The sequence below is a fragment of the Sander lucioperca genome, chromosome 5 (assembly GCF_008315115.2).
Source record: "Sander lucioperca isolate FBNREF2018 chromosome 5, SLUC_FBN_1.2, whole genome shotgun sequence".
Classification (NCBI taxonomy): domain Eukaryota; kingdom Metazoa; phylum Chordata; class Actinopteri; order Perciformes; family Percidae; genus Sander; species Sander lucioperca.
The window spans coordinates 27,338,621-27,410,709 of NC_050177.1; the positions used below are offsets into that span (position 1 = coordinate 27,338,621).

The 72,089-nt window shown below is 39.5% G+C and overlaps 6 protein-coding genes across 6 annotated transcripts; 3 read left to right on the plus strand and 3 right to left on the minus strand.

Moving 5' to 3' along the window:
• Positions 1–595: 595 nt before the first annotated feature.
• Positions 596–1,525, plus strand: LOC116057885 (olfactory receptor 11A1-like; the record flags this gene model as incomplete). Its single annotated transcript, XM_031310469.2, has 1 exon — positions 596–1,525. A coding segment is annotated over one exon (930 nt), but the record flags the coding sequence as incomplete, so codon positions are not given.
• An 8,215-nt stretch (positions 1,526–9,740) lies between these two features.
• Positions 9,741–29,288, minus strand: LOC116057886 (ATP-binding cassette sub-family G member 1-like). The gene is made up of 6 exons (XM_031310471.2): positions 29,166–29,288; positions 13,135–13,303; positions 12,944–13,044; positions 12,015–12,173; positions 11,195–11,313; positions 9,741–10,359 (listed from the first exon to the last, which is right to left on the minus strand). The coding sequence occupies exons 1-6, from the start codon at positions 29,220–29,222 to the stop codon at positions 10,131–10,133; spliced, it is 834 nt and encodes a 277-aa protein (XP_031166331.2). The 5' UTR covers positions 29,223–29,288; the 3' UTR covers positions 9,741–10,130.
• On the plus strand, positions 14,531–15,463 carry LOC116057896 (olfactory receptor 11H6-like). Its single transcript, XM_031310481.1, has one exon. The coding sequence runs from the start codon at positions 14,531–14,533 to the stop codon at positions 15,461–15,463; it is 933 nt and encodes a 310-aa protein (XP_031166341.1).
• A 4,338-nt stretch (positions 29,289–33,626) lies between the features above and the next one.
• Positions 33,627–58,323, minus strand: LOC116057887 (ATP-binding cassette sub-family G member 1-like). Its single transcript, XM_031310472.2, has 15 exons — positions 58,206–58,323; positions 56,025–56,271; positions 48,261–48,378; positions 47,410–47,542; positions 46,962–47,012; positions 46,741–46,886; positions 45,343–45,466; positions 44,619–44,733; positions 43,829–43,974; positions 42,250–42,351; positions 36,694–36,862; positions 36,503–36,603; positions 35,575–35,733; positions 34,828–34,946; positions 33,627–33,981 (listed from the first exon to the last, which is right to left on the minus strand). The coding sequence occupies exons 1-15, from the start codon at positions 58,266–58,268 to the stop codon at positions 33,753–33,755; spliced, it is 2,022 nt and encodes a 673-aa protein (XP_031166332.1). The 5' UTR covers positions 58,269–58,323; the 3' UTR covers positions 33,627–33,752.
• Positions 38,038–38,970, plus strand: LOC116057894 (olfactory receptor 2A14-like). Its single transcript, XM_031310479.1, has one exon. It carries the CDS (start codon positions 38,038–38,040, stop codon positions 38,968–38,970), a length of 933 nt encoding a protein of 310 aa, XP_031166339.1.
• Positions 58,324–65,410: 7,087 nt separating the features above from the next.
• Positions 65,411–70,286, minus strand: spcs2 (signal peptidase complex subunit 2). Its single transcript, XM_031310485.2, is given in 6 exon segments — positions 65,411–65,702; positions 66,248–66,382; positions 67,784–67,944; positions 68,607–68,690; positions 70,172–70,219; positions 70,221–70,286. Coding segments are annotated over 6 exon segments (666 nt in total). The 5' UTR covers positions 70,272–70,286; the 3' UTR covers positions 65,411–65,515.
• Positions 70,287–72,089: the final 1,803 nt, after the last annotated feature.

Here is a 72,089-nt window from a genome sequence, read left to right on the forward strand (position 1 = left end):
ATTTTACTTTACCTTTCTTAATAAAATGTATACTGTTACTTCACTACTACTTGCAAGAAATGTTTATTCTGTTGCTGTTTTTCTCTTTGTTGATGTCAGACTTTGTATTGTATATTTGAGAGGGTGTGGAATTATGCATTACTATAAGGAAGCCACAATAAAGTTCATATTCAAAGTTTTACTTTAATTTTACTTCTAAAAAATACATACAGTAAATATCAGATACTTTGAGACTTTTACTCAAGTAATATTCTAAAATGTGACTTTAACTTTAACTTATTAATTCATTTTCTGGGAAGATACTTGTACTTTTACTCAAGTATTTCTTGAGTACTTTATGCAAGACTGGTTAGATGTGTCCCATGGTAATGACGCCAGACTGCTGATGTTCACATCCTCTGACTTGAAGAGTTTAAAAAAGCAGACGGAGAGTTTCATCTCAGTTGCAAAGCAGTCACTGCAGATCAATGTAAGGTATCATGCAATGTCATGAACTGTGTTTTGTCATTTCTAATCTTAACATTATATTGACTTTAAATAAGAGAGATGGTAAGTTTGGAGAATCTGTGTTATTGTAAGAATTGATTGTTGATTGATCATGACAAACTTTACACAGGTTTCATATTTCACTTTTGGTGCATACTTTGACATTGGGCTCTTTAAATACTTATTGTTCACGATTATTATCTGTTTTTATGCTGTAATTATTTGTGCCAATCTTTTGCTGATTGTGGTTATCTGTAAGAACAGAAGCTTACATGAACCTATGTACATTTTTCTGTGCAGCCTGTTTGTAAATGAACTGTTTGGTAGTACAGTATTGTTTCCATTCCTTCTGGTTCAGATCCTCTCTGACATTCACATTATTTATGCTCCCTTCTGTTTCCTGCAGATTTATTGTGTGTTTGCATATGCAACTGTACAATTTATTAATTTATCCGTCATGTCTTATGACAGATATCTTGCTATCTGTTATCCTCTACAATATAACACACGTATGACATATAACAAGGTTGCCATGCTTATTGCGCTAACATGGTTATTCCCATTTATTGAAGTTGCTGTCACAATATCTTTGAGTTCCTCTTTACAGCTGTGTGGGAACATCATTAACAAAGTTTACTGTGACAACTACTCTATTGTCAAACTGGCCTGCTTTGACACCACAGTGAACAACATTCAAGGACTCTTTATCACTTGTCTTGTAGTCTTTTGTCCTCTCATCGTAATTCTTCACACTTATATGAGGATTCTTAAAGTGTGTTATTCTGGTTCTAAACAGACCAGACAGAAAGCTCTCAGTACCTGCACACCTCACCTTGCTTCCCTGCTCAACTTTTTCTTTGGTTCTTTCTTTGAAATAGTACAGAGCAGGTTTAATATGAGCAGTGTACCCATGATGTTGCGTATTATTTTGTCAATATACTTTCTGACCTGCCAACCAATCTTTAACCCTTTAATGTTTGGTTTGCAAATGTCTAAAATACGTAGCCTATGTAAAAGTCTTATCTTTGGTAAAATGTAAACTAATGTTAAAGATCAAATTGCTGGTTACAGCCCCTGTGAATTAAATTTGCTAGGTTTTCAATAAAAACAAAATGCAATTTCACATAATTTTTGACCATTCATGCCCATAAAAAATGTGCATTTCTCAAAAACAAAAATTTAAATAGTTCAAATAACTTATGGGTTGTCAAGAAATAATTTGTATTATGTTTGCGTGTTTATCTGATAAAAGTCTGATGAAAACATGTCAGATTTGTTGTTTTTTAATTTATGATGCAATTTTAATAATTTTAATAAGTATTATGGTTTATTGACTATTATTATTGGTTTATTTATTAAACGTTTGGCTTAGGTTGTACTGCTTTTAGGGATATGAAACTTTTAAAGATATTGAGGACCTTCCTAAAGAAAATGTGATGTTTTTTTTAATTAAAATAAAGTGCAATTATACATCATTTTGAACCATTATTATTACCATATATGTTTCTAAAACGTTGGAAAAGCTAGAGCAGAAAATAAAAAAAAAAAAAACACTCAAAAGGCTTAAAGAGAAAACTTGCTACAGAAGTCCACTGGGGACCATCTACAATCATTAGATCTGAGAGAAGTTTTGATGCACACATTGATTTTACATGAATTCGGCCCAGGTTATGTCCAAAAAAGGCTTGGGTGTTGCGCCTAAGCCTCATAATGATAAGGAAAACCCTACATTTTAGGAAAATTATGTAGAAACTAGAAAAGATGGCCATGTGAGAGACGTTGAGTTGTGCTGGGAACCAGGGCAGGTGTCTTGGCAAGTGACGGGCTAATGATAGTTAATGCCGGTCACATCCCAACATTGTAATGTTTGCAAACTCTTATCTAATCAACAAAACTAGTACTGATTGTCTTATAGTGGCAGAGTATAACTGTGTGGGAACTGTCAGCCAATGGCCTCAGGGGAGGCCTTGTGGGCCCTGGTGCAGAATCTCAACCCTAAGCCTGACATAACATACCCAACACTGCACCCAGGTATTACAAGCATGCTTTCAGAATCCTGTCCTTTCTGTAATGGCCACGGGAGATCGTTGTTTCCATGGTACTAGTTTACTAGAGTAAAATTAAAATGCAAACCACAACATCTAGAGCGTTTATTCTTTTTGCTAAGGCCATTTGCCACAATAGCCAACGGTGTGGTCATCACAAATAAAGGCTGGTCCCAAATACAGACAAATAACAAGGAGGGCTGGGTATTCCCACTTTGATTTGATTTAATTTGATATGTTTCTGTTAAAATACCAATTTAAGTGATATAAAAGACAGTCTCAGAAAACTAATGCTGTAAATTATACAAAGAACCCTCATACCTGGTGCATTTTTAAAAATATGAATGTTTACGTTAAGAATTGACGAATTACATTAATTTACTTTGTTATTTAACAGGAACACGCTACAGCCATCAAAACAATAAAGAGTAACCCAACACATACATCTTTAAAAATGGCCATGGCAGTTTTTCCCTAGCCAAAATTTTTTGGAGCGTTATTTATATATGACATGGATTACTATATCTTCACTCTACCTTTATAATGGAGACCCTAAAAATTAAATATCGGGATTTAATCAATCAGTATTTTATCAGTCTAGCTAGCTGTCTGGATTTACCCTGCAGCGATCTGAGGAACATAGTCCTCATAAATCCACTGGAGTTTAGAATGCCAACACAAAGAAAGCGGAAGGTGGCGGACATCCGGCCGAAAAGAAGGGACATCTAGCGGATCCTCCAGCGGCACCGGAACAATAATGAAATGTTGTAACTAAAACGTTTAGTTTTGGTTTTCTTCTTTTTGTTCACACATGAAACTTTCTTGTGGGCAAGAGACACTTTTCTCAGGAGCACACGCTATGATTTCACTATCATAACATAGTTTCTTGTGCGCGCCAGAAGGTTTCTTGTGTGCACCAGAAGGTTTCTTGTGGAAAAAAAACCAACTATTCCCTCATATCCCTTTAGAAGCTCTGATTGTCTCTGATTGTTGATTGATTTTTACATTACATTGCATGTCATTTAGCTGACGCTTTTATCCAATGCGACTTAAATTTGCTACATATGTCAGAGGCCACATAGCTCTGGAGCAACTATGGGTTAAGTCTTGCTCAGGGACACATTGTTTGATGTACCGCAGTGGGAATTGAACCCAGATCTCCCACACCAAAGGCATGTGTCATATCCATTGCGCCATCACCACCCATTTGAAGAAGGCCTTAGGGCCGAAACGTCATCATACATATAAAAAGAGATATGCATACGGAGCCAAAGTGTGCAACACTTTTTTCCTATTTTATGTGTGTGTGTGTGTGTGTGTTTATGTGTGTGTGTGTGTGGGGGGGCTTGTTTAACTATATTCATGGGGTCCAAAAACCGGGAGTCCAGTATACTTGTGGGGTCCCAAAAGCTTTGTGGGGCCAAAATGCTGGACCCCACAAGTTTAAAGGGCTGTTTGAGGGTTAAGACTTGGTTTTAGGATTAGGGTTAGAATTAGGTTATGGTGAGGGTGAGGTTTAAGGTTAGGCATTTAGTTGTGATGGTTAAGGTTAGGGTAAGGGGCTAGGGAATGCATTATGTCAATGACGGGTCCCCACAAAGATAGTGCCACAAACCTGTGTGTGTGCGTGTGTGTGTGTGTGTGTGTGTGTGTGTGTGTGTGTGGGTGGGTGTCGCTGTATGTTTTCTCACCAAGTCTGAGGTCTCACCATGTCTGAGGATGCTAAAGAACGTTCTCCTGAACAGGATGGAGAACTGTGTCATGCAGCTGGGCGAGAAACTGTGACAACCTTCAGACAATAAACTTTCCTGAGAAATAAGAGACGGAAACAATAAATAAAGATGTAAATTACAGAAAGAGGCAGTTCATTTATAATATACAGCAACAGTATTGATTATTATTGTAGCGATAAACTGTCTCACTAAATGATGAAACATATGAATGTTTCGGTTTGAAATTATGTTATGTTATTTTATTCATTGTGATGGACAAAAAGCATCCTAAAAATACTTTAAAACATAATCAAATTAAAACTGTCTTGTTTATTTATTATTATATGACTTATTTTGATAGTAGATTAATCTATCATTTTTTTAGGAAAATAATGTAAAACTTTCTTCTCTCCTCTGTGACAGTAAACTGAATATCTTTGAGTTGTGGGTTTTGGGTAACACTGATCCACATTTTTCACCATTTTCTGACATATTATAGACCAAAACAATTTATCCATTAATTCAGAAAATAATCCACACATTAATCCACAATGAAAATAATCAGTAGTTGCAGCCCTAATAAAAATGGAGGATTCAGTTTTGCATAGTTCAAATGTTTTAAAGTGGGGTTGTGTGAGGTTATATCCATATCTCAATCCATCAGATTTACTGGGGTTCTGCGGTGTATGATTGCTTGTTTTGATTAACGTTAACAGTCCTTATAACCCAGATATTATTCATTAAACCTGTAGTTCTGTGTGTGTGTGTGTGTGTGTGTGTGTGTGTGTGTGTGAAGACCTTGTCAAAGAGTTGGAACAATTTGGCGCTGGGTTGGTGGATGGTGCAGATGACGGTCCGTCCTCCCTGAGCCAGAGCTTTCAGCAGAGAGACCACCTGGAAACAGGACGAGCTGTCCAAGCAGCTGAGACACAGGAAGAGAGAAAGAAGGAAGAGTTGTACATCATTAGAATTGTTTACTGGTGCCAGACTTTGGTGCCAGGTCTAGTAAAGTTGATGGAGTGGGCAAGTCCCCCTATCACCAGTCTGTGTTGTTTAACCTCTGACTGAACAGGCTATTACAAAAGAAAAGTAAACCCATTACGAGAGGTTGACTGATGATTTTTATCTAAGTGCAAGCAGTTGTTTTCCCGGATAAAGCCTGAGTCTGTGTTCTCTGTGTTTCCGTTCTAAAACTCTGTTCGCTTCTGTAAACAACAACAAACTTTGAGATAGCAAGTTACACGCTGAAAATGTCAGGTTTGAAGAAAATTGGTATCTTGCAACAAGGCAGGCCTGCTTGGTTCTTTGGGGGAATTATTGTAAAGATTTACAAAGAATATGTTTACAGCACTTACTCTCTAACTGGGACATTTTGGGACTGATTGGTGGGATTGCTGTGGACGAGGTACATACGAGATACACTGTAAAAAGCTAATGAGGTTTAACCATGTATCCAGCTAATTTAAATAGCTCACTTTACTGTATTGTGTGAACACTTCATTTAATATTTTATGTGGCGTTTACTTTTGCATGGTGCAGAGTCATCGTCACTGTGTCCAGAGGGACACAAGTGGCACACTTTGTAATGAATTAACTTAGCTCCAGAAAAAACAAACTTTAAGAATTTTCACATAAGAGAAAAGGATTAAAACCAGAGGGACCAATATGGAGACAGAAGTGGCAACAAGTCCATAAATGTTATTCACTTTGATGTCGGAACAGACCAACTTAACAACAATGTAGTTATCACAATACAACCTGTCGATGATGTTTCCACAAAAAGTCAAACGGATGTTTAAGGATAAACTGATTAAGAATGTTGAACAACAGTACAACCATACAACAATAATTAGAATAACCGCTTTGTTAGATGTCATACAAGTGTCATATTGCAGAGGATAACAGATAGCAAGGTATCTGTCATAATACATGACGGCTAAGTTAATAAATTCTACATTCACGTTGAAGACTCAGGTGATTGACAGAGTTTATCTGATGAAATGAGAACACAAACAGATTAATGTCAAATTTAACACAGAAATGAACCTGATGTTAATAATGCATTGTACAATAATTTCAGTCTTATTCTTAAAAATCATTTCTGATTGCAACTTGTTAAATGTGATTATTGTATTTTCAAAATATTTTATTTTTTATTTCAGAGATATGCAAAGTCAGCAAACTTGTTTATTTCTGTTTTTGCTTTTAATTATGAATCTGTGCCCCTACATTGTTATTTTTTCCTCATCCTTTGTTGTTGTTTTTTTTTTACTGACTGTTACAAAAAGAAACATGTTATATTATTGCTGGATTTTGTGTCCTCTTTTTGTTCTTTTAAATGGTTTATACATTGTTGTTTGACTTTGACTGTTATCAATAAACTTAAAAATACAGTAGTTTCCAGATTAATGTATTCGGTTGTTGATTGTTAGGGACAGATAGGATGGCATCTTACTCGAAAATATGAAGAACAATATTTTAAAAGAAGTCTTTGAACTCTGAAAGGACTTAAAATTACTTAACTTTGGATTCCTCATGTTGTTGTTGTTGTGCAGAGCGGTTACAAGTACTCAGATCAGTTACTTTAGTAAAAATACTAATACTACAGTGTAGAAATAGAAAAGTATCAGCATCAAAATAAAGTACCAAAAGGTAAAGTCCTCACTCTGCAAAATAATCTAATTATATTCTAATGAGTTCGATACTTTTTAGGCACCGACTGAATTGCCTCTAAATTATTGAGTATCAAAAAATGTCATTCAATACCCAACTTCTCTAATAATCAAGATCTAATAATGTCTGTGATTGGCTGTCTAATGTTACACGTCATAGAGACACGCAGGAAAACCTCGTTAAACAGAGACGGCTCCCGTAGTCAGAGCAGGAACATAAATAAAAAGATTTGTGCCGTAATATGTATTGTTGTCATTTCTTTGTGTTTTATAAAATTGGTATTGAAAAAGTATCATTTAGAAACCGTTATCAAAGTCACGGTATTGGTATCATTACTGGTATTGAAAAACGATACCCAGTCCCAACCCGTTCTCACTCCGAACTCGTAAAATACGGAGGTTTGGGCAGTGGCTATCAGCGTCAGAAGCGACGCAAAAAGCGCCCTTCAGCGTGTTTTGTAGAACGCACTGGGGAGAGCAGCAGCTACACGGGTTTGAAGATGACGTAGCATTAAGAGCGACAATGGTAGCGAGTAGTATGAAAGCCCAAAAACCGCATAAGGAGGTTGGTTGGGGCATGGGTGGGTCAAACAACACAGGACTTTCACCCAGGAGACCGGGGATCGTTTCCCGCGTTCCTAAACACAACCGTCCGTTCTTTTACTAAACCCAACTGACCCGTTCTTCCCGCATGTCATGGAAACGTACGCCCACCCATGACCTTTTCCTTAACATAACTGCGTCAAAAGTGACGCCAATAGTCCCGACCAAGCACATTTAGATAAAGCGCGTTTAGATCTGACGCTAAGGGAGACTATTAGCATCAATAACAATGCCAAAGGCACCTGACCAAGCGTCCGTATTTTATGCGATGGGAGTGAGAACCTGTTGCCAGTCCTGCTAATGATTCATGCATTAATGTGTTGATCACTTTATTGTTGCAGCTGGTAAAAGTGGACCTTTTTTAATGACTTTATATACTGCTGGATAGTTTAATCTATATTTATATATAATCATTTATTAGCTGGTTATATTTTGACGTAATAATCTAAATCTGTATAGTAACTAAAGCCGTCAGATAAATGAAGTGCAGTAGAAAGTAAAAGATTTACCTCTGAGATGTGGTGGAAGACACGTAGAAAGTAGCAGAACATGGAAATACTAAAGTACAGGTACTTCAAATTGAGTAAGTTTACTCAGTTACTTTCCACCTTCGGCTAAAATAACAAAAAGACACAGCATGTTGAGTTAATTTCTTTCTCTATGTTTTCTGAGCTTTCACTGGTGACTAAAAAAGTTGTTGAATTATTCTTTCAGTAATGAAGGAGTAAATAAAGTCTTTATTCACGAGATAATTAAACTTCACTTTATTGATATAACAGTCTGAAAGACAACTCAGAGATTAAAAACAAAGAGTGTTTTCACACTTTGCTCGTTCGGAGCAGTTCTAAAGTTAGGAGCATTTTTCCCCCCCAAAGATCGGTTCATTTGGGCCGATATGAACACAGCAATTACACTCGGACGCAATCTTGTACCCTTAGATACCTTACATAACACATAAGCACCTAAACACACAATCTGTTTTTGTGTTTTAACAGCAGACACTTAAACGTAGGCGTCGTTATCGGATGGTAATAGCGTGTGGTTTTATTTATTTTATCATTTCTTCCTGCATTGTTGGGATGTTTGATGGAAGCCGTGGACATTTTGCAACCAACAGACTGCAGTGTTTCTAGCTCCACCTTAAGTTTCAGATCAGGGTGCGAGTAGTCTCGCTTTGCCAGACCTTCCTCCAAAGCGCTGCGGAGGAAGGTCTGGCTAGTCCAAACTGCATTCCGGGATGGGAAAAAAACGTAATCTGGTTTATTGGCATTTCTTTAAACCAATCACAATTGTCTTGGGCGGCGCTAAGCTCTGGACGGAGCTACGGTGCCTTTGCTAAATAGCCTCAGGAAGGAACTTGTTTTGGTGGAACGTGTACGATCAAAAGTTGTTTTAGTCGTGCAACAGAAAACTCAGATTGGACAGATAGTCTAGCTAGCTGTCTGGATTTACCCTGCAGAGATCTGAGGAGCAGTTAACCATAGTCCTCAGAAATCCACCGGAGGGTAGAATGGCAACACAAAGTGTCATCCGGTGGAATTTCCAGAACGTCATGGGTATAGACTAGTGTGCGAGGGGTAACGAAAAAACAGGTCGGAATGAAGTGATCCTATTAGTACCATCCAAATGTTTTAACAATGGAAACGCAAAAATAATTGATCTAATGTGTAGCGAACTGAACCAGACTGCTTGGTGGAAACAAGGCTAAAACAAGGGAGGCCTCGGCTCGCTTTCAATCAATCTCTGGAGCGATTCGTTTGCGTCCAGCACACGAAACAACTCTCACCCTCACAACTGTGGTTCACACCGCCAACTGGGTCCTGTTTAGCCCCGATAAGATGTAGCAAACCATTCAACGTTGAACACCCTGGTGTGTAAGCAAGCGCACCAGGAAACCGTAGCAAAACGGTGCAAACCCCTTGTTGCCCCAGTCATAAAACGGAAAAAAAAAAAATATTTTTACAGTGGACTCAACTACAGAAACGTAATGAAACTAATTAGCCACATTAGCTAATGCTGCATGTCTGTTTTTTCCGGGGGGGAAAAGGAGAGGGAAATCTGGCCTGAGGCAAATTCTTCCGGTAATTGTGTTTTCACAACACGCGTTTCTTGATAATTGCGCGGTGCGATTACATACAAAATCACGACGCGATGGGCAGAGCGTGAACACAAGCGAACCAAGGGACAAATGCAACAATCAGAAACAAATCAAACATGGTACACGTGTGAAAACGCCCTGAATTAACCTAAATGTTTTTAAAAACAAACTGAATCAGTCCAGAGTCCGTCCCACCTCCTCACCCTGACCGGAGAGACTTTTTTTTGCGGTCCTGCAGGTTGTGGCACAGTTCAGGACTCAGGAGACCAGCTCCTGTCCCCGCAGGACCTGACATGTCCTCACTTTGTCCTCTAATGACACTCAGAGACCTTTACATCAGATCTATGTCTCGTCTTTATGTCATTTCTTTAACAGCGAGCCAAAGTAGATTCAGTGTTCACATGTAGATAACTCTGCTACACGCTAACTTTGGCCTAAAGGTTTTGGGCCTAAACGCCGTACGCTGCACCTCAGATCATCTCCGCGTGGTCCTCTTCGTCCTCCTGGCCCTGGTCTACCGCTCAGCGCTGATTTTATACCGGAGGACAAAGTAAGCGATGAGCCTCAGGGAGAAGAAGAAGATCGCTAGCACGATAAAGTCCAGGTAGAGTTTGGCGTCCAGCATGTCCAGCTCCTTCAGGATGGCCTCCGACTTCTGGAAGTGGCAGGTGTCGTGATCATCGCAGTGAAGATCCTCTCGGTCCAAACTGTAGATCGAAAGGATGACGCCCTCGAAGCCGTACCTGAGACACAACACACCATTGATTCTTTATTTCCTTGTGAGTGTTCAACCCTCGTGAGTTTATAAAACAACAAACTGTCAGTTGCAGTGGTCAAACATTTCACAGAATAACAATAATAATAGGTTATTTTACAGCTTGTTCTTCAACAAAGTATTCTGTCTTCTCTCCCAAGCTTTGCAAATGAAATCTGCTAAAAATATGTTCCTTTCTTGAAGCACAACTTAAACTTTTCATAATCATCCAGCCAGAATAAATAATTAAAAATAGAAGTAATTTTGGTAAAAAGTACATCCATCATTTATTTGTGAACTGGACAATCAAATAAAATCATCCAAACTAGCAAGCCTCCTGCTATGAATACACAAAGGTAGATCAGTTATTTTGGAAATGTTAATGTGTTAGTCACTGAGAAGGATACAAAGTTTGTAAAGTATTGTAACTTTTGCCGAACTTTCACCGAAAAGCGATTCCACTGTTGCAGATAAATGTCCAATCTGGGCATGAAATGCTGAGAGTCTAGCTAAATTCTTTGGTGTAAGCTGGTCATAAAACTCAGTCCCAGCTGTCTTAAGTCAGTCTTTTTCCCGTTTGGACCTTCAGAAAAAACTTTACCAAAAGCCATAAAAAGATTGTAAAAAGCGACAAAAAGACTGTTGTCTGTTGACTTTTTCATGTCTGGACGTTCAGACAAAATCAAACGGGTTTGATATTATCCTATGTTTGGAGTCTTGAAGACCTAAAGACCTAACTGAGACTAAAAACTCACATGATGACATGACATGATAGATGTGAGATGGAGTCAGACTTTAGTTCTGTAATCAAACAGCACCCCCACCTGACGTAGGAGATGTAAGACATCCACTGAAGGTACCAGGGGATGGTGTCGAAGCTGACAAAGAACCCGGAGAACAACAGCACAGGGATCGCTGTCACCGGACCCACAAACGTCGCCACCTGCAGGAGACAACACACACACCTTAATGGACTCAGCAGGTCTACGCATTGTCATGAACATGTTCGTATGATATCCTACGAAATTAGGCGAGCACCGCCTGGTTACGTGACAGTTAAGTTAAGCTTCCTGGGTGTGTTTTCTCCTTAACTTCTCCAGGACATGAACACCTGTTTCCTGGGTGAAAGTCTTGTGTTTTCTCCTTAACTTCTTCAGGACATGAACACCTGTTTCCTGGTGAAAGTCTTGTGTTTTCTCCTTAACTTCTTCAGGACATGAACACCTGTTTCCCGGTGAAAGTCTTGTGTTTTCTCCTTAACTTCTTCAGGACATGAACACCTGTTTCCTGGTGAAAGTCTTGTGTTTTCTCCTAAACTTCTTCAGGACATGAACACCTGTTTCCTGGGTGAAAGTCTCGTGTTTTCTCCTTAACTTCTTCAGGACATGAACACCTGTTTCCTGGTGAAAGTCTTGTGTTTTCTCCTTAACTTCTTATGACATGAACACCCGTTTCCTGGGTGAACCCCCCCCCCGACATCCTCCCTACGAGGATCTTTATGCTCTTATACAGCAGTAGTCAACGTTGTGCTGACAGTAAAAAAATATGTGGAATACATACAAATTACAGTGCTTTACTTTTCACAGCTGTATGTACGAATGCTTCATGAGAACAGGCTGAACAGGTGAGTTCAGGTAAACTGACCTGCAGAGAGGTGGAGGTGGCTCCGATCAGCAGGCCCAGACTCTGAGCCACCAGAGAGGTCAGAACACCCAGCGACAGGAAGAGGAAGAAGCGTCTGGCGTCCGGAGGCTGAGCCGTCATCCAGTACACAATACTGCAGTACACGAGCGGGAACACTACCTGCACAGCAGAGGGCACACAGTACAGCACATTATTCAGTGAAGGATATATTTATATGTGTGTTAAAAAAGGAGAGAAATGCACCGTTTCAACAAGGTCTTCAACGTATTCATTGTGGGCAAACCAGAAGCTTTTTAATCCAGCCTGTAATTTAGGGCCATCACAAATAATCATACACCGCAGAACCTCAGTAAATCAGTAAAATATGGATATGACCTCACACAACCCCACTTTAAACGATCTGAACTATCTCAAACTGAATACACCATTTTATTAGGGCTGCAACTAGTGATTATTTCCGTCATCGATTAATCTGTGGGTTTGTTTCTGGCTTCTGGGGGGGGGGGGACAACTTTTAAAAAAGCTACAAAAATGTTGAAAAACACCCCTTAATTGTTGAAAAAAGCAACATAAAAAGACTAAAACGTCTAATAAAGCGACAACACTTCAAAAAGAGCAACAAAAAAATCATGGAAGCGGCAAAAACTTCGAAAAAAGCAGCAAAACATCAAAAGAATGTCTTGCTTTGTCCACAACTCAAAGATATTCAGTTTACTGTCCCAGAGAGAAGAAACTAGAAAATATTCACATTCAACATGACATGATAAAAAATGACTCAAACTGATTAATAGATTAATAGATTTATTTAATATTTGACAACTAATCGATTAATCTTTGCAGCTCTATATATGTATATATACTATATATATTTATATAGTAATGGAAGCTGCAGGAGTTGTTGTGGAGTAGTATGGATTATAAAACGTTACCTGGAAGGGGACGTCCGCCATAGTTTTGGCGAGATAATACGCCTTCAGACTGTACCAGTAGTTCAGGTGTTCCCTCAGAAAAACTCCCATCTCTAGAGGAACTGAAGTACAAACACACAACTCAACGTTTACATGAAACACACTAACAAAGAAATGTACTTCTACGATCCAGCGTTGTGTGTTAGACTCACATGTTAGCACTGTGGGCATCAGAGCGGCGAACATGAGGAACAACATGGAAAAGAAGAGGAAGCCCGAGTTACTGAGAACCTTCTTGGCTTCGTTCCCGATGCCCAGGTACAACAGACCAATCAGGACGCCGATCCCGATGTGAGAGGAGATCCTCAGGTGAGTCAGCACCTGCTCGACCAATGAGAGCATAGATGAGTCACTGCGACTGTTGCTACAACTGTAATCTATGTCGACGACGTTTCATTCAAGGGATTGTTCCGGTGCTGCCGGAAGTTCAGCCGGATGTCCCTAATTTTTGACCAGATGTCCGTCACCTTCCTCTTTCTCTGTGTTGGCGTTCTAACCTCCGGCTGATTTGTGAGGACTATGGTTAACTGCTCCTCAGATCTCTGCAGGGTAAATCCAGACAGCTAGCTAGACTATCTGTCCAATCTGAGTTTTCTGTTGCACCACTAAAACTACTTTTGAACGTACTCATGTTCCACTAAAACAAGTTCCTTCCTGAGACTATATTGGCACCGTTGCTGTGTCCGGTGTTTAACGCCACTCAACACGATTGTGATTGGTTTAAAGAAATGCCAATAAACCAGAACACTTTTTTCTCCCATCCAGGAATGCTGTGTTGACTGGCCAGACCTTCCTCTGCAGCACTGTGGAGGAGGGTCTGGCTATGAGAGACTAGGGGCTCCATAATGGGATAAATTTGATGTAATATCTTAAAGGACACTTCTTTTTCACGGAAACCAACAGTAAGATTCTATATATAGAAAAACATTACATTACAAACATTACTATTATTAATATTGACAAACGATTACTAGGTTATCAAAAATAGTTGTCGATCAATTTTATGTTGATCGACTAATTGATTAATAACTAGTCATATGTCTTCATGGGAAAAGAAGAATCAATTCATGTTTGCTTATTTTTTTGTTCTACCGACCTATGTTGTTTTTTAATATGCTTAGAGTAGATGTTCAGACGTCAGTTAGATGTGTCCCCTGGTAATGAGGCCAGACTGCTGATGTTCACACCTTCTGACTTGAAGAGTTTAAAAGAAGCAGACACAGAGTTTCATCTCAGTTGAAAAACAGTCACAGCAGATGAAAGTAAGTATTCATGTAATGTCATGAACTGTGTTCTATCATTTCTAATCTTAACATTATATTGACTTTAAATAAGAAATATGGTAAGTTTGGAGAATCTGTGTTATTGTGAGAATTGATGTCATTACTGTCTGCAGGCTGAATACTGCTTGTGTGTTAACAGTGAGTCCAAGATAAGCGTACATTTGACATTTAAACTATTTTGACTTCTGCTAATCTCCTACAAAATGTAACATTGTCAATTGTTCATCCTGTGCAAACTTGAAAGGTTGTGTTGTGAACTAAACAAATGATCATGATAAACTTTACACAGGTTTCATATTTCACTTTTCGTGCATATTTTGATATTGGGCTCTTTAAATACTTATTTTTCACGGTTATTATGTGTTTTTATGCTGTAATTATTTGTGCCAATCTTTTGCTGATTGTGGTTATCTGTGTGAACAGAAGCTTACATGAACCTATGTATCTTTTTCTGTGCAGCCTGTTTGTAAATGAACTGTATGGTAGTACAACGATGTTACCATTCCTTCTGGTTCAGATCCTCTCTGACATTCACACTGTTTCTGCTTCTCTTTGTTTCCTGCAGATTTATTGTGTGTTTACATATGGAACTATAGAAATTATTAATTTATCCATCATGTCTTATGACAGATATCTTGCTATCTGTTATCCTCTGCAATATAACACACGTATGACATCGAAAAAGGTTGCTATGCTTATTGCTCTAACATGGTTATTCCCATTTATTGAAGTTGCTGTCAAAATATCTTTGAGTTCCTCTTTACAGCTGTGTGGGAACATCATTAACAAAGTTTACTGTGACAACTACTCTATTGTCAAACTGGCCTGCTCTGTTGCCACAATGAACAACATTTATGGACTCACTTACACTTGTCTTGCAATCTTTGGTCCTCTCATTTTAATCCTTTACACCTACATGAGGATCCTTAAAGTGTGTTATTCTGGTTCTAAACAGACCAGACAGAAAGCTGTCAGTACCTGCACACCTCACCTCGCTTCCCTGATCAACTTTTTCTTTGGTTCTTTCTTTGAAATAGTACAGAGCAGGTTTGATATGAGCAGTGTACCCATGATGTTGCGTATTATTTTGTCATTATACTTTCTGACCTGCCAACCGATCTTTAACCCTTTAATGTTTGGACTGCAAATGTCAAAAATACGTAACTTGTGTAAAAGTCTTGTCTTTGGTCAAATGTAAAATAATGTTAAAAGAGCAACTTGATGGTTGCAGAATTAAATTATCTAGGTTTGTGGTAGACTTAGGTGCATGTATTTGACAGGGCGTTCCAAGAAAATGGAATTTTCACATCATTTTGGACCATTTTTATAACCATATCTGTGTCTAAAACATTGGAAAAGCACAAGCAGAAAATAAATAAAAAACACTCAAAAAGCTTAAAGAGAAAACTTGCTACAGAAGTCCACTTGGGACCATCTACAATCATTAGATCTGAGAGAAGTCTTTCAGTTAGTTTTGATGCTCACATTGATTTTATATTAATTCGGCCCAGGTTATGCCCAAAAAAGGCTTGGCTGCTGTGCCTAAGCCTTATAATGGTAAGGAAAACCCTAAATGTTTTAGGAAAATTATGTAGAAACTAGAAAAAATGGCCATCTGATCATTCAAGATTCCTTTATTTGTCATTTTTATGCACCATGTAAAAACGAAATTGTGTTTCCACATCCACTCGTCAATAAATAAGTCAGTGGAAGACAAAGGACTCTTAAAATTCTAGGCTCATATATTAAAACACTTAATAAATAAACCAAGATTAGGCTAAAAAAAAGCACCAATTAAATAAACTAAGATTATGATAAAATAGAATAAAATTAGTAATCTAAAATTTTCTAGTGGAACAGTCTCTTATTTGCAGTTCACCTTTTCGAATTAAGCAATTATTGCTGTGGGAAAAAAAGCTGTTTAACAGCCTAGTTGTCCTTGATTTGATAATTTTGTATCTTTTCCCAGACTGCATGAGTGTAAACATACTATGAAAGGGATGAGTGGCGTCCTAAATGATGCTGTCTGCTCTACGCACACAGCGCTCATTGTGGATGTCCTCCAGACACGTTTGTGTCTCTCCTCTAATGTGCAGTTCCCAAACCAGGAGGAGATGCAGTAGGTGAGAATGCTCTCAATGGTGCCTCTGTAGAACGTGGTCATAGCGAGGATTCGGAGGTCCACCCTCTTTAGCCTGCGGAAAGAGTGAAGACGCTGTTGGGCCCGTTTAATGACAGCTGTGGTGTTGTCTTTGGAGGTCAGCTCATTAGACAGATGGATCCCCAGGAACTTGGTGCTGTTAACCCTCTCCACCACGCAGCCATTGATGGTCAGTGAAGGAGTTCAAGTACCTTGGGGTCTTGTTCAAGAGTAAGGGGACAATGGGATGGGTACAGTATTACACTCATTTTATCGCACCGTTGTGAAGAAAAGAGAGCTGAGCCAGAAGGCAAAGCTCTCGATCTAACGGTCAATTTTTGTTCCTATCCTCACCTATGGTCATGAAGGCTGGGTCATGACCGAAAGAACGAGATCCAGTGTATAAGCGGCCGAAATGGGTTTCCTCAGGAGGGTGGCTGGCGTCTCCCTTAGAGATAGGGTGAGAAGCTCAGTCATCCTTGAATAGCTCGGAGTAGAGCCGCTGCTCGTTTGCTTCCAGGCACGTCCAGCTGGGAGGAGGCCTCGGGGAAGACCCAGGACTAGGTGGAGGGACTATATCTCCACCCTGGCCTGGGAACGCCTCGGGATCCCCCAGTCGGAGCTGGTTAATGTGGCTCGGGAAAGGGAAGTTTGGGGTCCCCTGCTGGAGCTGCCGCCCCCGCGACCCGACACCGGATAAGCGGACGAAGATGGATGAATGGAATAAAAATGTAAATAGTTCCGGATAACTTCTGGATTGTTAAGAAATATGTTGTACATGTTTCTACATTTAGAATTTTTTGGATCAATATGTTTTGTGTTTATTTAGTAAAATGTTATGAAAACGCATCCGATTTTTTTATTTTCTTTAATTTATGACACAATTTCAATAGTTTTATTAATTATTATGGTTTATTGACTTCCATAACCTTTTAGCTTAGGTTGTTCTGATTTTAGGGATAGGAAGCATTTGAAAATAATGCAAGAAATGACATCACAATAAGCAAAAATACCAATGTAGGCATTGGGGGACAATTTGTATGGCAGAGTTTAAAGAGTTAAATAATACACTTGTAAAGTTGACTTCACCAAATTGTTCCAGCTAAGAAGTTTTTTTTATATGCAGATAAATAAATTACAAATATTAAAACAGAATCTAGGTAATTTTCTGTTAATCACATACACGTTGTATAATATAATCACATCATCACCACCTATATCAAACTTTTTAATTGTATTAATAATAAGAGTACTCAGTTAACTGTATTGTGTCCCTAACCCCAGGTAATACCGCTCCACAGCTTACAGGCATGTTGTCCAGTTGCCAAAATAGCCGACAGTGTGGTCATCACAAACAAATAAAGGCCGGCCCCAAATACAGACAAATAACAAGTAGGGCTGGGTATTCCCACTGATTACTTGAATCCGTTCGATTCCCATTCACAAGGTCCTAATTACAATCGATTTGATATATTTCAGTAACAATACCAATTTAATTGATATGAAAGATTCTCAGAGAACTAATGATGTAAATTATACAAGGAACCCTGTAACCTGGTGCATTATTAAAAATATTATTGTTTACGTTAAGAATTGACCCAAAAGCAATTGCATTAATGAACTTTTTTATTTTAACCAAAAGACATACATCTGTGAAAATGGCCATGGCAGTTTTTCCCTTTGGAGCTAATTAGCATGACATGGATTACTTATATTGTCTAGTTTAATATGATACCAATATCTTCACTCTAACTTTATAACTGAACCTCTTAAAAGATCAATCTCGAGATTTTATGAATCCATATTGTATCATTCAAATGAAGGTCGATTTGAATCGTAAAAGCAATTTTTATATCCCAGCCCTAGTCTTATAGGTCTGGCTAGTCCACACAACATCCCAGGATGGGAGAAAAACGTGCTCTGGTTTATTGGCATTTCTAAACCAATCACAATCGTCTTGGGTGGCGCTAAGCTCTGGACCATAGACTGTATATATTAGTGGACAGCGCATCCGGTTCAGCAAAATGTGGCAAATGCGGAAGTGCCTTAAACCTGCATTCTATCTGAATTCCAGCAGGGGGCGAGACGTGCGGTTGCAAAAAGGAGGTCGGTTTCTATAGAAGTCTCTGGCGAAATGACCCACTTCTCACTTGATTTATTACCTCAGTAAACATCTTCATAATGAATTTATGGTCTCAATCGCTAGTTTTAAGTCTTCTGCAACACAGAATGATGTTCATTTTTTGAGTTATGGTCTCGTTGATTTTAAAATCGGCGATAAAGCAGAGGGTGTTTTAGGGCGTGGCTATGATGTGATTGACAGTTCGCGGCCTGTCAATCATGACAGGTTTAGCAAAGCTTATCCATGGCACGTGAACTTCATTTTGAGGATTGACCAGCTTTCGTCTTCGTGACTGTGACACTTGGTCGCCTAATAATGTCTTGTTCAGCGTTTGGTTGTACGACAAGACACTCAAAGGAGTCGGCAGTTCAGTTTTTCCGGTAAGTAACGTTACATTTTGTTTTAATACTGTTTTTCGTTAGCCAACGTTAGCATCCCAATTAATATCAGTTAGCTAGCTGGATTGCACCTTGCTTACCAAGCTAGCGGGCTAATTAATAACGTTATGCAGACCGTATAAACGGATTAAAATCATACTGTCAATACAGTCTATGATTAATATATATATGCAACGTTACAGTATGTATGCACAACGATCTCGCCGGTGATCTGTTTTTAACCATATGTGGTGTGGTGTGGTGCTAATCGGTGTGCATGTAATGGTAATGTTAGCTTAAAATCAAAGCCTGATATAGCTAACGTTATAGTGCAAATTCATATAAACCCTATTCGCACGGGATTATAATAATTTTGGGACCGCGTGTGATGTTTAAATTACCCCCACTCATCTGAGGTTCGTGTGGCGCATTGGCACGGGACAAGCGGTGACTGCTTTTACTTGAATATACTGAAATATATGTACCCCAAGGTTGTGCAACGTCACCCGGACGCGCGCGAAGGATGGCCAGGGCAGGGCCGCCGCACGGGCCGGGGTTTGCGTGTCCTTTTTGGCCCGAATTCACCAGGCACATACCCTATCATCCCCACGGCGGCAGCACCCACACAACATCATCGTCACCCCTCGGATAAAGCTGCCGGGGGGGCGTCAAATCGGAGGTCTCAGTGCGGGGGCAGTGGGCCAGAATATCCGTATTTGCGATAAAATGGCGCACATGAAAAAAAATATATATATTATTGTAAAGTTACATTAGTGTTGTGTCTTGAAAAAAACTTAAATGTATATTATTGTCACATCTTAACTTAATCTATTAAATATACATTTTAATAATTTTCATTGCAGATGCATACAGCAGATGTGGTGCCTTGTTAGTGTAAATTGATAATATATACACCTTCTGGATGTGAGTTCTAAATGCACAACATGAACCGCATTTCTTTCCAAACAGATTTCCTTCTGATGGCAGGCTGAAGCAATGGTTGGTGAACATGAGGAGAGAGACCAGCAAATGGAACCCCAAAAAGTCACGTCTGTGCAGTTCACACTTTGAGGAAGATCAGTTTTTCACAAACTGGCAGGTAGACATTAATTTTAATGCATCATTTATACTTTTTATATATCACTTACAGTAGTGGTGTAAGTGTCTGAAATACATAACACGGAGTACCAAAACAGTAAAAAATATTCTTAATGTGTGGATAGCAACATTTAATGAAATGAGAAATCATCAGTCACCCAAAATGATGTCTGTGATAATGGTGTCAAACTTTTCATTTCCACCAACATCATTTTGTTACAACTGTGTATTATTGTCCTTATGGCTTCATTGCTCCTGTATAATGTAAATATTTTTTGTATATACAAATTTTTACATTTTTATTTAGTATGCCAACACTGTTGTTTTGTGTATGTTTTTGAGTATTTTATTATTAAAAATGAAGTACTTGTAATAGTGGTTATTCAACCACTATTAAAAGTCTGTACTTTATTTTTCAGAATACACCATCATTTGTACAGTATTATATTCCTGTGATATGTATCTTAATCTACCTGCTGATGTTTTATGTATTTACCATTAGGGCAAGAAGAGGCTGAAGGACACTGCTGTGCCTACCATTTTCAACTTTCCACCACATTTGTGTCCAAAGGAAGGAAGGAACAGAGCCACACGGACCAAGTTTGTAAGTATGACTATGGAGGTAAGTAACAGTTTGGTCTCTACATCTGGCTCTTCATGTTCTTCATCCAGCTGTCTTGCTCAGCCTCATGGGGTGCCTGGATCCTCTGATTTGTGTTCTATGTTGGATAATGAGGCAATCACTGACAATTTAGATAGTGGTTATATTCCTTTTTCTGATTATAACAATGTCATTGTGATGCCAGAGACTGCTGAGGAGACCAATGCCATTGACATGGTCCTTCATGATGACATTGGTATGATAGATGCCCATGCTGAGGTTGAGGTCGCTGATGATGACATAACTGAGTGTACCATAAGCGGAGACTCACAAACAATCATGCTTGATCATGACTACCAGCGCAAACCACAACAACAAATTTCAAGCATAGATCACAATTACATTGTTTCAGAGTCTCCAAGAACACTCAAGCGTAAAGTAGATGCAGTACAGGATCAGCTTGGTGTAGCTCGCAAAAAGCTTAGATTGAGGTCTGAGCAAGTAAAAAGAATGAAATCGCGAGTCGTGTGCTTGAAAGATCTGACAAAGATTCTTCAGAAAAAGTTGATGATCTCCAATGAATGTGCTGCTCTTCTGGACTCTATAAATGATGTACCTAGACATATTCTAAATAGAATTCAAAAGAAGTCGAAGTCAGCAACATTTTCTGAAGAACTAAAACAGTTTGCGACTACACTACACTTCTACTCTCCAAGGGCATATGATTTTGTCAGAGAAAAGTTCAATTTTGCTTTGCCGCATCCTCAAACTATTCGCAGATGGTACAACAGCGTCTCAGCAGATCCTGGATTTACCGTTGCATCTTTTACCGCTCTCGAAAGTCATGTCTCTGAAAACCGTAAAGAGGGAAAGGAAGTTATCTGCTCTTTAATGATGGACGAAATGTACATTCACCAGCAAATTGAGTTTGGAGGGGATCAAATTCATGGCTATGTCGACATTGGTACTGGCGAAATAGAAAACACGGTAGCCACACAGGCATTGGTCATCATGGTTGTAGCTATCAGTGGGTCTTGGAAGATCCCCATTGCATACTTCCTCATCAGCAGCATGACTGGAGCAGAGAGGGCGAACATCATTCGGGAGAGCCTTCGTCGCCTACATGCCATCGGAGTTCAGGTTGTGTCACTGACATGTGATGGACCATCACAAAACTTCTCCATGATCCAAGAGCTTGGTGCCAACCTTGACATACACAACATGAGACCTCATTTTCTCCATCCAGAGGATCAAACACAAAAGGTGCATGTGCTCTTGGATCCATGTCACATGTTAAAACTCTTGAGAAACTCATTTTCTACAGCTGGAGTGTTGGAGACAGATGATGGGAAACAGATCAGATGGCAGTACATTGAAGAACTCAACAAACTTCAAGAAAAGGAGGGTCTGCGTCTTGGCAACAAGCTAAAAATGGCACACATCAATTGGCGACAACAGAAAATGAAGGTCCACCTTGCAGCCCAACTGTTCAGCAGCAGTGTGGCTGATGCACTGGAGTACTGTGAGCAAAAGCTGAATTATCCCCAGTTCAGAGGATGTGCGGCTACAGTTCAGTTCTTGCGAACGGTTGATGCAGCTTTTGATGTCCTTAATAGCCGCAATCCATTTGGGAAAGGACTTAAAGCACCAATCAAGCCTTCAACAAAAGATCGTGCCAGGGCTATTTTGGAAAAAGCAGAGTCATGTCTTCGTGGGCTCAAGGTTAAAAACAAGAGCAACAACTTGGTCTACATGCATGCCACTCAGAAGAAGACCCCAATCTGTGGCTTCATTGCTTGTGGTAGAAGTGTGCTCAATGTCTACGAAGATCTTGTGGAGAGACCAAGTGCACCATGCAGATACCTTCTGACATACAAGCTGAGTCAGGATCACCTGGAGCTTTTCTTCTCGGCAGTCAGGGCACGTGGTGGGTTTAACAACAATCCCAATGCAAGGCAATTTCGTGGAGCCTACAAGCGCCTTCTTGTAAGGCACCAGGTGAAGAAGGGCACAGGCAACTGTCTTCTTCGTGACAACACAGATATCCTGGACTCTACACCTGCAAATGTCAACATTGCACGCAGGGTGGATGTGGCGCCTGTGGAAGTGCGTTTGCCTGAAGAAGAAATCCTGACTGACCTTGCAGATGTAGATAACCTCTCAGAGTACAAGGAGGCAGTCATTAGCTACATCACAGGCTTCATCGTGAAGAAAATGAAGCAGAAGGTTACCTGCATGCCTTGTTCACTGGCACTGACATCAGACTCTGCACATCCTTTTCTGGAGTTGAAGAACAGAGGTGGCCTACAAAAACCATCTGCCGGCATTATTGCTGTTTGCCAGGCCACAGAGAAGTGCTTTCAAAGGCTGTTAAAAACCAATGGGGGAAAGGCTCCACAAGGACGGGGAACAACAATGCAAATTGTCAGTCAAGTCCTTGCTGATTGTTTGGGGAAAAATCTATTCCCAAGTTTGCACAACCACATGTTTGATATGTGCGTTGAAGCAAACCATGTCCATGTTCTGGCCAGGATGGCGTCTACCTGGTATTGTAAAGTTCGGCTGAATCATTTGGCAAGAAGGCAGACCGAAAAAATCAAAGAAGGCAAGCTTGTACGCAAGCGACTCACCAAATTAATACATTTTTATGGTGATTAAAAGAGGGTGCAATGCATGGTGTGTGTGTGTGTGTGTGTGTGTGTGTGTGTGTGTGTGTGTGTGTCTCCTTTATATATGGTGTGTGTGTGCGCACTGCATTATCTTTTATTGTTGGCCAGATTAAAAAAAATTCATGGACAAACAATCAAACCCCAGGTTTAGGCACTGTTGAAATTTTGTATTAGAGCCTGCATCTACGAGGCCTAAGTAATCAGAATTTCAACACTAAAGCCAGTACCTGTCCACCTGATCTACATTCAGCTGTTGAGTATAATTTTTGAGGATGGTCTGGTTATTGCTGAACTTCAAAGCATACTGTTTACTTAGAGTCTGCACATGGGGCATAAGTATCAGATGCTTTACTTTGCCTACTTCCAACAACATAGTTCAATTGTTCAATACATCCACCTATACGTTAAAGGTTTTTGTATATAGTTTTACATAATTGTATATATTGAAATAAAATTGTCATTTACTTTTTTGTTTTTCAAGAGCATACTGTACATAAATTAGGGCTGCACAATATATCGTTTATCGTCATTGTCATATGAACTCGCGCAATAAACATCGCAAGAGGCTGCGACAGAGACAAGACAGGTTTTTTTGGGTTAGTTGAAAGATATGCTAGATAACTCTACTTTAAAATGAAACTGTTATTTCTTTTTTAGTGCTGTCTATTATATTCAATGTTCAATTTGTTCAATAAAATGTTGGAAATTCACATGCATTTAAGTATTGCAATATCCTAGTTCCTATGTGTTCAATATTTTTGGTCAATAGATAAATATTTCTGAAAAAAGAAATGGATTAAAAGTAAAAAATAAAAACTGTCAAAGGCACAAAAAAAGTTTAGTTCTTGAAAATGTTTAAGCAAAATTCAATAAAAGTTTGTTACAAAATTACAATGTTATTTGTCCCATTCATTAATATGTCTTATTTTTGTTCATGTAGTGTTGTGTGTGTGTGCTCTTCTTTATTCATTATGTGTAAATGTATGATTGTTTTGGTTTGTATGTATTTTTAGTCTTATTTTTATTTTATGCATTTCATTGTCTAGTTCAGAGATCTTCAACAGGGCGTCCGTGACCCCTAGGGGGAGTTACTGCTGTTGCTCCGGCTCTCTTTCAGCAAAGGGACCTTGACTTAATGTTTAAGACTCCTGGTCTAGTTCATATTTTTTTATTAAAAGAAATGCAGTATGTGTTGTGTGTTTAGTGTGTGGTGTTATTTTATGTATTTCTTTGCCATTTCTGTCCAGTCTTGTGTCCCCACTCTTGGCCTGCACCTTGTCGTGGTGAGTGGGCTTAAAACCAAGACAGGCTTTTATTTAACAGTTTGCAACGTGTTCAACCAACTTTATGTGTTCTCAGGAAATGAGGCTGTGCTCTGAAAAATCTTCAGTTCTGCAGCCAAATGTATTTTATAAAGCACCAGGTTCAATATTGGAGATTCACTATGTAAGATCTTTTCTAAAAAAAATTCTAAATACATTATTTCAGGCTGTTAATGTAGCTAACAAGCATGCTGTTGCAGGAGTTATTAACCACTGTTGTTGATGCTGTTACACTGATGTGAGGACCTTCTGTCAGCACGAGTCTGTTTTAAGATGAGTCACATACATGTTACAATCTATTACAAAAATGCTGTTTATTACCAAAATGTACATATCACTAAAAAAGTGTTGCATACAATACACGATAAAGATAAAATTTGACACGTAGGAGTATGTTTACTTAATACTGCAAGTCCTCAACTGAAGCATACCTTCATGTACAAGCTCATATATTAATATAATTCATTGTGATCTACCATGCCTTAACTACATGTTTGTCTTTTACTGTAATTACAAAGGTATCCACACTGACAACTGAAGGACCAGAGCCTACAGAAAGAAGACCTGTGTATAGAGCGATGTATTGGATGCCATTCATCATCGGTCCTTGGTATTTAGAGGTTCAGTTTATTGTTTGACTTAGTTTCTGCTGTAGTTTGATAGGTGATAGTAGTAATATTAAGTAGTTGTGTGGATTGAAACAAATGTATTAATATTAAACTGGAATAAAATTATGGATCTACTCTAGCATTCACTACCTTAACAGGTAAAAGTATTTTTTTGTAATTTCACATAAAAGGGTCTTCAATAGCTGGAACTGATCCACCAGAAGTGCACCCACAAGCAAAATGTGAGTCCTGTAATAGATGTGTCCTGGTGTTACTGTTAGGCCTGCTGCTATTAGGTAGCTTCTCTGTCTCTCCTCTCTCCCTCCTCTGTCTGTCCTAACTGCAGGAGTGGAGTCTGGTGTGTGGGAATCAGTGTTCCAGCTGCCTCTCATCTACCACAATCAACCTCTGCTTCATATACCGGGTCATTCCTCTGCATCAGATCGTAGTCAAGTCTCGCTCCTGACAAACCTTGTGTTCTGTTTTGACATTTGTGTATTTGCCTATCCTTATCCTTTCTCTTGTGCCTCAGCTGCCATTGGAACCTGACTCCTGCTACCGTTTCACTCCTGCCATCCACTGGACCAGATAACCACCACTGGACCCCACCACTAGACGACCTACTGTCTTCCTCTGACAGACCTGCTCCTTCCCAGAAACCACCGGACCTGTTCTCCAACCTGGAAACCTGGACTACCAGTTACCTTTTAGAAGTATGAATTAGGCATATAATTTATATATTTTATGTATTTAGGATTACATTGTTAGAATTAGATATTGACATTGCATGTCCTTGTATGGTTTTTAGTTTTCTTACTTTAAAAATGTGCACATTCATCAGGCACATTTGATTTAATTATTACATTTATGGTAATTGAATAAGTTGTTTATTTTTCCTTTGCAATTTGTGATCATACTTTTGTTATAATACATTTACAGTAACCCTACACAAATTAAACACTTTCAAAATTAACTATATTAAAGGATTTTGGTGAAGTGTTTTCATGGTGATTAAAATTGACAAGTACATAAAGACACAAGAAAAGCACAAACTACATTTTCCTGATCCTTCTTTGTCAACATGCAAGTATGGTATCATTTAATAGATTTATATTTGTTGATTAAAGCCAAAATAGACACTTTTAATCAATTACAAATTATATCATAAATGTCTTGTATGACTACACAACTGTAATATGTTCCTATAGTTACTTCAGAAAAACAACAAATGTAGCTTTAAAATGTCCTTTATTTCACATTGAAATGCGCATTAACATCAAAAATTACATCACAAACACTGGCAATATTTTTAACATTATGTTGAAAATTGAAGAATTAAATCATGTAGTTCACCTTTTACAATCAAGTGTAAATTCCACACATAAAACACTGCTGTGGGTCAAGGTAAAGGCAAACTTAACTGTCACAAGACATTAATTGGTCCCAGTAACGACCTCTAGAAGTATGTAATGCTCTTAGAACAGCACACTGATACTAATTATAATAACGAAGAACTATGAACGCTAACGTTTTGAACTATATATATACTATAACAATGTTTTACAACTACGTCCAACAGAGGGGAAGAGAGTGTCAAAGACCATGGGGTGGTAAGACTGGGGTGGTAAGGGAGGTAAAAGAAAAAAACACGTAATAAAGGGTGTAGGGAACAAGGAAGAGCAGAGCTGGTAAGACAAACAGTGTTATGGCCACAATTGTTAAATAAAAAAATTAATATGTTAAATAAATGACACTCATCACATAAGGCATGACACTACAGGCTTTCTTTGGACAAACCATTAAAACTCAACTTCAACATGGAAAAACAACAGACATGAACATTTCACCCTTGTTCAAGTTGGGCTTTAATAGATTCTGCCAAATTATTTAAAAAAATATCATTTCCCTTAGTGGTGAAATGAACTCCATCGTGCAAAAAAAGCCCAGGAGTGTCAAACCTTATTTGAGGGTGTTTAACAAAGCTGCCACTTAAACAATGAACATATGTAGCCATAACACTGTTCACAAACCTGCGAGCGTGGTCGATCTTCCCCGGATTGGCAACAGCCCTCCACCTGCATCTCTGGGTGATGCCAGAGAAGATGATCTTCATGCCAGGATACTGCAGGTGGAGGTGCTGCAGGTCCTCCTTCATTCCTGCGACGAGGTTGACGCCCTTGACATCTCCCAGGTCATTCCCGCCACAGTGAACAAGGAGGACATCCCTCTTCCTTGTAGGGACTGGAAAAAGAAAGGGGGAAGGCTCTTCCACCGCAGACCACCCCAGCCGAACCAAGAAATGTAGACATCCTCAATGCCAAGGTTGTTCCCCGTGGTCTTTGCCGCTCTCTCAGCCCCACGCCGGACGTAGCTGTCTCCAATGATCCAGACTGTTGTTGGATGGAAAAACACATAGTGTATCATATTTTAGGCTATAGAGAAAAATTATAAATGAACAGCACTCTTTATTACACACAGTTATTTGAAAATGCATTATTACCTCGGCTTAGTTGTACAAAACAAATTTGCTAAAAGTTTAATGTTGTACAATAAATAGCAAAAGAAAAGTAACTATTACTTACTTCTGGGGCATTGGGTGGGTGCACAATATGCCATCGTGGCTCTCTGGCTCTCTCACGCATTTCTGAAAGAAACAGAAAGAATCATCAATTTCCATTTGAGCCCCTCATAGTTAAATATATATGCACACTAGCATGTAACTGTACTTAATTAATTATCTAGAATAATACACATAAACCAAGTCTAAGTCTATTGTTCTTTATTGTAACTTTAACTAGTTAAATGAGCTTATTTCTGCTAACGTCAGCTCTTAAAAGCATGTCATGGCTAAATGCGCCAACCATAGACTGATGGAGCAAACAGTAGCAAGACATTATGGTGCATTATGGTTATTACAGTTAACCAAACGTTATAAGAACCCATTTATATTAATTTGCTAATAGTTAGTGTTAGATAATGAAAAGCATTGGCAATCCCCGTTTTGCATTTCGCTGATACTACGTCTAAATTAGGAAAACGTAGCAAAACTTCGATTTTGCAGAAAATTTACGTTAGCATGTTTTACCATAAGTGGCAAGCTAACGTTACATACAATTTACATGGTAACTTCAGATACATTTACTTTACAATGTGACTTTACAATGTGACTCCTCTTATAACTATGGGACATAGATATATTTAAAACCTAGCGAAGCTAAATCTTACCTCGAATTATGTAGGCTAGCTTTCAGCAGCAGTTGCATCCAGATTGCCAGTGAAAGTGTGTAACGTTAACGTAGCGTTGAGTGTAGCTAAGCAGCGTAGCCAACTCTCAGCTAACGTCCCAGTCAGATACCGCCCATAGACCGCCCAACAGTCTATGGCTCCTCCCTCACTCCTCCCTCTCGTCTAAAAACGTCACATCCGCAACCAGGATGGCTGCGCCCATAAACGCAAACTCGACGACGGATTTCTGATCTCCACAAACCAATGGGTGACGTCACACATGCTCTGTCCACTAATATATACAGTCTATGCTCTGGACGCATGTCTGGATTTACCCTGCAGAGATCTGAGGAGCAGTTAACCATAGTCCTCACAAATCCACCGGAGTTTAGAACGCCAACACAAAGAAAGAGGACGGGGATGGACAGCCGGCCGAAAATAAGGGACATCAGGCGGATCGTCCAATAATTAAATGCCGTAAATAAAACATCATCGATACAGACTACGGAGCCCCTAAAAGGACACAGGGAATTTTTTTCTTGTTCACAACTTTCTTGTGGGCAAGATAAACTTTATACTTGTCTCAGGAGCACAATATCCCTCATGTCTCTGATTGTCTCTGATTGTTGATTTGAAAAATGTGTGTGTGTGTGTGTGTTTGTGTGTGTGTGTGTGTGTGTTTGTGTGTGTGTGTGTGTGTGTGTGTGTGTGTGTGTGTGTGTGTGTGTGGTCTCTCACCGAGTCTCTGAGGATGCTGAGGAACGTTCTCCTGAACAGGATGGAGAACTGTGTCATGCAGCTGGCCGAGAAACTGTGACAACCTTCAGACGCCGAACTCTCCTGAGAAATAAGAGACAGAAATAATAAATAAAGATGTAAAATACAACAAGAGGCAGTTCATTGATAGTACACCCCAACAGTCTTGATTATTATTGTAGCAATAAACTGTTTCACTACATCATGATACATATTGATATTTTGGTTTAAAAATTACTTATTGACTTATTTATCAGCAGAAAATTACAGAAAGTTGAAAGTTTAAGTGATTGTCTTCAACATTTATTGGTTCTCAGTGTGTCACATGTCGGTCAGATAAAACAAATTGTTTCAAGAATTTCACAATTTGCTGACCCAAATGATAAATTAAGAAAATAATCTGTAAATGAATCGATAACAAAAATAATCACATCGCTAAATTATTAAAATATGTGAAATATCAGAAACAAAGACCAAAATTAACCATAACAAATACATTTAACAAAGGTCTATATTTTAGTTTTACATGTTTAATGTTAATATAATTAAAACTGTTTAAATAACAGACAAACAGAAAAGATATGTTTTCAAATATTCTTTCTATTTACAGTAACTTCCTGCTAAATTGGAAATATTCCAACTATGAGATCATTCAATTGGTACTTTTATGTTTTTTGTTTAATGTCAAATTTAACACAGAAATGAACCTGATGTTAATAATGCATTGTACAATAATTTCAATCTTATTCTTAAAAATCATTTCTGATTGCAACTTGTTAAATGTGAATATTTTCAAAATATTTTATTTTTTATTTCAGAGATATGCAAAGTCAGCAAACTTGTTTATTTCTGTTTTTGCTTTTAATTATGAATCTCCTACATTGTTATTTTTTCCTCATCCTTTGTTGTTGTTTTTTTTTACTGACTGTTACAAAAAGAAACATGTTATATTATTGCTGGATTTTGTGTCCTCTTTTTGTTCTTTTAAATGGTTTATACATTGTTGTTTGACTTTGACTGTTATCAATAAACTTAAAAATACAGTAGTTTCCAGATTAATGTATTCGGTTGTTGATTGTTAGGGACAGATAGGATGGCATCTTACTCGAAAATATGAAGAACAATATTTTAAAAGAAGTCTTTGAACTCTGAAAGGACTTAAAATTACTTAACTTTGGACTCCTTATGTTGTTGTTGTTGTTGTGCAGAGCAGTTACAAGTACTCAGATCAGTTACTTTAGTAAAAATACTAATACTACAGTGTAGAAATAGAAAAGTATCAGCATCAAAATAAAGTACCAAAAGGTAAAGTCCTCACTCTGCAAAATAATCTAATTATATTCTAATGAGTTCGATACTTTTTAGGCACCGACTGAATTGCCTCTAAATTATTGAGTATCAAAAAATGCCCTGTCATTCAATACCCAACTTCTCTAATAATCAAGATCTAATAATGTCTGTGATTGGCTGTCTAATGTTACACGTCATAGAGACACGCAGGAAAACCTCGTTAAACAGAGACGGCTCCCGTAGTCAGAGCAGGAACATAAATAAAAAGATTTGTGCCGTAATATGTATTGTTGTCATTTCTTTGTGTTTTATAAAATTGGTATTGAAAAAGTATCATTTAGAAACCGTTATCAAAGTCACGGTATTGGTATCATTACTGGTATTGAAAAACGATACCCAGTCCCAACCCGTTCTCACTCCGAACTCATAAAATACGGAGGTTTGGGCAGTGGCTATCAGCGTCAGAAGCGACGCAAAAAGCGCCCTTCAGCGTGTTTTGTAGAACGCACTGGGGAGAGCAGCAGCTACACGGGTTTGAAGATGACGTAGCATTAAGAGCGACAATGGTAGCGAGTAGTATGAAAGCCCAAAAACCGCATAAGGAGGTTGGTTGGGGCATGGGTGGGTCAAACAACACAGGACTTTCACCCAGGAGACCGGGGATCGTTTCCCGCGTTCCTAAACACAACCGTTCTTTTACTAAACCCAACTGACCCGTTCTTCCCGCATGTCATGGAAACGTACGCCCACCCATGACCTTTTCCTTAACATAACTGCGTCAAAAGTGACGCCAATAGTCCCGACCAAGCACATTTAGATAAAGCGCGTTTAGATCTGACGCTAAGGGAGACTATTAGCGTCAATAACAATGCCAAAAGCACCTGACCAAGCGTCCGTATTTTATGCGATGGGAGTGAGAACCTGTTGCCAGTCCTGCTAATGATTCATGCATTAATGTGTTGATCACTTTATTGTTGCAGCTGGTAAAAGTGGACCTTTTTTAATGACTTTATATACTGCTGGATAGTTTAATCTATATTTATATATAATCATTTATTAGCTGGTTATATTTTGACGTAATAATCTAAATCTGTATAGTAACTAAAGCCGTCAGATAAATGAAGTGCAGTAGAAAGTAAAAGATTTACCTCTGAGATGTGGTGGAAGACACGTAGAAAGTAGCAGAACATGGAAATACTAAAGTACAGGTACTTCAAATTGAGTAAATTTACTCAGTTACTTTCCACCTTCGGCTAAAATAACAAAAAGACACAGCATGTTGAGTTAATTTCTTTCTCTATGTTTTCTGAGCTTTCACTGGTGACTAAAAAAGTTGTTGAATTATTCTTTCAGTAATGGAGTAAATAAAGTCTTTATTCACGAGATAATTAAACTTCACTTTATTGATATAACAGTCTGAAAGACACCTCAGAGATTAAAAACTAAGAGTGTTTTCACACTTTGCTCGTTCGGAGCAGTTCTAAAGTTAGGAGCATTTTTCCCCCCCAAAGATCGGTTCATTTGGGCCGATATGAACACAGCAATTACACTCGGACGCAATCTTGTACCCTTAGATACCTTACATAACACATAAGCACCTAAACACACAATCTGTTTTTGTGTTTTAACAGCAGACACTTAAACGTAGGCGTCGTTATCGGATGGTAATAGCGTGTGGTTTTCAGTTTTAACATTTCTTCCTGCATTGTTGGGATGTTTGATGGAAGCCGTGGACATTTTGCAACCAACAGACTGCAGTGTTTCTAGCTCCACCTTAAGTTTCAGATCAGGGTGCGAGTAGTCTCGCTTTGCCAGACCTTCCTCCAAAGCGCTGCGGAGGAAGGTCTGGCTAGTCCAAACTGCATTCCGGGATGGGAAAAAAACGTAATCTGGTTTATTAGCATTTCTTTAAACCAATCACAATTGTCTTGGGCGGCGCTAAGCTCTGGACGGAGCTACGGTGCCTTTGCTAAATAGCCTCAGGAAGGAACTTGTTTTGGTGGAACGTGTACGATCAAAAGTTGTTTTAGTCGTGCATCAGAAAACTCAGATTGGACAGATAGTCTAGCTAGCTGTCTGGATTTACCCTGCAGAGATCTGAGGAGCAATTAACCATAGTCCTCAGAAATCCACCGGAGGGTAGAATGGCAACACAAAGAAAGCAGAAGGTAACAGACATCCGGCCGAAAAGAGTGTCATCCAGTGGAATTTCCAGAACGTCATCGGTATAAACTAGTGTGCGAGGGGTAACGAAAAAACAGGTCGGAATGAAGTGATCCTATTAGTACCATCCAAATGTTTTAACAATGGAAACGCAAAAATAATTGATCTAATGTGTAGCGAACTGAACCAGACTGCTTGGTGGAAACAAGGCTAAAACAAGGGAGGCCTCGGCTCGCTTTCAATCAATCTCTGGAGCGATTCGTTTGCGTCCAGCACACGAAACAACTGACTCACAACTGTGGTTCACACCGCCAACTGGGTCCTGTTTAGCCCCGATAAGATGTAGCAAACCATTCAACGTTGAACACCCTGGTGTGTAAGCAAGCGCACCAGGAAACCGTAGCAAAACGGTGCAAACCCCTTGTTGCCCCAGTCATAAAACGGAAAAAAATAATTAATTTTTACAGTGGACTCAACTACAGAAACGTAATGAAACTAATTAGCCACACACTGCTAATGCTGCATGTCTGTTTTTTCCGGGGGGAAAAAGGAGAGGGAAATCTGGCCTGAGGCAAATTCTTCCGGTAATTGTGTTTTCACAACACGCGTTTCTCGATAATTGCGCGGTGCGATTACATACAAAATCACGACGCGATGGGCAGAGCGTGAACACAAGCGAACCAAGGGACAAATGCAACAATCAGAAACAAATCAAACAAGGTACACGTGTGAAAACGCCCTGAATTAACCTAAATGTTTTTAAAAACAAACTGAATCAGTCCAGAGTCCGTCCCACCTCCTCACCCTGACCGGAGAGACTTTTTTTTTGCGGTCCTGCAGGTTGTGGCACAGTTCAGGACTCAGGAGACCAGCTCCTGTCCCTGCAGGACCTGACATGTCCTCACTTTGTCCTCTAATGACACTCAGAGACCTTTACATCAGATCTACGTCTCGTCTTTATGTCATTTCTTTAACAGCGAGCCAAAGTAGATTCAGTGTTCACATGTAGATAACTCGGCTACACGCTAACTTTGGCCTAAAGGTTTTGGGCCTAAACGCCGTACGCTGCAGCTCAGATCATCTCCGCGTGGTCCTCTTCGTCCTCCTGGCCCTGGTCTACCTCTCAGCGCTGATTTTATACCGGAGGACAAAGTAAGCGATGAGCCTCAGGGAGAAGAAGAAGATCGCTAGCACGATAAAGTCCAGGTAGAGTTTGGCGTCCAGCATGTCCAGCTCCTTCAGGATGGCCTCCGACTTCTGGAAGTGGCAGGTGTCGTGATCATCGCAGTGAAGATCCTCTCGGTCCAAACTGTAGATCGACAGGATGACGCCCTCGAAGCCGTACCTGAGACACAACACACCATTGATTCTTTATTTCCGTGTGAGTGCTCAACCCTCGTGAGTTTATAAAACAACAAACTGTCAGTTGCAGTGGTCAAACATTTCACAGAATAACAATAATAATAGGTTATTTTACAGCTTGTTCTTCAACAAAGTATTCTGTCTTCTCTCCCAAGCTTTGCAAATAAAATCTGCTAAAAAAAACGTTCCTTTCTTGAAGCACAACTTAAACTTTTCATAATAATCCAGCCAGAATAAATAATTAAAAATAGAAGTAATTTTGGTAAAATGTACATCCATCATTTATTTGTGAACTGGACAATCAAATAAAAAGCATCCAAACTAGCAAGCCTCCTGCTATGAATACACAAAGGTAGATCAGTTATTTTGGAAATGTTAATGTGTTAGTCACTGAGAAGGATACACAGTTTGTAAATCATTGTAACTTTAGCCGAACTTTCACCGAAAAGCGATTCCACTGTTGCAGATAAATGTCCAATCTGGGCATGAAATCCTGAGAGTCTAGCTAAATTCTTTGGTGTAAGCTGGTCATAAAACTCAGTCCCAGCTGTCTTAAGTCAGTCTTTTTCCGTTTGGACCTTCAGAAAAAACTTTACCAAAAGCCATAAAAAGATTGTAAAAAGCGACAAAAAGGACGAAAGAAGAGCCGAAAAAAAGACTTTTTCATGTCTGGACGTTCAGACAAAATCAAACGGGTTTGATATTATCCTATGTTTGGAGTCTTGAAGACCTAAAGACCTAACTGAGACTAAAAACTCACATGATGACATGACATGATAGATGTGAGATAGAGTCAGACTTTAGTTCTGTAATCAAACAGCACCCCCACCTGACGTAGGAGATGTAAGACATCCACTGAAGGTACCAGGGGATGGTGTCGAAGCTGACAAAGAACCCGGAGAACAACAGCACAGGGATCGCTGTCACCGGACCCACAAACGTCGCCACCTGCAGGAGACAACACACACACCTTAATGGACTCAGCAGGTCTACGCATTGTCATGAACATGTTCGTATGATATCCTACGAAATTAGGCGAGCACCGCCCGGTTATGTGACAGTTAAGTTAAGCTTCCTGGGTGTGTTTTCTCCTTAACTTCTCCAGGACATGAACACCTGTTTCCTGGGTGAAAGTCTTGTGTTTTCTCCTTAACTTCTTCAGGACATGAACACCTGTTTCCTGGGTGAAAGTCTTGTGTTTTCTCCTTAACTTCTTCAGGACATGAACACCTGTTTCCTGGGTGAAAGTCTTGTGTTTTCTCCTTAACTTCTTCAGGACATGAACACCTGTTTCCTGGGTGAAAGTCTTGTGTTTTTTCCTTAACTTCTTCCGGGACATGAACTCCGCTCCCTGGTTTGAAAGCCCTGTATTTTAGGAGCCAAACACCCCCCCCCCCACCCCCGACATCCTCCCTACGAGGATCTTCATGCTCTTATACAGCAGCAGTCAATGTGGTGCTGACAGTAAAAAAAATATATGTGGAATACATACAAATTACAGTGCTTTACTTTTCACAGCTGTATGTATGAATGCTTCATGAGAACAGGCTGAACAGGTGAGTTCAGGTAAACTGACCTGCAGAGAGGTGGAGGCGGCTCCAATCAGCAGGCCCAGACTCTGAGCCACCAGAGAGGTCAGAACACCCAGCGACAGGAAGAGGAAGAAGCGTCTGGCGTCCGGAGGCTGAGCCGTCATCCAGTACACAATACTGCAGTACACGAGCGGGAACACTACCTGCACAGCAGAGGGCACACAGTACAGCACATTATTCAGTGAAGGATATATTTATATGTGTGTTAAAAAAGGAGAGAAATGCACCGTTTCAACAAGGTCTTCAACGTATTCATTGTGGGCAAACCAGAAGCTTTTTAATCCAGCCTGTAATTTAGGGCCATCACAAATAATCATACACCGCAGAACCTCAGTAAATCAGTAAAATATGGATATGACCTCACACAACCCCACTTTAAACGATCTGAACTATCTCAAACTGAATACACCATTTTATTAGGGCTGCAACTAGTGATTATTTCCGTCATCGATTAATCTGTGGGTTTGTTTCTGGCTTCTGGGGGGGGGGGGGGACAACTTTTAAAAAAGCTACAAAAATGTTGAAAAACACCCCTTAATTGTTGAAAAAAGCAACATAAAAAGACTAAAACGTCTAATAAAGCAACAACACTTCAAAAAGAGCAACAAAAAAATCATGGAAGCGGCAAAAACTTCGAAAAAAGCAGCAAAACATCAAAAGAATGTCTTGCTTTGTCCACAACTCAAAGATATTCAGTTTACTGTCCCAGAGAGAAGAAACTAGAAAATATTCACATTCAACATGACATGATAAAAAATGACTCAAACTGATTAATAGATTAATAGATTTATTTAATATTTGACAACTAATCGATTAATCTTTGCAGCTCTATATATGTATATATACTATATATATTTATATAGTAATGGAAGCTGCAGGAGTTGTTGTGGAGTATGGATTATAAAACGTTACCTGGAAGGGGACGTCCGCCATAGTTTTGGCGAGATAATACGCCTTCAGACTGTACCAGTAGTTCAGGTGTTCCCTCAGAAAAACTCCCATCTCTAGAGGAACTGAAGTACAAACACACAACTCAACGTTTACATGAAACACACTAACAAAGAAATGTACTTCTACGATCCAGCGTTGTGTGTTAGACTCACATGTTAGCACTGTGGGCATCAGAGCGGCGAACATGAGGAACAACATGGAAAAGAAGAGGAAGCCCGAGTTACTGAGAACCTTCTTGGCTTCGTTCCCGATGCCCAGGTACAACAGACCAATCAGGACGCCGATCCCGATGTGAGAGGAGATCCTCAGGTGAGTCAGCACCTGCTCGACCAATGAGAGCATAGATGAGTCACTGCGACTGTTGCTACAACTGTAATCTATGTCGACGACGTTTCATTCAAGGGATTGTTCCGGTGCTGCCGGAAGTTCAGCCGGATGTCCCTAATTTTTGACCAGATGTCCGTCACCTTCCTCTTTCTCTGTGTTGGCGTTCTAACCTCCGGCTGATTTGTGAGGACTATGGTTAACTGCTCCTCAGATCTCTGCAGGGTAAATCCAGACAGCTAGCTAGACTATCTGTCCAATCTGAGTTTTCTGTTTACTTTTGAACGTACTCATGTTCCACTAAAACAAGTTCCTTCCTGAGACTATATTGGCACCGTTGCTGTGTCCGGTGTTTAACGCCACCCAACACGATTGTGATTGGTTTAAAGATTGTCTTTTTTCTCCCATCCAGGAATGCTGTGTTGACTGGCCAGACCTTCCTCTGCAGCGCTGTGGAGGAGGGTCTGGCTATGAGAGACTAGGGGCTCCATAATGGGATAAATTTGATGTAATATCTTAAAGGACACTTCTTTTTCACGGAAACCAACAGTAAGATTCTATATATAGAAAAACATTACTTTATTATTAATATTGACAAATGATTACTAGGTTATCAAAAATAGTTGCCGATCAATTTTATGTTGATCGACTAATTGATTAATAACTAGTCATATGTCTTCATGGGAAAAGAAGAATCAATTCATGTTTGCTTATTTTTTTGTTCTACTGACCTATGTTGTTTTTAATATGAAGAGTAGACGTCAGTTAGATGTGTCCCCTGGTAATGAGGCCAGACTGCTAATGATCACATCCTCTGACTTGAAAAGTTTTAAAGAAGCAGACGCAGAGTTTCATCTCAGTTGCAAAGCAGTCACAGCAGATGAAAGTAAGTATTCATGTAATGTCATGAACTGTGTTTTGTCATTTCTAACCTTAACATTATATTGACTTTAAATAAGGTAAATGGTAAGTTTGGAGAATCTGTGTTATTGTGAGAATTGATGTCATTACTGTTTGCAGGCTGAATATTGCTTGTGTGTTAACAGTAAGTCCAAGATAAGCGTACATTTGACATTTAAACTATTTTGACTTCTGCTAATCTCCTACAAAATGTAACATTGTAAATTGTCCATCCTGTGCAAACTTGAAAGGTTGTGTTGTGAACTAAACAAATGATCATGATAAACTTTACACAGGTTTCATATTTCACTTTTGGTGCATATTTTGATATTGGGCTCTTTAAATACTTATTTTTCACGGTTATTATGTGTTTTTATGCTGTAATTATTTGTGCCAATCTTTTGCTGATTGTGGTTATCTGTAAGAACAGAAGCTTACATGAACCTATGTACCTTTTTCTGTGCAGCCTGTTTGTAAATGAACTGTTTGGTAGTACAGGGTTGTTTCCATTCCTTCTGGTTCAGATCCTCTCTGACATTCACACTGTTTCTGCTTCTTTTTGTTTCCTGCAGATTTATTGTGTGTTTGCATATGGATTTATACAATTTATTAATTTATCCATCATGTCTTATGACAGATATCTTGCTATCTGTTATCCTCTGCAATATAACACACGTATGACATCTAACACGGTTACCGTGCTTATTGCGCTATCATGGTTATTTCCATTGATTGAAGTTGCTGTCTTGATATCTTTGAGTTCCTCTTTACAGCTGTGTGGGAACATCATTAACAAAGTTTACTGTGACAACTACTCTATTGTCAAACTGGCCTGTTCTGACACCACAGTGAACAACATTTATGGACTCATTATGACATGTCTTGTAGTCTTTGGTCCTCTCAGTTTAATCCTTTACACCTACATGAGGATTCTTAAAGTGTGTTATTCTGGTTCTAAACAGACCAGACAGAAAGCTCTCAGTACCTGCACACCTCACCTCGCTTCCCTGATCAACTTTTTCTTTGGTTCTTTCTTTGAAATAGTACAGAGCAGGTTTGATATGAGCAGTGTACCCAATATGCTGCGTATTTTTTTGTCATTATACTTTCTGACCTGCCAACCAATCTTTAACCCTTTAATGTTTGGACTGCAAATGTCAAAAATACGTAGCTTATGTAAAAGCCTTGTCTTTGGTCAAATGTAAAATAATGTTAAAAGAGCAACTTGCTGGTTGCAGAATTAAATTATCTAGGTTTGTGGTAGACTTAGGTGCATGTATTTGACAGGGCGTTCCAAGAAAATGGAATTTTCACATCATTTTGGACCATTGGAAAAGCACGAGCAGAAAGTAAATAATAATAAACACTCAAAAAGCTTAAAGAAGTCTACTATAGACCAACTACAATCATTAGATCTAAGAGAAGTCTTTCAGTTAGTTTTGATACTCACATTGATTTTACATTCATTCGGCCTAAGTTATGCCCAAAAAAGGCTTGGCTGCTGCGCCTAAGTCTTACAATGGTAAGGAAAACCCTACATCTTTTAGGAAAACTATGTAGAAACTAGAAAATATGGCCATCTGATCATTCAGGATTCCTTTATTTGTCATTTTTATGCACCATGTAAAAACGAAATTGTGTTTCCGCATCCACTCTTCAATAAATAAGTCAGTGCAAAGGAAAATTATCTTAAAATCTTAAAATTCTAGGCTCATAAATAAAAACACTTAATAAATAAACCAAGATTATGCTAAAAAAAAAAAGCACCAATTAAATAAACTAAGATTATGATAAAATAGAATAAAATTAGTAATCTAAAATTTTCTAGTGGAACAGTCTCTTATTTGCAGTTCACCTTTTCTGATTAAGCAATTATTGCTGTGGAAAAAAAAGCTGTTTAACAGCCTAGTTGTCCTTGATTTGATACTTTTGTATCTTTTCCCAGACTGCATGAGTGTAAACATACTATGAAAGGGATGAGTGGCGTCCTAAATGATGCTGTCTGCTCTACGCACACAGCGCTCATTGTGGATGTCCTCCAGACACGTTTGTGTCTCTCCTCTAATGTGCAGTTCCCAAACCAGGAGGAGATGCAGTAGGTGAGAATGCTCTCAATGGTGCCTCTGTAGAACGTGGTCATAGCGAGGATTCGGAGGTCCACCCTCTTTAACCTGCGGAAAGAGTGAAGGCGCTGTTGGGCCCGTTTAATGACAGCTGTGGTGTTGTCTTTGGAGGTCAGCTCATTAGACAGATGGATCCCCAGGAACTTGGTGCTGTTAACCCTCTCCACCACGCAGCCATTGATGGTCAGTGAAGGAGTTCAAGTACCTTGGGGTCTTGTTCAAGAGTAAGGGGACAATGGGATGGGTACAGTATTACACTCATTTTATCGCACCGTTGTGAAGAAAAGAGAGCTGAGCCAGAAGGCAAAGCTCTCGATCTAACGGTAAATTTTTGTTCCTACCTTCACCTATGGTCATGAAGGCTGGGTCATGACCGAAAGAATGAGATCCAGTGTATAAGCGGCCGAAATGGGTTTCCTCAGGAGGGTGGCTGGCGTCTCCCTTAGAGATAGGGTGAGAAGCTCAGTCATCCTTGAATAGCTCGGAGTAGAGCCGCTGCTCGTTTGCTTCCAGGCACGTCCAGCTGGGAGGAGGCCTCGGGGAAGACCCAGGACTAGGTGGAGGGACTATATCTCCACCCTGGCCTGGGAACGCCTCGGGATCCCCCAGTCGGAGCTGGTTAATGTGGCTCGGGAAAGGGAAGTTTGGGGTCCCCTGCTGGAGCTGCCGCCCCCGCGACCCAACACCGGATAAGCGGATGACGATGGATGAATGGAATAAAAATGTAAATAGTTCCGGATAACTTCTGGATTGTTAAGAAATATGTTGTTCATGTTTCTACATTTAGAAATTTTTGGATCAATATGTTTTGTGTTTATTTAGTAAAATGTTATGAAAACGCATCCGATTTTTGTATTTTCTTTAATTTATGACACAATTTCAATAGTTTTATTAATTATTATGGTTTATTGACTTCCATAACCTTTTAGCTTAGGTTGTTCTGATTTTAGGGATAGGAAGCATTTGAAAATAATGCAAGAAATGACATCACAATAAGCAAAAATACCAATGTAGGCATTGGGGGACAATTTGTATGGCAGAGTTTAAAGAGTTAAATAATACACTTGTAAAGTTGACTTCACCAAATTGTTCCAGCTAAGAAGTTTTTTTTATATGCAGATAAATAAATTACAAATATTAAAACAGAATCTAGGTAATTTTCTGTTAATCACATACACGTTGCTCATAATCACATCATGACCACCTATATCAAACTTTTTAATTGTATTAATAATAAGAGTACTCAGTTAACTGTATTGTGTCCCTAACCCCAGGTAATACCGCTCCACAGCTTACAGGCATGTTGTCCAGTTGCCAAAATAGCCGACAGTGTGGTCATCACAAACAAATAAAGGCCGGCCCCAAATACAGACAAATAACAAGTAGGGCTGGGTATTCCCACTGATTTCTTGAATCCGTTCGATTCCCATTCACAAGGTCCTAATTATAATCGATTTGATATATTTCAGTGACAATACCAATTTAATTGATATGAAAGATTCTCAGAGAACTAATGATGTAAATTATACAAGGAACCCTGTAACCTGGTGCATTATTAAAAATATTATTGTTTACGTTAAGAATTGACCCAAAAGCAATTGCATTAATGAACTTTTTTATTTTAACCAAAAGACGTACATCTGTGAAAATGGCCATGGCAGTTTTTCCCTTTGGAGCTAATTAGCATGACATGGATTACTTATATTGTCTAGTTTAATATGATACCAATATCTTCACTCTAACTTTATAACTGAACCGTTTAAAAGATCAATCTCGAGATTTTATGAATCCATATTGTATCATTCAAATGAAGGTCGATTTGAATCGTAAAAGCAATTTTTATATCCCAGCCCTAGTCTTATAGGTCTGGCTAGTCCACACAACATCCCAGGATGGGAGAAAAACGTGCTCTGGTTTATTGGCATTTCTAAACCAATCACAATTGTCTTGGGTGGCGCTAAGCTCTGGACGCATGTCTGGATTTACCCTGCAGAGATCTGAGGAGCAGTTAACCATAGTCCTCACAAATCCACCGGAGGTTAGAACGCCAACACAGAGAAAGAGGACGGGGATGGACAGCCGGCCGAAAATAAGGGACATCAGGCGGATTGTCCAATAATTAAATGCCGTAAATAAAACATCATCGATACAGACTACGGAGCCCCTAAAAGGACACAGGGAATTTTTTTTCTTGTTCACAACTTTCTTGTGGGCAAGATAAACTTTATACTTGTCTCAGGAGCACAATATCCCTCATGTCTCTGATTGAAAAAGGCCTTAGGGCCAAAACTGCCAGAATAAAAAGAGATATGCATATATGTGTGTGTGTGTGTGTGTGTGTGTGTGTGTGTGGTTTCTCACCGAGTCTCTGAGGATGCTGAGGAACGTTCTCCTGAACAGGATGGAGAACTGTGTCATGCAGCTGGCCGAGAAACTGTGACAACCTTCAGACGCCGAACTCTCCTGAGAAATAAGAGACAGAAATAATAAATAAAGATGTAAAATACAACAAGAGGCAGTTCATTGATAGTACACCCCAACAGTCTTGATTATTATTGTAGCAATAAACTGTTTCACTACATCATGATACATATTGATATTTTGGTTTTAAAATGACTTATTGACTTATTTATCAGCAGAAAATTACAGAAAGTTGAAAATTTAAGTGATTGTCTTCAACATTTATTGGTTCTCAGTGTGTCACATATTCTGCGTCGGTCAGATAAAACAAATTGTTTCAAGAATTTCACAATTTGCTGACCCAAATGATAAATTAAGAAAATAATCTGTAAATGAATCAATAACAAAAATAATCACATCGCTAAATTATTAAAATATGTGAAATATCAGAAACAAAGACCAAAATTAACCATTATAACAAATACATTTAACAAAGGTCTATATTTGGAGTAATCCTCAAAGTTTTACACGTTTAATGTTAATATAATTAAAACTGTTTAAATAACAGACAAACAGAAAAGATATGTTTTCAAATATTCTTTCTATTTACAGTAACTTCCTGCTAAATTGGAAATATTCCAACTATGAGATCATTCAATTGGTACTTTTATGTAAATGTTTTTTGTTTGATATACTTTGTGGTTTGTGTCTGCCCAATAAATGTTTTACTTTAAAAAGTCAGACTGTTTCCTCATCCTGTGGGAGAACAGAGGCCTGTGCTACAAAGCAAGGTTTGGGGTTACTGAGGTAACTTCAGATTCAACCGAGGGTTTTGTGTATCAGGACGGTGGATCACTTGTTGCTGGGTTGAATCGCCGTGGTAGGCGGAGGGAATTAAGTATCTTTGTCAGCTTCCTGAGCTGTTATTGCCAATACGTGCATCGGGCAGAATTATGTTTATATATATTTGATTTGCTCCCACGATCACTTAACTGCCAGCGTTGCAACTTAAAGAATACAGGCTACAGCAATGAAAGTTTATGGAATGCACAAGTGTAATTATGGTCAGATCTTGTTGTGCCTGACTAATGTAATTGTCATCACAATTTACGCATTCACAGCATCTGCAGTTGTTTCCAGCTTTCCTTCCTGTTTTAGGAAGCAACTGCTGAATTGCTTTTTGCCTGTAAAGCCGTGTCTTTACAGCCGTGTTCTTCATATTTCTAGGATTATCGTTTGCTCTTCTTGTGTAAAATATGCGCCTCGGGTAGACTTGTCCATGTTTGCGATTGTTCATATGGTGCAAACAACGTCTCTTTTATGTGCACAGGCACATCGCCAGATTGGGAAACCCTGGGTTGATTGAACTAGTTGTTAACCATCGTCGTGACACAGCTTATGCGGGACCGCGGTTGTTAGGTTGGGTTAAGCCGGGTAACGGAAATAAATCCAGGTCATGTTGATCTTGCTTCGTGGTACGGGCCTTTGGTCAGTCTGCCGACTTGCCTAAAGTGTACAGTGTGGTGCGTTTGTTTTTCACCTCCTCTGTGCGGTGCCACATGAGCGGGTGGAGGTGAGTGTCTCCATTCACTTCAGTCTTATAATCCTTCTCACAGTTCCTGTCCTGGACGGCTCGCACCAGTCGCACCATTTGATCTCCGTGTTCTCCAGACGCGACCTCCATCACTGAACACACACCACAGGGACTTTTAGTCAAGTACTCTAACTACAAATTACTTCATGGATAGATTACTGAATGAGACTACTGGGCACAAGGGGCCCTGACTCACAAAACCGATCATAAAGAGACGCTAAAGGATCACAGACATGACTACAGAGATGAAAACAGACGCAAACAGACATGCCACCCCTATCAAGTTGTATCTGTTAGTTGCTCTGTTTGTTGGTGTTGAAATTAGTCCTTTCTATTATGCATTGCATGCGGACGTGGACGACCATAATAGATTATACTACTACTACTGATGTTGCTTGTTGATTTTCCGGTCGCTGCTAGAAGATATTGCAGAAACAATAAAAAGAGGATTTCAGATATATCTGAATGCTTGAATTTGTTGATGAAAACCATGTGTAGTAATATATAATAATATTGAGGAGGTGACGCATCGTGATGCATCGCGATATTAAATCAGTTCTAATCATTGATAGGATAATCAGAATCGAATCGTGAGGCCAGTAAAGATTCACACCCCTAGTTGCTATCCATGTAAAGTAGCAAACATCCTGCTGTGGTCATCAGAAATATCTTTCCGTCACCTGTAAACACAAGTAAAACGTGAACCAGATAAAGACACGAGGGCTGAGGCTCTTACCAAAGTCGGCCGGGTTGTGGTAGGTGGGGCAGTTGAGTCCGAGCTCTCTCAGGTAGGGAACCAGACTGCAGACTTTCCCTCTATAGATACATTGACCCTGACTCAGCACGTACAGCTGCAACACACACATAATAACAGTTGTTACCATAAAACACTGATAAAGCGTGAGTATTCAGATCCTTTACTGCAGTGAGAGTAAAAAATACGTAGCAGAACATGGAAATAGAATAATCGATTAATCGGTTTCAGTCATTTTTTATGAAAATAAAGTAAAACTTGTGTGATGTCAGCTTGTTAAATGTAAATATTTTCTAGTTTCTTCTCTCCTCTGTGACAGTAAACTGAATATCTTTGAGTTGTGGGCTTTGGGAAACACTGATCCATATTTTCACCATTTTCTGACATTTTATAGACCAAAACAATTTATCCATTAATCCAGAAAATAATCCACACATTAATGCACAATGAAAATTGTCAGTAGCTGCAGCCCTAATAAAATGGAGGATTCAGTTTTGGATAGTTCAGATGTTTTAAAGTGGGGTTGTGTGAGGTTATATCCATATCTCAATCCATCAGATTCATTCAACTGCGGTGTATGATTGCTTGTGCTGATTAACGTTAACAGTCCTTATAACCCAGATATTATTCATTAAACCTGTAGTGTGTGTGTGTGTGTGTGTGTGTGTGTGTGTGTGTGTGTGTGTGTGTGTGTGTGTGTGAAGACCTTGTCAAAGAGTTCGAACAATTTGGCGCTGGGTTGGTGGATGGTGCAGATGACGGTCCGTCCTCCCTGAGCCAGAGCTTTCAGCAGAGAGACCACCTGGAAACAGGACGAGCTGTCCAAGCCACTGAGACACAGGGAGAGAGAAAGAAGGAAGAGTTGTACATCATTAGAATTGTGTATTGGTGCCAGACTTTGGTGCCAGGTCTAGTAAAGTTGATGGAGTGGGCAAGTCCCCCTATCACCCGTCTGTGTTGTTTAACCTCTGACTGAAAAAGCTATTACAAAAGAAAAGTAAACCCATTACGAGAGGTTGACTAATGATTTGTATCTAAGTGCAAGCAGTTGTTTTCCAGGATAAAGCCTGAGTCTGCACTCTGTGTGTACAACAAACTTCGAGCTAGCAAGGTACACACTGAAAATGTCAAGTTTAGAAGAAAATTTGGATTGTGCAACAAGACAGACCTGCTTGGTTCTTTCAGGGAATGATTGTAAAGATTTACAAAGAACATGTTTACAGCATTTCCTCTCTAACTGGGACATTTTGGGACCAATTGGTGGGATTTCTGTCAACGAAGTACACATGGAGATACACTGGTAAGAGTAAATGAGATTTGTATCCAGCTAATTTAAACAGCTCACTTTACTGTATTGTGTGAACAGTTAACTTCTTTTAATATTGTATGTGGTGTTTACTTTTGCATGGTGCAGAGCCACCGTCACTGCGTCCAGAGCTTAGCACTGCCCAAGATGATTGTGATTTGTTAAGCGAAATGCAAATAACCCAGAGTGTTTTTTTCTATACTGGAATGTGCAGTTTTCGCATAAAAACCCATCTATGTACAAGGAAACAGCTTTTGAATAGCTGTCAAAACAAAACATCAGTCCATGTTCGGACCTTCAGTCGTGAATGACTGAAACCTTTCAGATAAAGAGTAGATGGAGTGAATCAGGACACAGCTGTTGTGTGGGAGGACAGGTGAAAAGGCTGTGCTCCGACAGCAGTCAGGGTTATTTATAGAGAACGTTGAGTCACACAAGGATTTACAATCTGTGCGACATGCTGACGACACCTTCTAACCTTAAACACTGGACTCAGGAAACAGAGTTAATTCCTCTGCCAAGGAGCTCATGTTTTCTGTTTGGTTTGTCCATTTGTTTGTCTGTCAGCAGGATTACAGAAAGACTTATGGCCTGATTTCCATAAAACTTGGTGAAAGGGTGTAGCATGGGCCGAAGAAGAACCCATAACATTTTGGACCAGATCCAAGTCACAGGGCGATACACAAGTTATATTTCACTTTCGAAAAATGGAATTTCACTACAAAAGTCAAAGTGGCACAAAATAGGTAAAATGCACTTTTTGTGAAAATACTAAACTTTACTCTGAGGTTTACTGACCTAGTGGGTTCATCGAAGAACATGACCGGAGGATTATTGACGAGCTCCAGAGCGATGGCCAGTCTCTTCCTCTGACCCCCCGACAGGTGAGATGTCCTGGTCTTAGCACAGTCCAGTAAACCCAGAGCCATCAGGATCTCCCGCACCTGAACGCACACAGTCTGCTTACACCTCTGACATCCCTATATACGAGCAGGAAGTAGTCGGGGGTCAGAACTCACCATCTCTCTGCGAGCCTCCGCCTTCTCCTGCAGCTTCAGGTTGGCTGAAACCTGCAGAGACAAGATTCATCAGTGACGGCCCGGATCCTGGATAAGAGAATCACATGAGAGTCGTTGGGGGCCGTTGGAAGTTGTTGGGAGTCGAAGGAGTCGTAGGGGGGGCGTTGAAAGCCGTAGGGAGTTGTTGGGAGTCATAGGGGGTGTTGCAAGTTTTAGGGAGTCGTTGGGAGTCTTATGGAGCTGTTGAGAGTCATAGGGAGTCATAGGGAGTCGTTGGGAGTCGTAGGGGGCGTTGCAAGTCGTAGAGAGTTGTTGGGAGTCGTGGAGAGTCCTAGGGGGCCATTTGTAGTTGCAGGGAGTCGTTTGGAGCCATAGGGAGTCCTTAAGAGTCTTTGGGAGTCAGCAGGAATATGTTTACTGCAGTAAAGGATCAGATTACTTCCTGTACCATCATGGCTTCCTGTACGGTGAGGTGAGGTAGCAGCATGTCGTCCTGCATGATGTAACAAGAAACCTTCCTAAAGGAGCGCAGGTCTCTGGGCTGACTGTTGATCAGGATCTCCCCCTTCATCCCCGTCTCTCTGTGTACAAATATAGATGTATACATATGTTATACATATACATCAAAAGTCAAAGAATGCTCCTCACAAAAACACTAAATGCAAAAAGATCACTGAATGCTAAAAGATTACACTAAAATAGAATAAAATAAGTAGTTTTAATAAATATTTTAGACTTGAATGTAAGTCTTTAGTTAAACTTCAGGTCAGTTCTCGTGTCTACCACTGAAGGTCGCTCTAACTCCTCACATGGGTTTCACAGGACTCTGATGAATAAATGAATGGTTGATGAGCAGAATCAGATAGAGTATGAGTGTGTTTTCTCGCCAGATTCGATCGTTGCACACAGAGAAAGTAGACCAGACCGCGATATATCACTGAAGAACGGGGAGCTCCCGTCTGCTGTGCGTCTGGCGGAAACAGCCCATCTACATTTCATGGTTTTAAAATCTGGCCCAACTAAATTTATAATTGAAAAGCCATGCTGTAGAGCCTTCATCCTATTTTGTTTCTAATTGCTCTCCAACTGTCTTCATCATTCTGAAACCAGGTTTTATCATTTGTAATTAATTAACCTTAGCGGTCATCTGTAAAATAAAACACTGATACAGATAATCTCCGAATTGCCAAATATCTGCACCAATAATTAGCCAGGCGGATAATTGGTCGACCCATAATAAATATTCACATTCAAAGTCACAGATCTGACTGAATCAGAATTCAGCAGACTGGTACCCACCTGTACCCGGCCAGGATATTCATGAGGGTGGACTTCCCGGCCCCTGAGGGCCCCATGATGGCCACCAGCTCCCCGCTGGTGAATTTCCCAGAGATCCCTTTCAGCAGAGTTTTGTAACCTGAGACAGAAAAGAAACAATCAGTCTACAGGTTCCCAGGCGCTCGAAGGACCGCTCTTTGTCTGGAGTCCTTGAGTCGGGTTTCACATCAGTTTGGAGGTTTTATTCTCCGTCTGGTTTCACATGAATCTGACACCTGAACACACCTGAACCCTGTCAGTCACAACTTTCTCCTGGAAAAGCATTTGCGAGAAAGATGAACTTCTTAATACAGCTGCAAAGATTATAGATTAGCCGTCAACTATTAAATGAATCCTCAACTACTTTGGTAATCGATTAATCAGTTTAAGTCATTTTTTTATGAAAAAACAGGTAAACTTGTGTGATTCCAGCTTGTTAAATGTGAATATCTTCTAGTTTCTTCTCTCCTCTGTGACAGGAAACTGAATATCTTTGAGTTGTGGACAAAACAAGACATTTGAGGACGTTAGCTTTGATTTCAGGAAACACTGATCCACATTTTAGAGACCAAACAACTTATCCACTCATCCAGAACATAATCCACACATTAAACCACCATGAAGAGAATCGTTAGTTGCAGTCTTGTTCAGATTATTGATCGGCTGTTCATGAGTTTTCTCACATTGATCACAGATTTATTTTTAAATAGTTCGAGGACCAATTAAGACAACCAACTGAGGATGTTGCTTTTTAAACTAAAAGTAAATAAATATAAATCTTGTGTGAGAAAAAACTAAATAAAAAAAGTAAAAAAGACTGCCTTTTGCAACAACAGAAAGTCCATAAAGCTCCTATTTTTTAAAAATGTTTAAACACTGTGTTCAGGGTGAAAGTTTCTATAATTTCCTGACCGACGGACCGATTGTTGGACTGACTTTCTGACAACAACAAATCAGATTAAAATAAAGTCTAAATGTCCAGCAACACAAGCGATCAGCACCAAACTTGTTCAGGCAACAAAACCTCTCAATTACGTTCAGGAAAAGATCGTATTTTAGGTTTAAATAAGAATGTTTGTTACGTAACTTTACATACCAGGGTTAGTTAAGTATGTAAGTTAACTGACCGACGGACGGACTGACAGACCGACCGTTTGATGTTGTCTACTGACTCACAACAACAAATTAGGGTAAAATAAAATCAGAACCAGCTCCGTCATCTGTTTGTTCTACTTAAAAATAGGGCTGCAGAATATGAGGAAAATATGCACTAACAATGATTATCATGATATCGATATATATGTGATAAATAATCAGATATTAAAGTGTTCTCAGTTCTGCTGCTTTCAGTATTTTGTTACAATACAACAAACTGCTTGTTGGATTGAAAACAGATGAAAGGAAATAATTTCCAACTTTCTATTATTGAACAAATTGAACACTGAATTGAATATAAAAGGCAGCAGTAAAAAAACAATGACATACATTTTAAAGTGCAGTTTTCTGCTGATATATTCAAAAATCTTTGAATGTCTCAGCCTTTAGCGATGTGTTTATTGCACCAGTTGATATCGCGATGACAATTAAAAAAACGATATATTGTGCAACCCTACTTAAAAATAAATAAAAAATAAAAATATCAGGTGAGTCACTAAACAACTCAACATTTCGTGATTAATCATAGAAATGTTGAAGCTTTCTTCGTCTTTTATTATCTAAATCCCCTACCTTTACTGTAAGTTTTGATATTTCATACTTTTATTGTTATAATTTTGTTGAGTTTAAGCCTGATAAATATTCTTGTTATTCTATTTTCGCCATACTGAGTTTTAGTTGTAGTTATTGTATGTCCTATTTTTGTGTGTGCTGTAAATTAAGTTTTAGTGACCAGAAGTTTCTGACCCCTCCAGCATACACTCTTCCTCTTTCAATTAATTTCAATTCAGTTCATTTATGAAATGGGACATTGCAAATCAATAAAACACATGATTTTAAATGGGTTAAAAATGCCAGATGCATTCATCTGTAGTCCCCTGCCCTCTGTGTTAAAAAAAAACTTTTTAAAATACAAAGAAACAAAAACAAGGACATTACAAGCAAAGCTGAACTTAGCACAAAACAAGACACAGCACAAAGATCAGCAACAAAACCGGGTCAGCCCTATGTTCCCACAGCCCTATGTTCTCACAGCCCAATGGTCCCACAGCCCTATGTTCCTACAGCCCAATGGTCCCACAGCCCTATGTTCCCACAGCCCTATGGTCCCACAGCCCTATGGTTCCACATTTCTAAGATTTTTCTTTAAATTAGGCCCTATGTTAGGGTTAGGGTTACATTCTTTCTGTAGTCCATTACTACTGGATAATAGGTTGGGTGTAATTGGCTACCAAATTGGGGGATCAAATCTGATACAAATTTATGAAAAAGGAAATGTGGGAACATAGGGCCTAATTTTGGAAAACAATCTTAGAAATGTGGGAACTGTAGAAACATAGGGCCTAATTTTGAAACAAATCTTAGAAATGTGGGAACAACAACAAAACAACAGAGCAGAGAGAACCAAGATAAGACAAGACAGCTGTTAAAGGTGCAGTAAGTGACGCTGCGCAAAGATTTTGGATATTTGAACACAACTGCCAAACAAATACTACCCCCCTTCAGAAGCTGCGCCCCCCCAGATTCACGGACAGATAACTACTGGCCGGCTGCATGAATGTGTGTAAACCAATAAAACCAAACCAAACCAAAAAGGCTGATGATGATGGCCGGCAGTAACCGCTGAAGTGTTTATGTGATCAACGCTCTTTAACGAGATTATCACGTTTAATCTGATCCAATCTGGGTCACTCTCTCTGGCCGACAGTAACCTTCACTGCAGGATTACCAGCGCTGGAGTCAAGACCACGTTTGTCAAGTCCAAGACAAGTTCAAGGCCGAGGACCCGGTGAGACCAGGACCTGGTGACACCGAGTCAAGACCGAGTCCAAATGAGCGACAGTCAGTCCAAGTCAAGACCAAGACAGAAAAAAAAGAAACCTCTTCAAGAGCATTTGTTTCACTGCTGTTAATGCATGTGATGCAAAAGACATGAAGATTTAAGATGATTATTTTACTTTATTAATTTAAAAAAAAGCAACAGAAACGTAAACAAAAAGTGAGAAAAATGTCAAAGCGTCAAAATTACGTTACTGCGTAATGCCTTTCTGGCTATAAAAATACATCCTTACGTTGAAAAAAGCAACAAAAACATTGGTTGGTTATCTGAACGGGTCCAATTTGACCCATTTTCAAAATTTCAACATTAGAGATATGTTGGTTTTTTTTAAAATAAAAATTACCCAAAAATTGGGTTTCATACAATACAATGCTCTTTGCACGTACAATTCATGATCACTACTTTTATTGAAATTTGGATGTTTTATTCAAGTTTTAGCATTTCAAAAGAATTGAAATGGTTTCAAAACTGTATTCTGACTAAACTTTGACTCTTTGAAGTCTCTGATTATCCATCAACATACGATCCTCTAATATTAGTCTAAATATTTCATCATTTCTGCTTTTTTAACTCAAAAATTAGGTATCATTTCCTACAAATGAGGATTGTTGTCCATCAATTCTAAAAATAAGTGTAAACCTAGTGGTAATAACTTGGTGTTAGTGGTAACAAAAGCATCAAAAACGTTAAAAAAAAAGCCTCAAAAGTGTTGAAGAAAGGGATGTAAATGTCAGAAAAAGCGTCAAAAAGGTGTTCATTTTTTATTTTGACCCAGGAGGACAACAAGTGCACGGTCGACGGGAAGACAGCACGAGGGTTAAAAGCAGTTTTTTCGAAGTTCAGACTGAGCTCGGGGGAACATAAGGTAGAAGCCAGTCAGCTGAGCGAGTATGATAATGCCCCTCTGAGTAACAAAGAAGTTCTGTAAGTAAACGTTAAAAATGTATTTTTGCAGCCTTTACAAGCTTCCTGGGACAGAAACCCATGGAGGAAGGGGAAGATGGAGAAGGATATAAACAGGCGGAGGAAGGGGAAGATGGAGAAGGATATAAACAGGCGGAGGAAGGGAAAGATGGAGAAGGATATAAACAGGTGGAGGAAGGGGAAGATGGGAGGGTTCTCTTGTCCCAGGAACATTTATTTATATCGCTAACGTTTGGAGACGACAGTCATCTCAGTGTGAGATTAGTGCCGATGAACTGCAGTTACCTCTTTAACTGCGGACAGACTGCTCTTCAGGAAAACCCACAATGCATCTGTCCGCCATCTTAACCCTTGTGTTGTCCTCCCGGGTCAAAATTAACACTCTTTTAGACACTGTTTTTACGTTTTTGTTACTTATTTCAACGTTTTTGGCACTTTTTTCCATTAACAGCAGTATATTCACCACTAGACCTATTTATTTGCACTAATTTTATACTTATTTTTGGAATTCATGGTCAATAAACCTCAATTATATGAATTTTTTGGTGTAAGAAAAAAGCAAAAATGATGAATGATTTGGACTAATGGTTAAGATCAGAGGAATGAAGGTAAGTTTAGTCAGGATAATGCTAAAAATTGAATACAACTCCCAAAATTCTATGAAAATAGAGATCTGATCCTTAATTTCATTTATGAAGAGCATCTTATGGAACCATTCATGTTATTTTGGGGCAATTTGGTTAAAAGAAACCCAAATTTAGGATATAGAAACTTTGAAAACGGGTCAAATTTGACCCGAGGAGAACAGGAGGTTAAACTCAGCCGTCATTTTATCATAAGGAGGAGGAGGAGTTCCTTTCAGGTGAGCAGGTGTGAACGACCCCTCACCCTGTTCCCAGTGAAACTCTGATATGAACAGGAACAAAGAGCAATCTGATGCTTTCTTTACAGAATACAACAACAGTGGAACGTAACTCACACTGAGGTTGGATTTGTTATTGTCCTGTAGTCATAGTAGGGCTGCACGATATGAGGAAAATATGCGATATGCCATAGTGTTGTTGAATATCACGATAACAATATTATTTGCAACGAATACGCAGATATTAAAGTGTTCTCAGTTCTGCTGCTTTCAGTATTCTGCTAAAATATAACTGCTTGTTGAGCCTAAAACTAATGAAAGGAAATCATTTACAACTTTCTTCTACTGCAGAGATCTTCAACAGGGGGTCCGGGACCCCTGGGGGGGGTCCTCAGAGTTACTTCTGGGGACCCCCAAGTTATTGTTTAACTCTATAAAAAAAAATTTCAAAAGGTAATATGTCTGAAAATTTACATAAACACGAGTCCAACATATTATTAGCATAAATTGGCATATTTGTGATTTGTTTTTAAATTTACACAACATTGTGGTAGCCACTACGGCAGGGGTCACCAACCTTTTAGAAACTGAGAGCTACTTCATGGGGAGTGAGTCATACGAAGGGCTACCAGTTTGATACACTCTTCTGAAATAACTAATTTGCTCAGTTTGCCTTTAGTTATATATGATTATTAATGATTAATGATACTCATCTATGTGAAGACACTGATCACGTTAATGATTTCTCACAATAATTATCAACAATGACTTAACAAGGTGGGAAACAGATAATATCAATATTCAATTTTCATTTTTAGAACAGGCCTGAGGGCTCCTCATGTGGTCCTGGGGGGCTACCTGGGGCCCGCGGGCACCGTGTTGGTGACCCCTGCACTACAGTAACCATCCACAGATACCGTTAAGCTTTAAGGATTCACTGTGCTACATGTATGTTTAACATTAAAACATGATGTATAAAGATATGAATAGGTCAATTATTATTTTAATAGCTTAGTATTGTATGCAACATAAAAAGGTATGTATAGAGACTTTAGGTCGCCCACGCGTTATTGTAGGCCACGTTTAATATGCAACTTAATTTCAACTCAATTTGGTGGGGGTCCCTGCTCCGTCTCTCTTTTAGCTAGGGTCTTTGGCCTAAAAAACGTTGAAGACCCTTGCTCTATTGAGCAAATTGAACATTGAATTAAATATAAAAGGATGCACTAAAAAAAGAATGAATTTAAAGTGCAGTTTTCTGCTGATATTTTATTTCGACTAACAAAAAATCTCGAAGTGTCTTTGGCGATATGTCGCAGCCTCTCGCGATATGTCTATTGCGCCAGTTGATATCGTGACGACGATCAAAAGACGATATATTGTGCAGCCCTAATTCATAGTTTTCACGTGGCGTCACAGCACTGTGGGAACGCCAACCTGGAGGGGAAAAGAAACTGCCCTCCACCGTCCGGGAACGAGTCAGCTCAGCTTTTAACACACTGTAGCCAACATGTCAGATAGTTGTTGTATATGCACTAGCGGCACGTATAATTATGACTGCCAGTTTTACCCTAACCCTAACCCTAGCGTAGCTAACCCCTAACCCTAACCCTAGCGTGGGTAACACCCCTAACCCTAACCCTAGCGTAGCTAACCCCCTAACCCTAGCGTAGCTAACCCCCTAACCCTAGCCAGCAATCCAAACGCACATTATATAACATAAACAAAGAACAGGAAGAAGTTAAGAAGAAGTTGTTCATGTCCTTCGAGTACTACTTAAGGGGAACGGTGTTTTAACCCAAATCACCATCTTTTTTCTTATCTTAATTAGTCGTTTTGGTGTCTAAACTTAACTGTCATAGCCGCATGACGCTCACCTTTGTCAGCTAACGTTAACGCTGAAAGGACCGTCACCTCGCGGTGCTCTGTACCCGGCTCACAGTCACCTTTTCTCCACTACACTTAACTGTCATGTGAGCGGCCAGCTGTAATTTTCGTAGGATATCTGAAAACCCGTTCATGAGGCGCACGTTGTGAAAAGTACCCAGTTGTGTCGTTAACGTTGTGAATTGAAACAAAACTACTTAGGTTAGGTTCAGAAAAAGGGAATGGTTTGGGTTAAAATAAGTATGCTTGTTACGCAAGTTACATACGTACATTAAGATAAGTTATATGAAAAATTAAAGCTGACTGGGCCTCTTGCGTGAAAGTTAGTTTGACCCATTCATCCGTATTCGTGATAAGTCAAAAACAAATTTAACCAGGGAACCAGAAGTTTCCCTTCCCTTCTAACGTGATTGAGAATACAGTGAAGGTGGTTTTGTTTATTTTCTCTCGGCGTGACAGAGCTGCTTCTAATCTGGCCTGCAGCTATTTTTAGCAGGAGACCTGCTGAGATTAATAGATTACAGCCTGATAATCCTACACACACACACACACACACACACACACACATGCAAGGAAGGAAAACCCTGAAATAAAAATAGAACAAGTGGAAGGTAACTGAGTACATTTACTCAAATACTTTCGTAAGCTATCATATGTAAATTTCTGATAGTTTCTGGCAGATGACCACAACGCTGCAACTTTCGCTCTTTAGCATTCATCTTAGCGCACCAAATCAATTGGTGACGTCACCGATGCTACGTCTGTTATTTTTGTTGGTAACTTTCGGGATAATAAAAGTACACAACCCAACAACATATAGAACATAAGTTGGGACATTTTTAGACATTTTAATGCTGAAAAAGTTACATATTTGATCTTAAGCTGATGTTTTATCAGCCAAACGATTAAATATTATATATATCGGTTATGAGATAATTATCAGACCCAGTTTTCAGCGGTGATCCAGAATGAAGATCTGCAGAAGTGCTTTTGTGCTTATGGTGGGGATGTGTTAACATTCTGAGTTTTTGTTTAAATTTGTTTACATTTTTCTGTGTGTCCCTGGTTATCTTAGTACCTTTCCTCCTCCACCAGGGTCCCTCCCTGACGGAGTACGAGATGTCCCTGAACTCAATGTTGACCGCCGGTCTGCGTGGCAGCGAGGAGAACCTCTGGGCCTCCGTCAGGTTGTTGTCCACCTTCTTTAAGTGTCCGTGCAGCAGCGGTGTCTGCTGGCTGCCCGCCGGCCGCTTGTTCACCACTTCGTCCATACAAACGCACACCGTCCGGGGGTCCAACATGAGGTCTGGGGGCCCGTTGGTGTTCTGAGGGTTTAGAAAAATGATCTGGGTTATAACCACTGTTAACGTTAAACACACGCGCACACACACAAGTACAAGTACACGTACACACAAGTGCACGTACACATACACACAAGTGCACGTACATGTACACATACACACACACACACACACACACACACAAGTACATATACACACAAGTACAAGTACAAGTACACGTACACATACACACAAGTACATATACACACAAGTACAAGTACATGTACACATACACACAAGTACACGTACAAGTACACGTACACATACACACAAGTACACGTACAAGTACACATACACATAAGTACACACATGTACACGTACACGACGCATACGCATACACACACAAGTACATATACACACAAGTACAAGTACGCATACACATACACACAAGTACATGTACACGTACACATACACACACACACACAAGTACAAGTACAAGTACACACAAGTACACATACACATACACGTACACATACACATACCCACAAGTACACGTACACATACATATACACACAAGTACAAGTACACATACACATAAGTACACATACATGTACACGTACACGACGCATACGCATACACACACAAGTACACGTACACAAGTACAAGTGCACACACACCTTTTTCACCTTGTTTATGAATATTACCTTGGTTAAAACGACTGTTAACGTTAAACCATCACAAATAACCAGACATCGCAGAACCCCAGTAACTCTGAAGCAGTGGGACATGTTCAAGACCTTAACCAAACCCACTTTAAAAATGTATTTATGACTCAAATATGATAAAGAACTAACTGAATCCTAACAATCACACACCTTAGAAACCCAGTAAATCTGACTGAGTTTAAGCCCTCAACCAAACTCTCTTTAAAATATCTGAACTATCCTAAACTGAATCCTTCATTTTATAAATGCTGCAAATAACAATTATTTCCATGGTGGGTTAATGTGTGGATTATGTCATGGATGAATGGATGAGTTGTTTGGTCTCTAAAAATGTGGATCAGTGTTTCCCAAAAAGCCCGAGATTTCTCACGTCTTCTTTTGTCCACAACTCAAATATATTCAGTTTCCTGTCCCAGAGGAGAGAAGAAACTAGAAAATATTCATATTTAACAAGCTGACATCACACAAGATTTACTACATTTTCATAAAAAATGACTCAAACTGATTAATCGATTATCAAAATAGTTGGCAATTAATTTAAAAGTTGACAAGTCCATTAATCTGTGCAGCTCTTTATTAATAATTAAGGGATTATTCTTTTGAATAACGAGTACTTCTGATACAACATTGAGAGTATTTTTACACTCAGTTTAAAGCAAGGGATCCAAACAGTTGTGTGTTTAATGGTCTGATCATTTCAGCTGGACTTGTAGCTGTTATATTGTTGGCTAGTTTACTTTAGAATAAAATATCAGATTTTATAAACTACATGTGTTCTGTGTGCAGAAATCTTAACGTGTAAAGTAACTAAAGTAACTAGTAACTAAAGGTAAAGTACAAGTACCTCAACATTTGGACTGAAGTACAGTACTGGAGTAAATGTACTTAGTTACATTACACCACTGCTCAGTGCATTCAAGATTCAGCTTTAAGGTAAACAAAGAAGTTCCACATTTTAGGACAAAATAAACATGCTGAGTGATCGATAGAGTGAAGAATATTTTACTTGTTTTTCATTAAAAAAATTACTCAAACTGATTTATCGATAATCGAATATCAAAATAGTTGGTGATTAATTTAGCAGTTGACAACTAATCCATTAATCTTTGCAGCTCTGACAGTATGCGTTTCAGTGTACAGTCTGCAGCAGGAAACTGGACATTTTAAAGACCAAACTAATCGATTAATTGGGAAAATAATGGTTACTTGCAGCCCTAATTCCAGTATGTTGTCCAGTATGAGTGGAGTACTCACCATGATGATGGAGTTGGTGACGGTGGGGTTGTGGACGGACCAGGCGGCCATCAGACAGGCCATGTCAGGCCCAGAGACAGCAGCACTCTGCTCCCTCACACTGATCCCATCACTGACACACCGCGCACTGGCTCCGCCCACCTGTCTGCTGCCAGTTCAATCTTAAAGGGTAACTTCAGTTCTCTTCAACCTGGACTCTATTTTCCCGTGTTTTTGTCTAAACTAATAATCTCTTTAATCTGTCAACAATTGGATGCTAAAAAACTTGTTTGAGGTACTTGTACTTTACTTGAGTCTTTTCTTTTCATGCCACTTTCTACTTCTACTCCGCAACATTTCAGAGAGAAATATTCTAACTTACTATTTACTCCACTATATTAACTCGTAAAATATGGACGCTGTCAGCGTCAGATACAACGCAAAAAGCATCCTTCAGCATGTAGAACGCACCGGGCAGAGCAGCAGCTCCGCGTTGTTGAAGATGACGTAGTATTGAGAGAGACAACAGTAGAGAGTAGTACGTAGAGAGACAGCAGTAGAGAGTAGTATGTAGAGAGACAACAGTAGAGAGTAGTATGTTGAGAGACAACAGTAGAGAGTAGTATGTAGAGAGACAGCAGTAGAGAGTAGTATGTTGAGAGACAACAGTAGAGAGTAGTATGTAGAGAGACAGCAGTAGAGAGTAGTATGTTGAGAGACAACAGTAGAGAGTAGTATGTTGAGAGACAACAGTAGAGAGTAGTATGTAGAGAGACAGCAGTAGAGAGTAGTATGTAGAGAGACAGCAGTAGAGAGTAGTATGTAGAGAGACAGCAGTAGAGAGTAGTATGAAAGCCCGAAATTCTGCATAAGGAGTTTGGTTGGAGGGGTCAATGGGTTACACTACACAGGACTTTCACCCAGGAAACAAGGGCTCATGTCCGGTGTGTCACTTTTCCTAAACCAAACTGTCCCGTTCTTCTTTTCCCAAACTCAACTGACACACACAGACACACAGACACATAGACACACACACACACACACACACACACACACACACACACACACACACACAGGCTTTCATCCTGCAGAATGTGACCACATACACTCGGACATCCTGGTATCTGTGGCATTTTACTATAATCTAAATAATATGGCAATATGGTAACCCTTAATTCATCCACTTACATGTGGAAATATGCCGGCTCTATACACGCTAAAAGTTTGTGTGTCTGAGTGACTGATGGGAGCAACAATCTTTGGAATCTGTTTATTAGTGGAAATAAAGCTGCAACGTAACGTTAAACCGTCAGTTTGCGTCCACTAAAAGTTCTGTTGTTGCCGCTGACAGACTCAGATTATTATTCTAAGTGTCTGACAACATTATGAAAGGATCCCTACAGAGATAGACCTTTTAGTTAAAGAGTAAGATCCTTTTAGTTTAACATGAAACAGCCCCGAAACCACCATCACCAAACTACACCAGACTCCATGTAAATAATCAGGACTTTTATCATCGTAAAACACACTTCATTCAAAGTGGACAGAAACTAAATAAAACTATCAAAAGCCGTCTTGGTTCATCTTTCCACTGTTCCAACAATCACCACTCTGGTTTGGTTGAAATTAACCCTTAATTCACCCATTTACATGTGGAAATATGCTGGCTCTATACACACACTAAAAGTCCTGATTATTTACATGGAGTCTGGTGGAAATATGCTGGCTCTATACAGCTAAAAGTCCTGATTATTTACATGGAGTCTGGTGGAAATATGCTGGCTGTATACACATTAAAAGCACTGATTATTTACATGGAGTCTGGTGTAGTTTGGTGATGGTGATTTCGGGGCTGTTTCATGTTAAACTAAAAGGATCTTACTCTTTAACTAAAAGGTCTATCTCTCTAGGGATCCTTTCATAATGTTGTCAGACACTTAGAATAATAATCTGAGTCTGTCAGCGGCAAAAAACAGCACTGATCCAAACAAAGATCATAAAGTTATGACAGTTAGTGTGAATGAAGTCACTGACCGTCAGTGTGAGCAGCAGTGTAACAACAGCGCCACCTGCTGGACGAACCGTGGCTGCACCGAGCAGCAGCTTCCTGTAGTTTGAGGATCAGAGGTTTTCGATATGCCCCCCTCAATATTTAGAAGATATAGATTTGTTCCCCTCAACAACCCCCCAAAAAAAGGGACAAAAACATCAATAAATTGGCAAAAATCTCAGAAGAGGCGACAAAAACGTCATAAATGTTGGGAAAGACATCTTTAGTTAATAGTTACTTTACACACAGAACACATGTAGTTTATAATATCTGATGTTTGATTCTAAAGTAAACTAGCCGACAATATACAGAAAGACAGGAGGAAAGACAGGAGGAAAGACAGGAGGAAAGACAGGAGGAAAGAAAAGAAAGAGACAGAAAGAAAGAAAAAAGAACTATTTGGATCCTTTAAACTTTCTACAGCGGGAGGATTCTTCGTTACTTTTAATACTTTAACTACCTGTTCCTGATGGTACTTACAGACGTTTAATGAAGGAACATTTTCACTGCAGAACTTTTACTGTATTTATACAGTGTAGTATTACTACTAGTGTTTATACAGTGTGGTATTAGTACAGTAACTGTATGAGTATTTATACAGTGTAGTATTAGTACTGTAACTGTAACAGAGTACTTATACAGTGTAGTATTAGTACTGTAACTGTAAGAGTACTTATACAGTGTGGTATTAGTACTGTAACTGTAACAGAGTATTTATACAGTGTGGTATTAGTACTGTAACTGTAACAGAGTACTTAAACAGTGTAGTATTAGTACTATAACTGTAACAGAGTACTTATACAGTGTAGTATTAGTACAGTAACTGTAACAGAGTACTTATACAGTGTGGTATTAGTACTGTAACAAAGTATTTATACAGTGTGGTATTAGTACTGTAACAGAGTATTTATAGTGTGGTATTAGTACTGTAATAGAGTATTTATAGTGTGGTATTAGTAATGTAACAGAGTACTTATACAGTGTGGTATTAGTACTGTAACAGTATTTAGGGTGGTATTAGTACTGTAACAGAGTACTTATACAGTGTGGTATTAGTACTGTAATTGTAACACAGTATTTATACAGTGTGGTATTAGTACTGTAACAGAGTATTTATAGTGTGGTATTAGTATTGTAACTGTAACAGAGTATTCATACAGTGTGGTATTAGTACTGTAATTGTAACAGTATTCATACAGTGTGGTATTGGTACTGTAACAGAGTATTTATAGTGTGGTATTAGTACTGTAACTGTAACAGAGTATTCATACAGTGTGTTATTAGTACTGTAACTGTAACAGAGTATTCATACAGTGTGGTATTAGTACTGTAACTGTAACAGAGTATTCATACAGTGTGTTATTAGTACTGTAACTGTAACAGAGTATTCATACAGTGTGGTATTAGTACTGTAATTGTAACACAGTATTCATACAGTGTGGTATTAGTACTGTAACTGTAACAGAGTATTCATACAGTGTGGTATTAGTACTGTAACTGTAACAGAGTATTTATAGTGTGGTATTAGTACTGTAACTGTAACAGAGTATTCATACAGTGTGGTATTAGTACTGTAACTGTAACAGAGTATTCATACAGTGTGGTATTAGTACTGTAACTGTAACAGAGTATTCATACAGTGTGGTATTAGTACTGTAACTGTAACAGAGTATTTATAGTGTGGTATTAGTACTGTAACTGTAACAGAGTATTTATAGTGTGGTATTAGTACTGTAACAGAGTATTCATACAGTGTGGTATTAGTACTGTAACAGAGTATTCATACAGTGTGGTATTAGTACTTTTACTGCAGTAGAGGATCTGCTGCATTGAAACATGTATAAACTCAGCCAGGAAGCGTTTCGGTAACAATCTCCATCTTTAATACGTTCAAACACAACTTACAGAGAAATAATAACACAAAACATTCAAAATCAAAGTTTCAGTCCACTTCCTGTCGTAAGGCATCAACACGTCACTGTTTAGCATCGTTAGCTTAGCATAACCATGCTAATCTGTCGCCAGAATAAAAACTTAAACTTTAAACAGTTGATGAAAATCTGAAAAATGTTTTTATTCTCATTTCACATTCCCCACAGCGGCCATCGCGGGTTTTTCTATTTTGTTACCTGGGTGACTGTCACATGGCCCCGCCCACCTGGGATACTGCGCTGTGATTGGTGGAAAATGTCACATCTGAAGGGCTTGAAATTAATTATTTAAAAAAGGTTTTAAACATAACTGAAAGTACAAAATCTAACAGGTGGCGACGCGACAGAGAAACCTGGAACGTTTACTTTAAAAAAAGCCTTCAACAGGAACTCAAAATGTTATTATGGGATGGATCCAGAACCGCCGACGACAACCTGAACGAACCCTTTTATAAACTGCTGAAGATCCTTCATCATCTTCTGAATGGCGTTACGTTTGAGTACGTTTACACACACACACACACACACACACACACACTGATGTCTTCCAGTCAACCACGCAACTTGTTTTTCAGGGTCCAAATTTTGACATTTTTGTCACTTTTATCCGAGTATTTGTCAAGTTTTTTCTGCGCTATTTTGACGTTTTTGAAGCTCTTTCCGACATCGTCACTTTTTTCTTCCAATGCTATCAAAAATCAAACTGAAACCCTCAAATTCAATGAAAGTAGTGAACGGATTTTTTTTTTTTAACCTGTTGAGAGCGTTGTAGGGAACTATCCACGTTATTTATTTTGAATTTTTTAAGTTGGTTGAAAGAAACCCAAAACTCTGATATAGAAACTTTTAGAAAATGCGTCAAATTTGACAGGAGGGTTAAGGGTCTTATACGCTAGACGCAGCCCGCGTGGCGCGTGCAAATGTGACGTCATGGGATCGCCGTGACTATTTATACCCGCGCTGGTGCTCGCGACACTAGCTGCAGTCTTCTCCTGAACAGAGGTGGCGCTAATGAGGAAAGGCTACCGACAGCAATGTCTTTCTACGGACTAGAAGAAGGAGAAGAAGGTAAACAACGGCAGAACTGGCAGCAGCGTTGACGTCAATGCTTGGCTCTGATTGGATGATGTACTTGGTGGATCAAGCCTTTCATTCACCATAAATAACTCATCTTAACCAGGCCTCCCGCTTCCGCTTTGTCGCGCGCTGCTGAAAAAAAAAAAAAAAAAAAGAGCCGTGCGCGACCTCTGCTCGCGCGCCGGCAGGATATTACGTCATTTTGATGTCACGATGGCGCGCGCCACTTGGGATGCGTCCAGCGTAAAACACGTTTTAATGTCAAACGCTGCTGGCGCAACTCAGAACACTTCTTTTTTTCACCGTTTGTCGCTTTTTTTTTTGGCATTTTAAAAACACTTTTTTGAAATTTTTGTAAATTTTCTTGGAGCTTTTTTTTGTTGCTTTAAATAAAAATAAAAAAAAATGTTGTTGACTTATTGACGTTCGGGTCTTTGTAAAGACACAAAAGTACCAACAACTTTAGTTTCCGAGACAAATGCTTCGATACACGTCACGTAAACAGAATATTAATTAATGAATTAATTAATTCATTAATTAATTACAGGGAGAGCGCATATTAATATACACGTCTATCAACGTGCCAGAAGGCTATTTGTCGTCTGCAGTCTCCATTCTGTTTGGATATTTGAGAGTGAAGTTTATTTTCTGAATGTAGTATTGTCAGATACAGCCGTGTGTGTGATATTCTGGTATTATATTATATTATTATCATCTTTGGACATGTTTACAGCTCATTCAGACTCTGCGTCTCAGTCGGGAGGGGGGGGGGGGTTTACTGCAGTTTGTGACGTTTTACGGCCTCTCACGGTCAGCTCTGTGCGTTGCTATGGTTACTAGCTGCGAGTTTTGGCGCGATGAAGATTTATATATCGCTCTGCAGAAATAAGTCTGTGATGAATGATGAAAAAAAGATCGAAAAAAAAAAACGATTAAAAAAAGAAAAGTCGGAAAACGCCGAAACTACAAACAAAAAAAAACTACAAAAATCGCCAAAAAAAAAAAAAAATTTAATTTAAAAAAAAAAAAAAAAAACGTTTTTATAAATAATTAAACAACTAACATGTTTAATTATTTTTTGGAAGAAAAACCCGTTAAAAAAAAAGCGAAAAAAATTAAAAATGCATCACGATTAAGTCTAATAATTTCGTCCTCTGTTTTCCTGCGAGTCTCTAAATAATAATTGTGATGAAAAGTCGATTTCTTAACAAATCTTCTGGTGAATTAAGACCTCGAGGTGACACGACGCCAGTTTATTGGTTACATTTCATTTCGATGAAAACTGACTTCAGAGAGAAAGAATCCATCACAGCGGCGTTACAACCAACCAATCAGGCGTCGAGACAATTTTGACTTGACAAATTACAGACGGCGTCGATTGGCACGGGATTAAGATCACAGACAACCTCCGTAATTATTATGAATGACCTGAGGTCACCAGGTGACACTAATCCGGTGAGAATAGGTTGTTACTCCGCCAGATCTGCTGGGGTTGTGCGGTGTGTGATTGGTTGCGACTGCGTAGTTGCAGCTTCGGTGTGAACTAAACTTTAAGGCCGGTTACACACTGGCTGCGTGGCGTGAGCGTGGCGTGAGCGTGGCGTGAGCGTGGCGGCTGCGTGGCGTGTCCGTTTTTATTTGGGCTCCCATGGTTACAGGTTAGAGCGTGCACACTGCATGCGTGAAGCGCACGTCTCGCTGAAAACGCGTGCGTGCTAGAAATAGAACTGACGCCTATTTTCCACGCCACACGCCAGCGTGTTGGAGCGTTTCCAGGCAACACAGAATACTAAAAGATGTTTATATGTCATTTTGACACTAATACATATTTATAAATGACATGTTGATGTTTGAAAGTCTCGAGGTTTTGACATAAATGTCATTTTAAAAAGAAAATAGATTTTCTAATACTGCACCTGTGATACAGAAGGAAATATTCTGGAGCCTATTTTTCCGTCAATACTGCCGACGTTGTCGTTGCTGTAATCAGATCAGAATATATTTATGTTTAACGTGGTATTTCATTTTGTCAATGGGGAAACATACATGTGGACAGACAAGGCTAGCTGCAGCCTGTCTTTACACACTGTGTTTCTGGTGTGTAAAGACATAGGAAAACGCCACGCAGCTGACACGCAACAGAAACGCCACGCTCACGCCACGCAGCCAGCGTGTAGCCGGCCGAACTGTGATGGAGTCTCTCTCTCTGCAGTTTGATTCTGATGTTCTGACATGAAACCAGAAAAGACCTGACAGTGACCGATCCTCTCGAGTTATTTGGTCTTCTTGTCCGAGGCCAGCGTGTCGTGCAGTTTAGAAACGCACTTCTCAAACTGGTCCATGGCCAGCGTCCCGCTGTCGTCGAAGAACGCCGCCACGGACTTCGTGAACTCCGCGTCCCGACACTTCTTCGACTTTCCATCAATGAAGGAAACTCTCAGAGTGTACTGGTCATCGAACCTGTGAGAGAGAGAACACACACCGTCAACACAGAAAATATATATATAGTATCTAAAATATTCTCTGTGTGTGTGTGTGTGTGTGTGTGTGTGTGTGTGTGTGTGTGTGTGTGTGTGTATATATATATATATATATATCTATCTCAATACCTCATGAAGTCTAACATTTTCTGTTTTGGAATTAATTTTCTTAGATTCTAAGTGATGGTGAATATACTGGGAAAAAAATAGACAAAAACGTCGAAAAAAGCAAAAAGAAATGTTGAGAAAAGGTTAGATATAAACGTCAAAAGGTGACAATAACATCGAGAGAAAAAAAAAAAAAAGGACAAACACGTGGTTTGTGCAGTGAAATGTTCACGTCTGTAATCACAGTGCATGCTGGGAAGACGCAAAATAAAATACCAAAATACTTAGAAGAAAGTGACAACAAAGTGAAAGCTGTGAAAAGTGTGTGTGTGTGTGTGTGTGTGTGTGTGTCTCTGTGTGTGTGTGCGTCTGTGTGAGAGTGAGTGTGTGAGATCAGAGTGCATGCTGGGTAAAGACCGTTTGAGGGAGGAGGAGAGCTGCCAGGTGTTGTCAGGGTCCATGCCAGCGGGATCCTTCTGCAGAGAAACCAGGAAGATGTTCTTCTCCTGGTAGGACGTGTACAGCGTCAGGACGCCCATCATGATGAAGTACGTGATGCACGGTTAGGGAACGCACACAACACAACGTCACAACACAACACACAACGTCACAACACAACTCATGATTCTGAGGCCACGATTTGACTCAATTTCGATTTAAACCAGGGATGCACGGCTGAATATTGGGCTTCTTGACGGGGGTTAGGGTTTCTGCTGAACCTTACAATTTTTTCGCAGCGAATCGAACCCTACGCTTGCACTCCGCGCTACGCCGGTCGCCGTAATGACGGCGCCGTTGATTACGGGAAGGTGTTTACGTAGGCGGGGCGTTCAATGCAGTAGGCTGTGAGGAAGTGGAAATGGAACTGGTGAGCAGAAAAAGTGATGTTTGGCAGAACTTTCAGTCAGAAGAAGGCCATTCAAGTCCAGCTACATGTTCAATCTGTAATGCTGATTAGTCTGGTGGTGGCGAGGACCCTAAACTATACACAACATCACCGCTGTTACAACATCTGGTATGAAACATCTGGAAGAATACGAGTTGTGATGAAGGAATCTACAGACAGCAGCCAGAATGCAGCAACTTCAGGTACGGCAAAGGAAGGACAGTCACTGTTTACTTCATTAATGAGTTTACTGTGTTCATGGACTGAGGATGGGACGAGGATTCAGCAGAATCTCAACCAGGGGATTCATCCCTAGTTATAACATGAAGTTTAATATCAACCAGGGGATTCAGGATTCAGCCCAACCCCCCAAAAAAAATCCCTAATTTAAACCTCTCTTTGTTAAACGTTACCCCTGTGTCTTTGGCTACGTTTTCAAGCGGCATTTTGAGACAAAAGCGATCTCCGTCCACACGACGAAAACAGCTCTAAGGAACTTTTATGCCGACTTTTAGGGCTTTATGTCCAACAAACTGTACGAAGGAAAGCTACACGAGAGAAAAATAATAATGATAATCATATGTTTCTTCGCTTTTTCAATGTTTTTGATGCTTTTTTTCCCTCGCTCTATGACATCATGACTTCACGTAAACATACACGCCCACTTCCTTAAGCCAAGTGGCGTGTTATCTGTAGGCATTTTGAGCTATCCGCGTGTATGTCTACGCTGTATACAGCGGACGGAAACATACACACCACTTGCCGTGTTATCGCCACTTGCCGTGTTAACGCGAGAAGAACGGGACGGTTGAGTTTAGGATCCCCGGTCTCCTGGGTGAAAGTCCTGTGTTTGACCGTCCTCCCCCCCGACCAACCTCCTTACGCTGATTTTCCCCCTTTCATACCACTCGCTACGGCGTCAATTCACACGCAACCGCAAGGTAACGTAAGTCAATGGAGGCCAAACGGGGTTGATAAACACGCTAAAAAGCGAGTATGCGTATTGGCGCATTATACATGAGATCAGTCTGGTATTTCCGGCGTTTTTGAACATCATGGAAGGATATGAGATGACGCAGCAGGCGAGGACGGGTCTGGACTCGGGGAACGGGTGCAGGAAGTCCCAGACCAGCGCCAGCATGGCGAACAGACAGGAAACCGTACAGATCAACAGACGGCCGTCCACCAGACCAAAGTTCTCCATGTAACCGTACTTCTCCAGCAGCACCTGAAGGACACACACACACACACACACACACACACACAGATACACACAGAGACACACACACACACAGAGACACACACAGAGAAACAGACACACACACACACACACACACACACACACACACAGAGACACACACACAGAGACACACACACAGAGAGACACACACACACAGTTTGTTTTTCTACAAAATAAACGCTGACATTTGATAATATTTTCAGAATAAAAGCTGACATTTGATAATATTTTCAGAATAAAAGCTGACATTTGATCATATTTTCAGAATAAAAGCTGACATTTGATAATGTTTTCAGAATAAAAGCTGACATTTGATCATATTTTCAGAATAAAAGCTGACATTTGATAATGTTTTCAGAATAAAAGCTGACATTTGATCATATTTTCAGAATAAAAGCTGACATTTGATAATGTTTTCAGAATAAAAGCTGACATTTGATCATATTTTCAGAATAAAAGCTGACATTTGATAATGTTTTCAGAATAAAAGCTGACATTTGATCATATTTTCAGAATAAAAGCTGACATTTGATCATATTTTCAGAATAAAAGCTGACATTTGATAATATTTTCAGAATAAAAGCTGACATTTGATAATGTTTTCAGAATAAAAGCTGACATTTGATAATGTTTTCAGAATAAAAGCTGACCTTCTTTGCGGCGTCGTCCAGAGAGTTCTTCACCGCGGCTCCGTCCCATTTATCGATTTTCACCGGTTTCTCGTCGATTCTCCACTGAAACACAAACATTAACACGTTGATCTGTTATTACCCATAACTTCACTTTGTTAGGACTACTTCCTGCCAAAGTCTGCCGTGTTTTCTCTGTTGTTACTGTTCATTTTGGATTGGTTTTTAAAAGATGAAGTTTATAATTGTCTGTATTAGTATACAACACATAGAATAGTGTCTCTGTGTGTGTGTGTATATACGTTTGTCCCTGTCTGTGTGTGTGTGTGTGTGTGTATATATATATATTTGTCCCTGTGTGTGTGTGTGTGTGTGTGTGTATATATATATATATATATATATATATATTTTTCCCTGTGTGTGCGTGTGTGTGTGTGTGTGTGTGTGTATGTATATATATATATATATATATATATATATGTATATTTTTCCCTGTGTGTGTGTCTGGGGTGCAGCTATAGTAATTAATGTCATAACACTAGATTAGTTTATAACAATATATGTTAATGTAGTTCAGTATGATAGAGGCTAGTATATAGTTAGATGTAATAACAAGACACATTTAGCACATTTTAACAATTATTAGTTTCAACACACTATACCGAAAGTAAAAAAAGACAAAAACGTATATATGCACATATAATTTTACTATTTATTTATTTAAAATTATAAAAAGGTATATTCTTGAAGAAGGCCAAATGTGCCGAATTTCAGACGTTTTGGATCCAACATTTAAAAAAAAAAAAAACTGCATTATATCAGCGCTATGCATGAATGACTTATTCATTATCTGAGTCCGCAGCTTTTACCCTCATTACTTTCATAAAGTAAAAACGGTCAAAACACAGGAGGAGTTCATGCACACCATGGCCGATTACATCAACAAATGCTTAAAATTAGTCCTGTGGTCTTAGACTTATACTAAACTGACCCTGTGTGGTTTTAAATTCTAATTCAACTTAAATGGCTTGTTTTCTGAATGGAGTTTGGTGCAGCAGACCAGCAGCTGTCTGCATCTTCAAAACACACGGTCGTGCACTAACATGGACAGCAGTTTTACGTTTAAAACCATGAACGAATAATTCAAACAACGCTTAAAACTGGTGCTATGTTCTAAGATGTATGTTAGAGTGCCTCTGTGTGGCTTTAAATTTTAAAATAAACTTAAATCGTCCGTTTTCTGAATGGAGTTTGGTGCAGCACATTGAGCGTCAGCTGTCTGCAACAGCTGGAACCAGTAAACTAAACAAACGGCTGCAGTTTAAACACAGACTGACCAACGGGAACAGCAGACACAAACAAGGCTTCACCTTTTAATGAATTCGGGTTACTTTATATTTTAAAATACATGCACTTTAGCCGGCTAACGTTAGCTTAGCTAGCTAACAGCGGCGCCGCAGCAGAGAACGAAGCTAGCCGGCTCAGAGAGCTGAACTCTCCGCTCCGACAGCCTGACATCCGTAAAAAAATAAAAACCTGAACTTTTCTTCATAGCTGACTGGAAACAATAAAACTTGAAAGCTCACTTTCTCCAGAAGTCCACTCTTTCCGTTCCTCGCTGCAGCCATCTTCTTTTCCGCTACGAATACAGTTCCGGTGACCTGGACGCGTCTGATTGGCTCTCATCGAGATTTTTAAACGACCGACGACGTATAGCTTGCGTGGGCGTGCCCGAGGCGCGCTCTTCTTTTTCTCGCACACAAAACATAAACAAACAGGAAAAAAAATAAAAGAGAAATAAAAACATAATATTTTATGATATAATAATAATAATTACAACATTTTTGAATGGAAAATCTTAACTCTTAAAAGTATCTCACTGAGTTTAATCATATGATCCATAATATTAGCATTAGTTGTTGGATATTGGTAGAGATTTGCTGATATTTTCATGTTATATTCACACGTTTGATCTCTTTTCTAAGTTTTAATGAATATTAATACAAACAAAAACAACATATAACATTACCGTTATTACTAACGTACCTATGTAGCTCTTTAAAACTTGAAACTTTTCTCTCTATAATATAAAATGTATATTCGAATGAGCGTTTTCTGACATTTTTTACAATTTTTTTCAAAGTTTTTGTAGCTCCTGTCGACGTTTTTGACAAATTTTTAAGGTTTATCCGGAAAATGTTCTTCCGTTGATCCAGACCAGGTCCCAGCTGACGCATTCAATTTGTGATGAAGTGTACGACAGCATTCTGTGTGTGTGTGTGTGTGTGTGTGTGTGTGTGTGTGTGAGAGAGAGAGAGTGTGTGTGTCTGTGTGTAAGGCTGAATCTCATTTCTCATGTCTTACCCCTTCCCCTACCCCTTTGTCTTACCCCTAGCCCTTATCGTAGTAGTTTGAAGGGGCAAACATGTTTCCAACTCAGCCCATTAATGGTGTGAAATGGTTCTCTGTTCCAGACTGGTGCTCCAACAACATACTGTGCCTGTACATGCCCGTACTGTGCATGTGGTTCGATGTTGAGACTGAGCTGAGGCAGGATTTCCTCGATGCACAGCTTACAGAGGCTTTTTGCAGAGGGAGCAGGACCATGGCTGGGGTAATGAGCCTGAGGTACTCATATACACCTATCGGCTGGCACGTGGACTCTCTTATCGGCTGGTGTCCCGTGTCTTTAATGTACCAAAGGCTACAGTTCACCGCATCATCCACAGAGTGGCCCAGAACATATGGGACATTCAAGAGCAATCTACTTCCCTCTAACAGTGGACCTGCCTGTTGGTCAGGGATTCGTCATCATTTCAGGAACCGCTGCACTCCACAATGTGGTTGGAGCAATCGATGGCAGCCACATACGGATAAAACCACCACCGCGTCACAGATTGGACTATTTGAATTATAAAGGCTTTTACTCAGTCAACATGCAGGCAATATGTGACTCCAATGGCAGGTTTCTGGACATTTTTGTGGGGTACCCAAGGTACCGCGAGACGGTATCCCCCAACGGGCTACATCCTTCTGGGGGATGGTGGGTCTCCCTGTTTGGAAACTCTGATTTACCTCATCACCCCATTCAAGGAGCCTGTGCACGGACAAGTACAGCAGCGATGTAATTACTACCAGTCAAGGGAGCGCAGCATAATTGAAAGGGCGTTCTGCATGATGAAGACCATGATGGAGGGCAACGCTTTTCAGAGCTTTTGGAGGCGAAGCCCACGTTTGCACCCCAGGTGCCTTTTTTGCACAATGTGTGTATGGATAATGGTGACACACTGGTTCCAGATGAAGACATTTTAATGGATAACCCCCCCCCCCCCCAACCTCCCCGTGGCGTGAACACACGGCATTCAAGAAAGCTCTGGGAATGACACAAGAAACAGACTGGCTGCCCTAGTTTCAGACAACGTGCAAGCCCCATGAACATGACAAGCGTTATATGCATGTATATATTTCATAGTTCTTTGTTCATTTTGGTGGTGGTGGATATGA

Coding starts and splice junctions, on each gene's coding strand:
- LOC116057896 (XM_031310481.1), top strand. CDS start 14,531: ATGATCATGATAAACTTTACACAGGTTTCATATTTCACTTTTCGTGCA.
- LOC116057886 (XM_031310471.2), bottom strand. CDS start 29,222: ATGACACAGTTCTCCATCCTGTTCAGGAGAACGTTCCTCAGCATCCTC. Junction 12,174..12,943: donor TGGCGGACGTCCCCTTCCAG/GTAACGTTTTAT, acceptor TCTGCTGTGCAG/GTAGTGTTCCCGCTCGTGTA. Junction 10,360..11,194: donor TCTTACATCTCCTACGTCAG/GTGGGGGTGCTG, acceptor GTTGTGTCTCAG/GTACGGCTTCGAGGGCGTCA.
- LOC116057894 (XM_031310479.1), top strand. CDS start 38,038: ATGATCATGATAAACTTTACACAGGTTTCATATTTCACTTTTGGTGCA.
- LOC116057887 (XM_031310472.2), bottom strand. CDS start 58,268: ATGGCCTGTCTGATGGCCGCCTGGTCCGTCCACAACCCCACCGTCACC. Junction 56,272..58,205: donor TCACCAACTCCATCATCATG/GTGAGTACTCCA, acceptor CTAAACCCTCAG/AACACCAACGGGCCCCCAGA. Junction 44,734..45,342: donor TGTTCGAACTCTTTGACAAG/GTCTTCACACAC, acceptor TGTGTGTTGCAG/CTGTACGTGCTGAGTCAGGG.